Source organism: Triplophysa dalaica, chromosome 5 (assembly GCF_015846415.1).
Source record: "Triplophysa dalaica isolate WHDGS20190420 chromosome 5, ASM1584641v1, whole genome shotgun sequence".
In the NCBI taxonomy this organism is placed as follows: Eukaryota; Metazoa; Chordata; class Actinopteri; order Cypriniformes; family Nemacheilidae; genus Triplophysa; species Triplophysa dalaica.
The window spans coordinates 8016675-8088763 of record NC_079546.1 but is presented as its reverse complement, the minus strand read 5'-3'; the positions used below and the strand labels follow the sequence as shown (position 1 = coordinate 8088763).

The following is a 72089-nucleotide window of genomic DNA, read 5'->3' as shown; positions in this document are numbered from 1 at the left end:
ATTTAACTAGCAACAGCAAATAAAACTGCAGTGTGAGCTGTTCATAACAACAATAGCTGAATACTAGTTTGAAAAGGTTGTGGACGGGACTCTCCCAACAGATGGAGGAAGTGTTTAACAATGATGTATCATAAAGATAGTTATGATGCTGGATTATTTACGGTGTCTCACACACTTCACCTTTGAAATGCATGTCTTTAGGGAAGGAACAGCAGCGATAATGGTTCTGCCGGCTTTGTTAATGATGTTAACTTATTCTGCCCTCAATGACCCTCAGTTCACCTCACATCTGTGTACTTGAAAATCGAAAAACATGAAAAATACGGGAAAGACATCCTGATACTTTAGAATATTACCATCAGAAAAGACAGAAAGTCACATAGAAAGTCTTAAAGTTAATTTGTCTCAAATTTAACTCATTCAGATAAGGATTCCCTATAATCAATAATACAAATATTTGGCTACACTCGAACCAACATTCTGTATAGAATTAACTACATGCTCTTACCACTGGGCCATCGAATTTAGATTTGTTTTGACTGAATTTGTCGATCATAGCAGAGGGAATGCATCTTGAAAGCTGAGAATGTTACTGTCAGATAAGGTTCCCCCATGTTCCATAAGACAAAGTTCATACATGTCTCAAATTTAAACTGCTGATTTTATAGCCCACAACAATTAGGTTCTAAGATTGTCAAAATTTGTCAATCTTTGCAGGATGAACGCATCCTGATAGATGAGAATGTTACTGTAAGATAAGGTTCCCTGTTATAAATAGGAAAAAAGCTTGTGCTGGCCTCAAACCAACATTCCATAGAGTATGAACTACATATGCTAAACCACTGGGCCATAAGATTTTGGGGGTTTAATGAATCAAATATACATCTTTCTATGACTGAATCTGTCCATCATAGCAGGGGGAACACATCCTGATTGCTGAGAATGTTACTGTAATATAAGGTTCCACTGTGTTACATTAGTGAGAAAGTTTGAAAGAATCACGTTTGGTAAATATTCCATCTAGAATGCTTAAAATCTGTGCACACTGTATGCAGTAGACATACTAATGGCAGAATACACCATTTAAATGATTTTTGCTGACATCACTTCCTCTTCCCGTTTGCCTATACAGCAACCCCACAGCATCGTGCAGCGACGCCTTATGGAGGGCAACATCCCACGACTGCGTGGAGAAGCCCGGGACACTTCCTCTCACGTTCGCTCTCCACTTGTAGATAGCAAAGAGGGCGGAGAACCAGAGGAAAGAAGTGAGAGCACTGTGGACGACTCCACAGAAGAGAGAGAGTCTCCAGAAGAGAGCGAGAAGAGCCTCAGGTCTGACGAGGATGAGGACAATGAAGAAGACAGGAAGAAAGTGGGAGAGAGAGCATCCAACCTCTCAGCTCTAGTGGTCCAGTGTAAGGTAATACAACAAACCACTTGATATGGTTGCTTCATTTTTTCCGAGATTCATTTTTGTGCCAGCTAACTGTGCCGGTCGGTTTGGTTTTTGAAAAGCCAGGATGTGTCTAAAAAAGTCAAATCTGTGAAGCACTCTTGTTAAGTTTACAATAGAGATGATGTAACTGGAGGACATGCGTCTCATTGTGTAGACAAACTTACCGGTCATTCAATTTTTTTATAATCATACAACACAATGGGCTTAAGAAAAACTGATTAAAGATGATGACCTAAAATATATAAGGTTGCAAATTTATCTTAAACTTTAGCAAAGATCCAGGATTCCCATGCCTTTTGGTTTATGAAAATTAATATTTTTCTAGTAATTCAAGACTTTCCCAAATTTCACATTTTGACTACTTTCTTGGCAATTAACTCTTTTGGAACCCAGCATTTTAAGTAAAATATTTTTTTAAATCTGGATTTTTTTGTAGCGAATACAAGTACAAACATACAATTATTATTATATAAAAGGTGATTTACATTTGATTATAAAATATAAGTCTGCTAGAAAATATACATACATATTTATTATCATTACTCTAGAAATTACAACGACTCGAAAGTTGTATTATTTTTCATTACGTTTTGAGGCTTGAAATTAACTATTTAAATTGACTGATTTTTCCTGGTTTTCCAGGACCTTTTAGAATCATCGAAAAAGCCAACGCTTCCCCATAGCCAAGCTATTAAAACTCGCTCTCTGTTTTACTGCAGAACACATTGGAGTGTCATTCTGCGGCTCCCTCGCCATCACTTCAACAAAGTAATAATAGACCCGAAATTAAAGCAGCTTAAACCATAGGGTTGGGTATGAACCAAGAGCAGCTAATTTCCTCTGCCTCCACATGTCAACTGACAGTCTATTGTCAACACGAGAGTTTTAAAACACCAAGAATAATCCTTTTCTATGAAATAATGGCCACTAAAAGAGGACGCTACACTGTCCAGCTCAGGAGCTACAGTAATGTTCTGACAGATGGTCATTGTTGTGAGCGCTTGAAGTGGGAAAAAAAGGTTCTGGGACTCTTTTGTGCACGTTGCCATATGCAAGTTATTACCACAAATGCAAATTATTACCAAACGTATTAGGACATTGCTGATACAACATTTTTATCAGGCGCCCGCCTGCAGACTGTTTTCTTCAATTCAATTGGCTGAACGTTCTTCTTTAGTTTTATTGGCTGAAATGCTTGACCTCTGTAATTTGATTGGCCAGAATTAACGCAAACCCTGTTTTATATTGGCGCGAAGCTATCCATTTCAACACTAGATGGAAACCTGCAATCTTTAGCAAAAAAAGCGCAACGGCTAATGCTAATGCTGTGGCTCCAGCGAAACGCAGGAAAGAAGAACAGAGGCTAGCTTTTTTAAAGGATGTCAATGGGAGTTGTTAGCCGTTATGCATTCTTCAAATGGAAGTACTACAGACATATTTGAATACAATACAGACAGTCTATACATAAGAGTATCTCTGGCTCCGTGCTAATCTCACTGGAAACAACACTGAGGCCAGGGTTGATCGATCTGAGAGTTCAGAGATCCCATGTGCGACCTCGAGTGCCGTTCCAGACAGTTATTTCTGTGTTTGAGGTTGAAATATCCGAAAACCCAGCTGTCCGGAACATAGCATAATCGCTACCTATCTGTAGTGGGATGTCATCACTATTAATCACCCATTCAATAATGCTTTAACTCGGCAAGGTACCGGCAACATGTGAGAAATGCAGGTACCCAAGAAAAAGTGAAGGTATGCTAAAGATTAAAAAAGAGAAGTGCCGGTGTTGTGCCGAATTTTGACTCCCCATCAGATTATGACTCCCCTCATGAAACTACTTACTGGATTGGCTAATCCTAAACCCTCTCCCACACCGGATCCTAACACCTAATGTTAGTGGGGAATTCATAGTTTGTCAGGAGTCATTTTTCGGCATCACGTTCCGGCTCAATTTTTTATCAACATCTAGAGGTTTATTTTGCGACAATGACCAGCCATCTATATGTTATTTAAACAAACCAAAATTATCAATAGACCTTACATACCAACAGACGTACCAATTATGCAATTACAATACAAAATGCTACAACTGAGAATCAAACCAGGGCCACGTTATTGAACATGAAAAATTAAATCTCTCTCAGAATGTTCAAGAACCAACTTGATCTAATAAAAAACACAACTCTTTAAATATAATATAAAAAATTAATTTGTACGATGGTATTTCTACAAAAACAATGGATTAGTAGAAAGAAAGCATGCTTGAAGGTTCTTTCCAGTTATAACCATAGGGGCAAAAAGCCACGTATGAATGACACAATAGAAATTCATACGAATAGGCACCAATTATGTAAAATTGTTATAAACTGCCATTTGGTTCAGATTGTGTTAACAGCACACATGCATTCTGAATGAACCGAATGTTCCAGAACAGATGCATGATTTTCCTGTCATCAAACTGAAAGATGAAATGAAACTCCAATTCTGCATCTAATTAAGCTTGGGTAATGAAGAGCTGTTGAAATGGGACAGGGACGTGCGTAGCAAATCCACCTTACTGGTTCACGCTTCCTCTTCTGAAAAGATTCATTTCACTTTCAGGGTGAGAAGTCAAGCATGATGTTGATCCATTCAGAGCTGTCATTATTATTAACAGCATGATTTTTCTCAACTGCACAACCGGCGCGCACACATACACACAGAGTTAGTATATGTGGTCAAATAAAGCTATAACAGCTCATGAGGAAATATCTCGCTTTAAACTGTAAACTAGGAAATCTGTTTTGTTTCGTTTCTTTGACATCTTTCATGGCTGAAACTACAAATGAAGAAACATAAAAGAATCAAATGTTTTCACTATGAGGATGTTTTTATATCGTGACCACAGGGTGCAGGAAAGACAAAGAAACAGTACAAAGTACAGCAAGGACTAACACAGATTCTTGAGACGCACTTTGTCCCCTTTTGGTCTGTTGCAAACAATGTTTGCAACAACTGTTTCTTTATCTGCCAGTGTTTCATTTGGAGTGCTTAACACCACACTTTGTGATTTTGAAGAAACGGTGTGTGTGTGGAACAATGCGTGAGAGGGGCTTTACAGCCCCCTCTGTGCAAACGGTGAGAGGTTGACGACTTGATACGAGAGATGTTGCGTCCCATTCTTCATGTGGTAGGAAAGTTGCAGGGGTGACTGCTCGCACCTTGAGTGACAGGAAATGCGAAAAGGTTGCAAAAAACCTATCATCTCCTTTGAATGTGGAACGGTGCTGACGCTCGCCGGAAAGCTCGCTTATGGTAACCGTCCAGTTAGCAAAAAGGTGCAGAGCAGACTCAGAGCCTGACAATGCTTTAGCTGTGTGGGCCTGTGCGTAGGTGAAACCATATTGTGTTTAAGTCACGCATGCTGTGAAACCATATGTCACAAACAGGTTCCAAATCCTATTTTGCTAAAGCTATTATCAGTATAACCATTGCTTAAAACGAGAAATTGAGATTTGAACTTAACATTAAGTGTTTAATATTACCTATTAAAAATATGAAGGACTCATTAGATGTTGTGACTTGTTGATGAAAGGACTTACTTTTCTAAGTGATGGATTTATAATTTTGCAGGCAAAACAAATACACAGGCAAAAACAATATAAGGCTTACTTTAAGTCACAACATCAGTGATTTGAGGGTGTTTTTTTACTTGGGCGAATAGGTGAACACAGACAAACCATCTAATGCAGTCAACACCCTAGCGAGCATCAAGCATGTTTTATTTACCACCAAAACACCCTTGAAATCACAACTGTGCACCTGCAGTAATACCCGGAGTTTTGCACAGGCAAACAATACTTTTTAATTCAAATATATATTAAAATACTATAAATGTTTGAGATTAAAAAATATTTAATATCAATATAAACATCTTTATTGAAGTATCATAAATTTGAATATATTTTACATTATAAATATATAAATTTGACATTATAAATATATCTATATATATGTTTTACATTATAAATATATATGTTTACATTATAAATATATATGTTTTACATTATAAATATATATATATATATATATATATATGTTTTACATTATAATATATATATATATATATATATATATATATATATATATATATATATATATATATATATATATATATATATATATGTTTTACATTATAAATATATATATGTGTGTGTTTTACATTATAAATATATATATATATATATGTTTACATTATAAATATATATATATATATATATATATATATATATATGTTTTACATTATAAATATATATATATATTTTACATTATAAATATATATATATATATGTTTTACATTATAAATATATATATTATATATATATATATATATGTTTTACATTATAAACATATATATGTTTTACATCATAAATATATATATATATTTTTTACAAATAACCTCCACAATAACGCTTTTTAGATGTGTGACTGAAAATTAAAGGGGGGGTTTGTATAATTTCTTTATCTACATGCTTTCACTCTATGTGTGTGTGTCTAGCTGCCTTGTGTTAAAATGCGTGACCGTCTGAAAACTAACGGATGTCCACTCAGTTAAAAAACAGTCCACTGATGCTGCTAAAACCGAACAAATCATTTACACATAATGGTCAAGCCAACACCATGAACAGGCAAAAGGGTCTACTAAAAAGCAAATGCTGCAAAAACGCAGGGTCATAATTTATCAGACGAGCTCTGAATTCTGCAAGCGCTGATGGAATATCGGGTTAAAGGACACCGTGAAAATAAACCGGCTTACTGGAGCGAAACATTAAGAGCTTCCACGGAGAAACTCTTAAAGTGATGGTCCATTATTAACCTGAGCTATTATCCTCAAGCCATCAGTCGCGATACTGCCAGACGTCGCAAAAACAAAACCGAGAAATCAACGCAATGTAATGAACAACTAAAGCATATTTAAAAAGACCAAGAATATTATTGTCTGTTCTCAGCTCGCCCCCTGTTTGAAACTTCTTGGCAGGTTGAGCCGTGTTGTTCCAATCTGGCTAATAATGTATATTTCTATTAAGAAAAAAGAAAGACTGAAAACAAGAAAGACTGTAATAAAGTTTTTTTTGCAGTGTGGTGACGCGGAGGTGAAGCTATCCATAAACACAGGGTGCCAACACAACCACATCTCTAAGACATGCTGCAGAAGACTGGGGTAAGATGACAACTTATTTAAAGACTAAGACCTACCTATGTGTACAGCATGTGTGTATATACTGTATGAATGCACCACTTTACATGAACGTTTTGCTAATGTGTGTTTATTGCAGACTGAAAACCAGCCACGAAGAAAAGCCCCATGGGAAGCTGCCATTCAGTGAATCGACGGAGGAGACGGTGAAGTCTCTGCACTTGCAGCTGGGCAGGGAAAAAGTCCAATGCACCGCACAAGTCATAGGTTAGATGGTCTTGTGTTCACAGAAAATAAATCCACCAAGACACGACAGCACTCATAGCAACTTGACATGATCAATCAAGTGAAACCCAAAATAACCCCTTCAAAAACTTGGCTGCACACAAAACCAGTTTGAGCCAGACAAGATAGAGCTAATGCAAACATGAATATATTCCACAAGATAAGAGAAGTAGATCCATCATTATGCGAAATAAAACACACCCACACATGATCTAAAGAACGTCTGAAAGCGTATAATGCAATATCCTTCCAGCTTGTTTGAACATTCAGCTTTTGAAGTGAGCAACTGACCTCTTCCAACTCAGACAGCAGAGGAATGATTCTTCTTTTTAAAGGGATAGCTTTACTCACCCTCTTGTCATTTAAAACATGTATGACTTCCTTTATCAGAACACAAAAGAAGATATTCAGAAGAAAGTTGTTAACTTTAATTCACTTGGATTGGTTTTAACAATTGAAGTGAACGGGGGCCAGTGCCAACATTTTTCAAAATATCTCCTTTGTGTTCTGCGGAAGAAAGAAAGTCATACGGGTTTGAAATGACGAGAAAATGATGACAGAATTTTCATTTTTAGGTGAGGTATCACTTTCAGTGCCACACCTAACCCATAGCCTGGCCATATTGGTTGTGTTATGACCAAATACAAAAGAAGTCCAACTAAGCCAGTTTTATTAAACCCCCTCACTTCTATTTAGCCAAAGTCTAAAATCCCACGTACTTGTGATACAAAGTGTCTCTTGCCCTATTTTAAACCTTATTTTGTCTCCGTTCACAGAGGACGCAACGTTTGAGGTGTGTCTGGGTCTACAGACTCTGCTGGAACTCAAAGTAAGACCGCCATTACCCATCTCTGCCATGTATTTGTATTCCATCGCGTCGCACACTTCTGATCTGCACGTTGACTGCTTTTGAAAGTTTTATACTGGCTCTTTTAGTTAGAGCAGACACCAAAGCTCTGCCGCAACCATTTACGCTGCACATTCGGATCACGTCTTACTTTCATATATTTAAAACAGCCATTCAAGCTTTAAATTATGTCACGATGCAATTGAGAATTTTGAGTTGACCTTTCTTGTATGGTGCAGGTAACACAGAGCCTGCTGAACATCAAAGAGGATGTGGACTTTAAATCAGTTTTTAATGTCAAACCCAGACAGGACATCTAAGAATCTAAGGCCTTAAAACACACAGTAAAAGTATTAAACATAAAATAAAAGACTACATGCACAGTCAGTGTTGTTGACTGGACTATTTAGTCGATTTGAGAAAAGTTAATCCAGATAATGTTTAACTGATAATGAAAAACAACTTTTTAATAATACCCTAAACAAACAAAAAAAATTGGGTCAAAAATAGACAAACCTAGGCGCACGGTTAAATACACTAAGAAAATGATTATACTTGGATTTTTATTAGGCTACATCATGTTTCACCTGGAAGTTTATAGTTTACCTTGTTCTTTCATTATTATTTTTATTTATCTCTATTCATTTTTCCCTCAAAAAGGTTTAAAAAGGTTAAAAATTGAATAAGTCCAGAGTATACTTTAAATGTAAACTCAAAGTATGTACATACCGCCTATATGTTGTAAAGACATGCAGATATGCAATACTATTTATTTGCTGTCAAAAGCAAATTAGCAAAGAAAATAAAAAATAGATAATGTTTATATTTGACCCAAATATGGTTTAAAACGACCCAGAATAGATGAAATTACAACCGGTTAATCCCTTTCTTACCCAACGCTTGGTTAAAAAAAATCCTAGCGCTTTCAATTTTTTCAACAATTAGCAAAGGAACTGAGTTTGAGAGAAAATGGGTCACGACACATATCATATCTAAATATTGAACCAGTGTAGCCGAGTTGGAGATCATTTTATATGCCACGGGGAGAATTTCCCCTTAGAGGTTTTCTCGATTGAAGGCAGTTATGAGGAGCAGGCTGAATGCTATTAAAATCTTGATAGATAAAGAGGGAGAAAGCTAGAGCAGATGAACTGCGGAGGATGGATTTGTGTTTATATATGCAAATGATCATCGCTGTCAGGAGATACAAAATCTAATGTTGGCAAGAAAAGATTATCCTAAAGCCAATGTGGGCTTCCGAACGAACCATAAGCAGAATCAAGCGCTTACGTTATCAGGCACCTGGTACTTATAGTGGCATAATGCATTAAAAAGTGTTATTTTATAAAAAAATATTACAAATAAAAAGTGTGTATTGCAGCAATAAAATGTATTAAAAAAGGCGTTTTAGAAAAGGACTTTGCTACATAACAAACAATTCACATTCTCTTCCCAGTGCTGTCTGGACCTGAACTGCAGAGTGCTCCGTCTCCACAGCACAGAGCAAGCGCTGCCCTTCCTGGATTCACCTGCCTGCAGCCAGTGCCATCACCATGACAACAACAAAAACATGTGACCTCAGACCCACGTGCCCGCCAACCGCCCGATCGTACCCATATAATCAGAGAGGAAGTTCAAAACGGAAAGCCTTTGTCTGGACTCTTGTTCCAGATGAACATAGCCAGGCCTCTCTCTCCCCTTTACATCCTTATTCCTTCGTTTTTTTGTTCGTCTCTGTGCTATTTACAGAAATCTGCCAAGTGTAATTTTTTCTGCTGTGCTAAATTCGTTTCAATTAAAAGTGTTGCGGGGGAGGAAGATTGCGTTCCGATATTAGAAATTGCCTTGAGTACACGGTTAATCCGCAAGATGCTGCGTTAATCTTTGTAAGGTCACCAGTAATATCTTTAACTGGAGATTGTAATGACAAGTACATTAAATTCTTGTTTATTATATTAAAATTGAGAGATTTACAACAGCTATAAAGTCCCTAAACAATCAGACTTTTCATTTTATATATTAAAACATAACAAACTTGATCGAAAGTTGCACAAATTGAACTAAAAATCACAACTCCGAAATTGCCTTTTACTAACCAAGGACTGTGTTTTCTGTCCTGTTTTCTCTTTACAAGATTAAATCGGCCCTCAGATGATAATATGGGGCTTCGGTCAATCCAATAAAATGTTAATATAGCCCTTGGGCTGGACTTGCGCTGGTTTTCTTCTGAAGGGCCTTAAACATTCCAATCTGCATGATTTTATAGACGTCCCCCTTTGTGTTTTTCGATGTTTTGCGCTAACCATCTAAGCACGAGTGTGTGTGTGTTTAGGTTAGAATACAAAGCGTGTTTGAGCTCTTTTAGAACAATTGAAGAGCCCTGATTCAGCTTCTGGGCACAAACCTTCATAACCAAAGGCTTGTCTCCACCACCCACATGCCTCGCTCATTGTTTAGTCTTAGCACGGGCATATAAACACCCGTCTCAGCTCCCATCGAAATGCCAAGCGACGATAGAAAGAGGGCAAATATGAAAAGAGTTTATTTTTGTGTGTTTTTGGTTTCGTTTCCTCTGAACAGTATTTTCTCTGCCTAAATAAAATAAAATATGTATTCTGGATATACAAAGGTCTCCGCTGATTGAATTAATGTCATGTCATGACAATCCATTACACCTACACAACAGGCAAAGCTGAAGAACAACTCTGTTCTGCTCCTAACTGATTGTTGTTGGCATGGATGTTCATGATCACATGACCGTGATGTTGGTTTTCCCGGGCAGTCAACAAGCTATTTTAAGGTTTCTTCATTTGATGATGGAGGGAAAAGATGTTCTCACTCACAACAACCACAGAGAGCCATAAGGGATGACATCATTGACCCCGCAGGGAGCTCAGACTGCTCCTGGTCCACAACCAGCATGGAGGCTGAACACAAAGTACTGTAGTCAGGGCACAACACATTATTTAAACAGTCAAACAATCATGAAGTCCATCTGTTCTTTTTTTGTGAATGCAAGGGAAAGAATAACAATTACATGTATTAATCTAGCATATGCTGGTATTCAAAGCGACTATGGAAAAATACACTTTTAAATAATACGAGTTTCATTACAGTGACAAGGGGCAGGAAAATTTGGTCACTGATTAGCCCTGCCCACACCAAAATCTTTTAAATTTACATTTATGCATTTGGCAGACGCTTTTATCCAAAGCGACTTACATTATCCTATACATTGTTATACATGGGTATTTGCAATCCCCTGGGATCGAACCCACAACTTTGCTCTTACCGCTGAGCTACAGGAAAGTGGTAAAAAAGCTCTGAATTGGTTTGTACGATTATTGTAGACTGTTTTTAACATTACGAGTGTTTCATCATAACTTTATGTGCTTCCCATCTTTTGCTAACACAATAAAGGTAACACTTTAAATTTTCTTTTTCTACAATGCGTTATGAAGGGTTATTAAAGGATATGATGCATTATAATAGTTCATAATGTGTGTTTTAATACATACAAGGTTGTAAATATTAAAAACAAATAAAAAATGTAAAGTGTAAAAATCAAATTTAAAATGTTATAATTTATTAACCGTAGTTAAAATGATTCACTAGACATTACAATACGGCACTAACAGGCAACTACTTTTATAATGCCATATACATAACCTTTGAGGAAAGTGTTACCTAAAAGATCATTAACAGCTTCGATGATTCACTTCCTATAAAACCATTGATCTGCATTCTTCCTGAGTTGTATTTTAATTTTTAGTTAATATGCTACTGAATTCTAAAAAAGGGCTCATTACGAAAGTTCGAGATAATCATTTCTTGCTTCCTTTTTGGGGGGAATTTAGAGAGAATTGGAATAACTATTTAATATTAAATCACTTTTTAAATCACATTTGCTACTTAACATGTCAACAGCGATGTACCAATGATGTATAAGACCTTGTTTATTTGTACAGGACCAGGCCGCGTGCTGTGCTCCATTATTTCTTACTGTCACATCTAATGACGGGCTTCAGAACAAAAGATAATCCTGCAGAGCCTAAGTGCCGCACAGCAGTTTTTTTTTCTTGAGCAGTGTTCACACGGAGATGGGCTCCGCTGCTTTATAGCCCATTGTGCCTGTTGCATTTGCTCGGAGCACACGCCACATCCTGTCACAAAGACAAGACACACTCATTTACAGGCGCAAATTTACAGAACCTCTTCTCACCCAAAGCGTCAGCAAGGTTACTGCAAAGTAACCGCTGACATAGTTGTACTGTAAGTGTCCTTACAGGTGCATGTTTTCATGCAGAACGCAAGCAAGATAAAAGAGACCACATATTTGTCATTTCTTTATGCCTAAATCTTTGTAAAGAGTTACAAAAACATAAATTGTGCCTGCATATGAATGAGCTAAAAATACAGACCGTTCAAATCTATTTAGATGAACAAATATATCAAGCCGGGAACAGAGGTGGGGTCAGAGGTCAAGCTTTGACTGGCATTCTGATGAAATGAGCCCTAATAGAAAGGAACAGGAATACACCGGCTCGGCTTGGGTAATCTATTACACCTGTCAACCCCAAAATATGTCAAATTTTCTCTTCCTCCAAGACGGACCGGTAATGTTGAAAACTAAAAATGTCGCCCAATGAAATGCTCTCTATAAGGACAATGTTATCCAATATTACTTTGTTCATGCGTTTGCTGCAACTCAAGCCCATCGGTTACATAAAGGGACGGTTCACACAAAATATAAAAATCCTGTCATTATTTATTCATCCTCATGTTGTTCAAAACCTATGAAGGACTTTTTTGAGAAAGGTCTCAGTGGTTTTGTGCGCATACAATGGAAGTCAATAGGGTCCAATGTTGTTTGATTACCAACGTTGTTCAAAATATCTTCTTTAGTGAAATGTGAAATGTGAATTTTTATTTTTTGGTGAACTATCCCCTTAAAAAAAGATCCAAACTGTACCGATATAAACTTACTGTTTCAACAGAACATATAGCATTCTACAGATACAGGTATTGCTTGGTTGGACAGTTAGTCAGTGGAAAAGTTTGGGGACTCTCAGCTACAGGCACATGCACAACATGCCGGACTCCAAAATCTAACAAGGAGCAAAATGGACGAAACAAAACACTTCCTGTCCATAACAAAAACTGCAGGACATTTCTACAGAACACAGCGGAAAATCACAGCAGTGTGAATATCAAGATCTAATGAGCCGTGCGTCTTTATCGGCACAAGTGATGGAGAAAGAGCAGAATCTATTAAATGGAATCCCCGTTGAAAAACGCAGGAGCTTATTAAAACCGCCATTCGTTTTTTTGCTTCAACATGGGGGTGATGAGATGATGGAATGAGGGAGTATTAGGACCAGTACTAGACGAGTTAAGTGTCCATTAAGCAAATGGCAGGAAATGCAGAACGAGGAAGGAACCATGTTGAGCATCTTGAAGATACTGTCAACCCAAAGGCCGGAATCCCTTGCGCACTCCACATGCAAATGCGTACGGAGGCGAGGAGGAAGACGGACACAGGAATTAGTTACAGGGATTTGGAGAAGCATAATCTTTGGTGATTCATGCTTCACCCAACACGATCAAAAGCAAGGAATTTTAAGGCCAGCGGTACTTAAACAATGTTATGGAATGGCTTTACTGAAGATACATACATGTAAAGAAAAATAAACCCTGGATGTAAAAGAAACTGGAAAAAGAGGTTGTAATAGGATAAAAAGCCAATCATGAAGACGCCTGAACCTATATGAAAATGCCATTTCTAGATCTTTAAAATGGTAGAGACAAACCAATACATGAGTGTTTACTGGCTTGCTTCCAGAAGTTTCAAGAGGACACCATGGAAACCTTTTGACCTCACAACGATGAGTCAAGGGTTTTAAAATGTCCCAAGATTTGTTCAATCCAGGGTTAATCATTTTCAAGAAAATCTGTCCTTCCTTACGTGTCCTTTTATTAACCATGATCCCATGACCATGATGATAATAATAAAAACTCACGCATGACCAAATACCAAATCGCATTTCTCATTCCTGTTAAATGTAGCCATTGCCAGCCATGATAAATCAGCGCGTAGGTTGACGATGAGTCAGAGATTCAGCATCAATCATCAAATACACAATGAATGACATAATTTGAGTCACAAATCCTTCATTGATACAATTAACCTTGATCTGTTACATACATTGTCACAACATGAGCACACACACAGTCATACACACTACACAAGTACGCATACTGTAAGGCGGCAGTAAGCCTGGATTACTTTCTAGTTTAAACAGAGGAGAATGTTGACCATTTGCATTTTCATACATGTTTCCTGGGATCAAACCCTATGGGCAATGCTCTACCAAGTGATCAACAGGACCAGATGATTTAAATCCTCAGTAGAAATACAAGGTATGTGTTCTTGTGAGCCTAAACACACAAAATCACCTACACCCAAACCTCAGAAGCACACAGACCAAAAACAAATCACTCAAATCTAAATAAGACCCTGCAGCTGATCCAACTTTAAACCGCTGGCCAGGAGAGATTCCCAAGGGTGGTCTGTTCCCAGGGTCAGCTATCTGCCCAGCTGCTCAACATCAGCTGTTTTCTTTTTTTTTGCCCAATATTTTTTCCAAAGCTGGGCAGAGAGTTCGGTTCACATAGCATTCATCTCAAACAGAGTTTAGAAGTTATTAAGAGTGGAGTCTGAGAGTACTTTTATTTTGTGTAAAGCCTGATGATGATTATCATGACCAGAGAACATTACATAGACATCGTGTTTAATTCAGTGTAAGCAAGTAAATCTGACACAGAGCTGGTAAGGTGGTCAATGTTAAAACTTGATCTGAGAAAATCATAAAGCCTCACTGATCCATAATATCTTACATATAGAGCTAAAATATAATAACACAATGAACACAGAAAAACAGATACTTGGTAATACAGCTAATGTATCATGTACACGAAGTGATGAAGGTCATTCTGTCATCATTTACTTTTGCTTTTGTCATTTAAAGCATGTATGACCTTCTGCAGAACACAAAAGAAGATATTTCGAAGAATGTTGGTAACCAAACAGTGCCGGCACCCATTCATTTCTATTGTATAGACATAAATCCAATGCAACTGAATGGGTGCCGTTAACGACATTTCTGAAAATATCTTCTTTTGTGTTCTGCGGGGAAAAAAGTAAATGTAAATCATTTTTGGGTGAACTATCACTGTATCCTAACCAGCAGGTTTATCTGATGTCCCGCCTGCCCATCTACGGTCAAAGCTGTTTTGACAGGGCTGACGAAAGTGCTGACCGCTCCGTTTTCAATCTAGTCTGCACTTTTAAGGGCAAATGATTTTGTCCATGATTTTTGGGGAGGATCAGGCATCAAGCCAAATGCCATCAGAAAAGTCCCTGAACGCCTATCAAAGACCTCAAAATAGACAAACGTAAAAATAACATTTGTACAACAATAACACATATGGGGGAAATTCAACATTTACCAAAACGTCTACGCTTATCTCGAGGAAAACATCCCATTTTATTTATTTGTCACATAATAAGAGAAGGTATGTGTTTATTTAGTTAAATATTTTGTGAATACTATTATATACATTGTAAATGAACATATATTAATTAAAAAAATTCTTTCTTTATGCAAGCTTTGTGGCCCTCCAGCGTGACATAAACTCAATCTGCAGAGCTCATGAATTCCCAGATCTCAGATATGCCTCGGCTGAAGCCACAAGGGACGCTGTGAATTTGCACACACAATCCGTCGACCCTCCTCTAGTCCCTGCGACTCAAGTGCCAATAATGCACGATGACACCTGAGCCAAACATTGCCTAGCCTCAGAAGTACACGCATCCAAATACACAAGCTGAAATCGATGTGTCCTCCGCGAGTCCCTCAGCAACGTATCTCCATAATCCATCGATAATGCATGAAGCTCCACAGGCATACAGCAGTTGGGGGGACACAAAATCCTCCCCCTGGGCTTCTCCGACATTACAGACACAAGAACTCCAGTCTTTTCTTGAAAGCCGGAGGTCTGTTGGCTGCTCTTTTCTTCGCTCCATTACCTGCCGCTACGTCGCTCTCATCTATAATCAATAAGACTAAAACTGAAGCTGTACATTCTCATTCTTGTTAAGGAATAATCGCCTCGGGTGGTCAAAAATGAAAATGGTGATGCTGGCAAACGACAAACGAAAGACAAGGAGGGAATATTTTAAAGTTGTTTTATTAAGGCTATCAACATTAAAGCGAAGCTTGGTCTTGAGTCATTCTGTGACGTGTTTCTGTTTGTTCCCGTAGAGCACGTCCCCAATGAGTTTCCGAACAGCATCTGTGTCTGTGATATCTGTAGGGTGCATACAAACAAACCCAGAGATTTTAAGCATGTCTGATATCGGTTCTGCCGTGCAGGATGTACGAAATCAAAGATGCGTGTTGTGTGTCACCAAAAAGTCCTGCATAAATAAATGATAATGTAAAAATGTCAGAATGCAGTTAAGACCAAGATATTTTGGAATTGAAGTTCAGGTGAAATAGCTTTTGGGAGATTAAGGCTATTCAATGAATCATAAACGCAACAATGTTCATGCCCCTAATGCTTTTTAAAAGTGTCCTTGTGAATACATTTGCATTAAAGAAATAGTATTTCTGAAAATAATTAATACATCTAACGTAGTAGCTTGACTAATTTAAGATGAATAATATTTTCATTATAAACCAGGTTCTTTCAAACTATTAAAAAAATAAGCAAGAAGGAACGGTTTTATAGAATTTACATAATTTTCCCATTGGGATTCACCGAAGCATCATCCAATAATAACTGAATAAAAGCTTTCCCCCAATAGAAAAACACATTCACCTACACATTTCGTGACATAAAGCATTTTTCTCTCCACTACATAAAAGCTTCTGTATTAATGCACGAGAGTGGTGTCATTTGTGATATACAGATTGATTTTAAATTGGCGCACACAACAGTATGCAACAGAGCAGAAAAACAAACATATCCCCCTTTATTGAGCAGACATATGTGCCTTATTTGGCATAAATATGTACATATGAAGGTAACAGTTTTCTATACCATCTCTCAGTTTTTCATGCACCCTCTCAACTCCAGTAGTCCAGGGCGTCCCCGTCCTGTGGCACGGTTAGCTTATCGCTCTTTGAAAAGTCACATTGCGGGGGCACATCACACTTAAAGGATAAATTATTAACAGCCGCCCCAGGAAATCACGCTGGCTTTTTATTAACAGCTGAGCATGTGCAGGAGTCTGAGTGAGCATAAAGTCCTGACCCCCTTTTGAACCAAAATGAGCCAATGGTGTCTATTATACTTTTCGTGGCATTCGTGCATTTACATCTGTCCAACTCTGAACAATAGCCAATAATATTGGAAATACAGTTATCAGTGTTGCCCAATATTAAAGTTTTTTTATAACTGACATAAGAACTGACCAAACACTCTAACGTTTAAGAAAACGTTCATAACCAATTAAGAAATCAAGATCTCAAAATGTCGATCTTTTCATCTGCTTTTCCCAGATGGTCATTGTAGATCTCTACAGGCACGTGCTTAAAACACATACATAAGTGTCCACTCACCCACTCCCAGTCTTTGAAGCAGGGCTGTGTACTCGGGCCTCTCCTCCAGTTCACCAGACAGGTTGGTGGGCTCCATTCTCTCCAGCTCCACCCTCCAGTATACGTAGATCTTATGGTTAAAGCTCACGTAGATCAGGCATGGGCTGTTTTTTCCCTCCTTACAGGCATACTGCCCTAATGGAGATAAATACATTCAACGAAAAATCTAAACCATACTTTCTCAACAAGTGCTTTACTTGAAAAACGCAAAACTAGCACGGTTGTGTACTCGCCAAATGGAAGGTTTTCGAGGTCCATCTTTTGCTTAAAATTTAGTTTCGCAAACCATATGAACAATTATGAAAAATAATGCGATGGGTCTGTGTGATGTTTGGCAAGTAAAAAACATCACTCTACAAGCTTGCTTCTATGATTGCGTATATCAAACTATATTTCCTGTGTACACTTTTAAATTGAAATTGCTCATCAAGAATTTACCAGTACTGTAAGGACAAGGAATCACACGCCATGCGTTTTTTACTGGAAAGCTCCTCTCCTCGACATTCCCTTCATATGGCAGACTCACAGAGCGCACGGGAGCATTTTAATGAGCACACATCACACTCGAGATAAAAACGGAGGCACAGGTGTACGAGCAGATAGACATTTTATGTATGGGAGGCTTTGTTGTGTGTGAGAAAATGCATTTGAATGCAGACATGAATGCAAGTCTTGCTGTTGTTCACAACGGTTCTCTCGTGAATTTCATCCTCTTATTGCAACATTTCAGTATTGGACCAAGAGAAGAGGAGAGAGAGAAGAGGAAGATTTAAGCTATCGTGAAAGAAAGAGGGATAGTGCTATTTTCCCACCATGCATGTCATTCTATGCATCAATAGGATTCTTCGGGCCGATACCAATTTTAACAAACTACTATCATCCAATTCCAATATTGGTCAATTTGCAAAGTACTTTACGATACTAGCTAGTTTTTTCAGCATTAAATTAATAGTACTTAACATGAATTGGATCCATTTAGCATTTTAAGAGAGGTACAAATTAAATTAAAATACATTAAGAGAACATGACAATCTTCAAAGGTGATTTTTGCTATCCAATATTTATTTTTTAACAACCTTAACTCATTTGATTTAACATTGAAAATGTCTTTAATAAACTAATAAAGTATGTGCTGTTGCTATGTAATTATTTTGCTCAGAGAAAAATGTTGGGATTATTCAGACATACAACTCATTGCGTCCATGCATTTTATTAATAAACAATATTGCCGATAACTCCAGCCAAAAATGAAATTTCTGCAATTAATTACTCACCCTCAAGTAGTTTAACATCAGTATGACAGATTTTTTTCCAAAAATGCAATATAGGGTAGTTTTGGAAGCTTTCTGACTCCTCCTTAAATTGCAACGCATCTTTAATCCAATATCGGCGGATTAATATAGGTGGCCGATACATCGGTGCATCCCTAATAAATACAGTGATCTTTTTTCTTCTTAAGCATTATTCATACTACTTGGTTCACTCGGTTCAGCTCACGTGTGGTACATTAATTACATGGAAGTACTCACATTTTAATTCCGAACACATAATAAATTTGGTAACACTTTCCTTGAAGCATGTATATATAATGCATTATAAAAGTTGTCTTAAAGCATTGTAATGCACCTTTTAATGCATTGTAATGTCTTATAAATAATTGTTATTACAGTTAATAGATTAAAACACTTAGCAATTCATTGTTACACAACCCATTTTAAATTGGTTATAATTCTTCAAACTACATATAATGCGCTACAACACACATTATGAAGAATTATAATGCATTTTACCCTTTAATATATCTTTATATTATGCATACATACATACATACATGCTTCAAGGAAATTGTTACCTAAATTTTTTTGTATTGTGACATTACTTTCATAAAACAATAGCACTCTTCACTCTCGAAACGATCTGTCAGGAACTGCTGATATCACTGAAGCTCATTTCAAGCCCGTTTACACGAAACAGACTCGCTGCCCTCTGTTATTTTCATTAAAATGATTGTGCACCATATATAAACCTATTGTATTAGCAAGAGCTGCTGAGTTTGACTTTAACTTGATCCTGTTATTCATATAATAATTCTAGAACTAGAATGTTTAGATGATTGGTAAAACAAAGTTCTAGTTGATTGTGTTGCAATGAACAAGGACGAATAATGTATTTAGTATTGTTTTAAAATATGTTCTCTACCATTTTTGTGGTTTTAGTACGTGTAATGAACACAATGAAATAAAGCCCATTTTTAAAAGGTTCTTTTAGAGTCCTTTTCGGTTTCGGTTTTCGCCCAGCTGTATTATGAATTTTCGGTATCGGTTTCGACCCAGAATTTTCACTTCGGTGCACCACTACACTTTACTATAATGAGCTACCATTATGGTAATATTACTTGGTGAACATTTGTACTTGATTGTCACAATGTATCTTAACGTGCCTAAACATTTTATTCATTTTAATGTATAAAGATAAAATAATAAAGATTATAAGTGAGGTCTCACCTGCGCAAAACGCATTCACATTTTCATCAAACTGGAAGCGGACCACCGTACGTGTGTGATCGATGATGTAAGTCTGACCGTCCCAGGCGCAGGCCACCACCTCTTCTCTCCCATCACCCTGAGCACACATGTACACATATCACAAACAGATGCCAAACACAAATACACATCACATAATGTACTCTGGGACTTAAACTGACTTTGTATACCTCCGATAAAGAAGTCAAGTTGTTTTTAAAGATGGGATAACACGCAGTTTCTGCCAATCTCATATTCATCTTGAGTGCCTATACAGTAGTATTGCGTACGTCGTATTTAGTTTGATCAAATTTATAAAAGAGACACAGCTTTGCTTTTATTTCCAGAAAAAAGACGAGCTGCTGGAGGCAGGCAGGGGGGACGGATCTACAGCACGCGCAAACAAAAACAACTCATAATCTATTTAATGATGAAATTAGGGGCATCAAAGTTTGATTTAAAAAAAAAAGTTCAGACAGTATCCCATTTTTTAGAAGCTTGACATAAACTCATCAGACTTACAGTAACATCCAGCTTCTGAAGGGCAAAGAGCTGGTGGTCCACCTGCACGGACCACAGGAGATTCTCAGAGCTGTCCAACAGTTTAATAGTTCCTGGTTTTGCATAATTCCAAGAAAAAACAATCAATTACATTATTCCACTGAAGAAGTCCAGACACCTGTCTTAACTTGTCTTTCCAGAACACAAAAAACGTATGGTCTGATCTGGCGCCAGGCAGCTGTGTGGCCATGGTGAGTGACAGATGTGTAGCATACAGCGTGTGCTTTTTGAGTGAATGGTTAAAAGCATATCTTTATTTACATCTGAGCCCAGATTAAGCAATGGACAGAGTAGCTAAGCATGATGTTTTTTGTGGTGTTAGACTGGGTTTATGCTCTCCCGACATAATTAAATTCCCCATTTGGGATGTGACAGCCATTCACAGCAGTGGGACTAACACTCACCATCCAGAGTGCAAAGAGCAAACAGACCACCTTTAGATGAATCGTCTTTAGAACCTACAGAAAAGGGAACACAATTTATACACTACATTCAATACTCAATAAATGTGTTTGTTTATGCTTGTTTCATTTACATAAAATGACATAATTTGACAATAGTCGACACAATCCCTCTAAAAATATATATATTATTAAAATAATATTTTTTACCCCCCATGTGTGGCTTGTTTAAGTTAAAAGACGTTTATAATCCTATAGACTATTCAATCTTCGATAGTACAATTCTTAAAATTTTGTCTCAATATAATTTTACATTATGCTTAAACATTTTATAAATGTTAGTTCAATTCATCCATTTATGAATTTAGGCCACAGCTTTATGTACAGAAATCCAGATTAAGTCAGACATGAATCTTGTTTACACTTTCTTTTCGCATCTTTCATTTATATTACATTTAGGCATTTGGCAGACGCTTTTATCCATTACATTGTTTTATCCTATACATATAACATAGGTATTTGCAATCCGCTGGGATCGAACCCACAACCTTGCGTTGTTAACGCAATGCTTTTACCACTGAGCTACAGGAAAGCTTCTTGCAAGCATTTAAATAAACATCCCACTGGGAAAGCTTTCCCATGTAATTTTAATAAGACTTCAGACTCTGCATGTACTGCCAGCAAACTGCTTAAGGAGGACATGCGTGCTGCATGCACAGTATGCGATCTAAGTGTGACTGCATGTTCTCTGGCCACCTCTGCTAATGCTGCCTATCAAATGAGTGGACACGTTCTTGTTATGGATGCGTCCGGTGGTAAGATGAAGGACAACATCTCTGGAGGAACCTTCCCTGTGCACACAAACACATGTCATTGGTCCATACCCAATGAAATATTCTTAAATTCAATGGCGTTTATGATTCACTGCTGGTTGAACATTCACGATATGCCTTTCATGATGGTGATTCTCTCACCTGCTAGGATTGGCTGCGTCTTCATCCCCAGGTCCTGAAGCGCCCTCTTGTGTCCAAGAGCATGTAAGTATAGCAAATCCACAGCCAGGCTGAGACACCATGAGCTCAGGAAGACCTTCTGGACTTGGGTTTACTGAAAGACTGTCAACCTGTGGAAAACCAGAAAAAGGGCTGTAATACTTTTGTAACGTGTTTTATTTCTTCAACGCGATCTAAATCTGATTCACACACAAGCAGCAGCTGACACAAATCCAAGTGATATTTTTGAGTCATCTTGTTCAGTACCTGTCCTTCCAGAAGCCATTTTTTCAATAGTACCAGCTGACCAGAGCTCATGTCTGAAGCATCGGGAGGCTCCTCCCAACGGAATGCCCGAACCACACGGTCCGTATATCCGACGACAAGCTCACAGCGCCCATCTCCATCTGTGTCCACAATAACACTTCATTTGTAACATAACTGGAAAAATTGTTTCACATTATTTTTAAGCATGTCACACCCAGACTCCTCACCGATATCACTGATCAGCATCACTTTGGTGTTGGCAGGAATGTGCTGGGTGAAACTGTGCTTTTGCTCATCTCCAAGCGAACCGTCCTGCTGGCTCGAGGAATCAGACTTGGCTGCAGAAGCATTTATATCGAAGAGATGAAACCAGCCTTCGGCACCCACGGCCACAACAAAGTTCTGCGGTGATCAAAATTAACATTCAAGTCATAGAAATGTTTCGATAAGAAGCTTTAAAGCTTAAAACAAGGACCCAAAAGTACCATGTGACTACCATGGGAGTCTAGTTGAATACCATTGTATTCTGTACCGGTATCCTTATGGTAAGCACTAATACACTGCCACTATCATCCGATTAAATGACTCTACTATGGTTCCACAGTATATTTTCACTTACCCTTCCTTTGTTGCAAACATCTCCCACTCCCACACACGTTAACTATGAAAAAACATAACCACATGGAAAGATGCTCATTATGACAAGACATGACAGTGATGATATATAAATCTTACTTTTTTACTGTCAGATTTCTATTAGACTATTCTACCTCTACATGCAACTGATTTATATAAGCTATGACCAATCTTAAAGAAAATTCTTCATCCTCTTCTTCGTGATCATTAATGTTACTCACCATCCCCGCACATGTTCGAGTAATCCAGGGTTTAGGATCGTCGTTTTTATAGATGTATAGCTTCCCACTCGTGTCACCCACCACCAGCTCATTTAACTGCGACAGACATGAGACATTGAATTGATGTTGTACACAAATGACAACAAGTGAAGTGCACACGTCATATAACAGTTACCATGCCTACGGAAAATTCAAAGCTTATATAATAATTTAACTAAAAAAAAGAGTTATTAAAGTTCATGTCTGACTTAAAATATACATGCACGCGCAAACCTCCCTTCAACTTACCGAGTCGTTATCAACATCCCCAAGACAAATTGCGTGAGGAAAAAGTGTTCCTGAGAAGCCTAAACTCACTCTCTGGACATAACTTACCGAACGCATATTTTATAAACCCACTATAAGATACACATTAAAGTTAAAGTGAGTCGTATACAGGAACAAATTAATCATATTTCAAGTTAGTTACAGATTTCATCCACAACAAACACATACATGACCTAGTCAGAACAGCTTCGCTATTTCAAAATAAAGGTCCCCGGCTGTAATTTATGTACAATGTATCAGAAGCGAGTATGAACAACGAAGCAAACTATTTTAAAACTAGCTTAATTTATTTTGAATAGGAACTATCTGATTTATTGTACTTGTAAGAGTAAATTAAAAAAAATCTAGGAAAAACATAAACAGTTGAGATTTTATTTTAATATGCAAAACGATAAATAATGTTTTTCTTCTTTTAAATTCCAAATAAATTAAGCACATATTTTTCATCTTTATGAAATGTTAGGAAGCGAAAGTATTTCATATCAACAGCTGTCATCCGTATCAATGTGCTGTGCAACAATTTAAATGGAACAGATTCCATGTATTAACCTTTTTTGCGATGTTTTTTTGTGAACAAAAGTTTTAAGATGTCCTTAATAACAAATCACTCAAAAAGGTTTATTTCCTGAAAACATGATTATATACATCTTTGAACCGTCAACATAAACATGCCTTAACCTTCGATAACAAACAATAGAAATCTTATTCACTCTATGAGTTTTCTTCTCATACTAACACGAGTCCATAAATTTCTGGCCCCTCTAGCTATGGTCGTCTTTGATGGTAAACGGAGGCTTTTGAATGGCTCTCTCATGCATGTCAGCATCCCAGGCTGGGAGCTTTGCAAGTGCTCATGGGAAATGTAGTTGATCCTCCTTAACTGTTTGCTATAATAACTGCGCAGATGGTGTAACTCCTCGACAGCAGCTGCAGATATGATGGAGATCTCTGAAGGGGTGCTCACCAGATCTGATTTTGGTAGGTCGACCTCACCAATGCAGTTGAAGTTCTTGGGTGGTGGTCGTTTTGGTCTTCTTTTCTGTGATGTTGAGTTTTGTTTGAAGGTCACAAAGTTTAGTTCTACAACATTGACCTCTACTTCAACCTCAAACACAGAGGGTTCCTTTCCATTCTCGCTTGCGTCTGAAGCATCATTATCTTCCAGGGTTTGATTGAGTCGTTTCTCCATGTTCTGGTGGTTCTTACAGATTTTACTTTTGTTAGGGATCTGATTGGCAATGTTGTCGATGTCAATCATGGCTGTCTCAGCTTCTTGCATCTCACCTGATTGAACATCCTGAAGACAGAAGAGAGCAAAGTAAAGCTTTTTTTATTAGCATTGCTGTCTTCGGTGTGTTAGGGGTTAGTGACCCATGCAAAACATGTTAGCTGGTTAGCTCCATAATGCCAATGTTCATTTGGTTTAAAATTATGTAACATGCAAACAACACAAGTGGATACAAATGCTGGATGAGCAGATTCATACCCAATAGATAACACTATCATGAAGTTGAATGGGATGCAATGCAAAAAACATCAAAGATTTGTGATCAATTTAAGCGCAGGCAAGAAATTAAGAAAAGGTCATAAAAAAGATGTATTCCCTTAAACTCTTGTTTTATGGATAATGGAGTAAATTAACTGTACGTTTGAATTCTGCTCCTTCTGGACTACGGACGAGTGTCTTTCTTGACTTTCTTGCCCACAGATTTGTGATGGTCACTTTCAGCTGGTCTTTTTCCTTTTACTTTGGCACTAGTTTTCTCCCCAGCATATTCTGACACTTTCTTTACCTGTGGGGCGGCACAAGAGCTCTTTACCTGTTGGGTTTTACAAGTCATTTGTATGGGTGGGCACTACAAACTGTAGGAATACAAGAGATAGAAGGTGTGACTTTTCAGATCATATCTCTGAAATTTCTTCTTGGCTGGAAAGCTTTCCATCATAAACAAGATAGAAAATGGCTTTCAGAGGCTTAAAATAGTTCTGGAGTGCTGGGAAATTTCTGCAAGCTTTTTAGATTTAAGGCTTAAGTTAACGTACAGTAGTAAACAAGCACTGTTAATATACAGTTTGGATTCACCAAACTTTACGTGACTGTTAAAGTTGTGTATATTACTTTCAATTAGTTTAAAGGGTGTTAAAGTAAATTGAAATGTAGTCTCTATGCACTATGCAGTCACTTGTCTAGAGTCTTGTCTAGGTTAAAGATACGCCTTTAACAGTAAAGGGTGATGCACCCCTCTCAAATTTAGATGACATCTGCCTGTAATATAAAAAAAAAGACACAAGAGAAAGGCACAATAACAGATAAAGATCAAAAGGTACAACACAGTATGGACTAAAGGCCAGATTCAACAAATACTGAATGTATTTTTTCCGTAGAAATTGACATTAGCGTAATGCTAAAACTGATAAGATTTTTTAAAGATTATTTCGGTTTTGATGCATCCAGTAAACACTAAATATATAGATTTGAATAAGTGTAGATTGAATCTGACGAATAGTCACAACTAAAGAGGTTCAAGAAAGTGTTAATAATCAACATTTCAAAATGAAGGAATCTACAATTCTAGGATCTATAGATAAAAAACACGAGAGGCTGACTTGCACAAAAAGAGCGCTGCTGATTCTGTCAAGTGTCTTACTGTGCTAAATGATGGCAATATCCTCCTCATCTTCATAGTGATGGAGTGACTGCTGTTCTTCAGGAGAGCTGATTTACGGCCCAGCTTCAGGTAAAAGTGGGTTGTGTAGGGTGTGAAGCTAAAGTCCTCGCTTATAGATGAAGGAAGAGAGTTAATATAAAAACAAAATAGAAGGAAATTTAGTTGTTCTTTTTAAATTGTGCTACATATTAATCCCTTCCTGTGTAATTTGAAGTTATGAGATTTGGTACCTGAAGTAGCCATGTAACAAGAGGTGGATGATGATGGATTCCACCTCCAAGCGTGACAGAGACGTTGCTGTTATCATTTTGCGGTGCTTGGCAGGTCCTTTTCCCATCCAAGCCTCGCAGACCTTAAGAGGGGTCAACTTTTCATCCATGCTGCTGGCATGCTCTACGATACTTACCACATCTTGTGCGTGCTTGGTGATGTCCATTGTGACATAGTCTAAGTCATGAAAAAGTATACACCACAATGTTACACTGGATACCAGGTGCAACATGGTAAAAACATGCATAAGAGATTCTTGGCTCACCATTGCCGTGCCGACAGACATCACACATTTGGTCACACTCATCATCATTCCAAACTTCATCGAAATGAATGGCCATTAAAGAACGCCTGCACCTAAATAGACAATAATGACTTACAGTTGTACAGCTCACCAGAACCTAAATAAAACATATAGAAACCAAAGAAATGGTAACAATTCTTTTGTATTTCGAGACACCAGAAGCAGTACCTGTCCACATTTTGACAATACGCCACCATATTATGTAGCTTTTGCTGCCCGGTGTTCTCCATCACAACCATTGTGCTTATTCTAAAGATGTCCATGAACCCAAAGAACACAATGCAGTCTGCTGGGTTATCATCCCTTCCTAGAGAACAAAAGTCAAATGTCAGCGAATTAACAAAGAACACGTTTTTTTAATCTGGAATGATGAAAGATCCTCAGTTCTTATGTTCTGCAACCTGCACGTCCGCTCTCCTGATAATAATTTTCAATGGACTTGCTGATGGTGTGATGGATAACAAACCGCACGTCAGCTTTGTCGATGCCCATGCCGAACGCCACAGTGGCAACGACCACCTGCACAGAAGCACAAACAACATTGCGGAGGTTAGGACGATAGGGGCATGTAGAGACAGGTAATAGTAACCTTTCGGGTTTGCACCTGAATCCTCTTGGAGGCCCAGTGTTTATGAACAAGAGTTTTGTCGGAGGGTTGCATGTTGGCATGGTATGGCTGGGCAAGAATATCCCGCTTTCGAAGGTCAACAGCGACATTTTCTGCATCCTTCTGGGAAAACACGTACACAATACCTGCAAACATAGTAATAATACAGTGATTGTAATTATTCCTTTTATCAAGTTGTTTTCAATTTAACACCAAATTATTTATTGATTTGTTGAGTTAAACTTACACTCTATTAAAAGCTATGAACCTTTAAAGTGAGATACTACAAAGTACAGCTACCTGACTGGTTTTTGTATTTTCCCTTGATCAATGCTGCGATGTCATCAATACAGTTTTCATTATCCTTAAACCGAACCTGTAGAGATTGAGATGACAATTTACGGATCAAATTGACTTATTCAGCACTTAAAGTTGCAACAAAAGCGAACAGAACGCAAGGATGTTAACCTCATAATAAAGGTTTGGTCTGTTGAACGGTGCTGTCAAAGTGATCGGATTCTGAACACACAGAATCTTCTGACAATCTTTAAGGACGCTGCTGGTTGCGGTGGCAGTAAGTCCGACCAATGGAACTTTGGGAAACTGGCGCTTTAGAATCCCCAGGAGTTTATAATCTTGAAAATAAAACAAAGCAAACTTTTCAAGCTTTATTTAAAATAGATCAAAATAGAGCAGCCATCAACAAAAAATATCCCACCTGGTCTGAAGTCATGACCCCACTGGCTGCAACAGTGAACTTCATCCACAGCGATGCGTGCCAGAAGACCCATGTTGTAAGCTTTCTCCAGTTTGGACATCAGCAGCTTGCTTTTGGCAATTTTCTCTGGGGTAACGTACAGCAACTTGAAGGGGCTGTTTTTATCTATCATACCTGCCAAGATCCGCTTGGAGTCCTCCTGCAGATGAAAATTGATATTGGTGCATTGCATTCAACCAGTCATATGTTTAAAGCTCATGCACTTCATCCAATGATTGTTTATCTACGATACAAATGCTGTATCATTATACCTTTGAACTGGAGGCATTCAGAGTGACTGCGGCAACATCAATGGACTTCAGATACATCAGCTGATCTTCCATCAGAGACACCAGTGGGGCTATAACTAATGTAAAACCTGATAGATAGACCATCCAGAGATATTAACACAATTTAGTCCATGCATTCTCAATCTACAACAATTCGTATAATAAGAAAAGAAAAGACAAAAAACTGTCAATCGAAAGTATATAGAAAGCGAATTGAATCAGAATACCTTTTGAGCAGAGGGCAGGCAGCTGGAAACACAGACTTTTTCCTCGTCCGGTGGGCATGACCAGGAACAGGTCCTTTCCTGACATACTCAGATTAATAGCTGCCCGTTGCAGCGGCCGAAATTTGGAGAGTTTGAAGACACTCATCAGCTCCCCCTGAACCTCTTTAGACCACGAGAAATCTGTCAAGAGATCAACAAATATTGATCATGCGAAGACCTGATTTGACAGCATGTAAATACTGTGAAACATGAGCAATACCTGACTCTTCATGGTGCTGTAGGTCCTGCTTGCTGAAGGTAGGCTTGGGAGCTTTGCTGGATCCTGAGGGCTGGGCCGAGCTGCACGCTCCCTCCAAGGTTTTAAGGAGCTTGCTTTTCCTGGAGTTCAGCTTTGACTGTTTCTCAAGCAGCTCGGAGATCTGCAGTTCCAACATCTCTAACTCCGCCTCCACAGAGTCGAGTTCAGCCTGAGCATCATCTGAAATGAACAGCATCATCTTTAGCCTCATAGACAAATATAGTAAAGAGCAGATAAAGGTTATTATAATGTCCTCTGGCAAATCTAAATCGCATGCAAGCACTTAGTAGTATTCCCTTGACGGTCTACTGTAGAATTCCCTGTCTCTCGCCTCTACATCTGTAATGAGCTGAGCTTCACAGAGGGAAGTAATGATGAAAGTCACACCAGTATGTTTATCGTTCTCAATCCTCAAGGGTGTGAGACCAGTGCAGTTACTCTCATGTACAGTTTTTAACATTAAGGACTTTTCTTTTATATCTCTCAATATAATATTTTAAAGATACTGATGAATATGAGTGTGTCATTGAAAAAGGAGATTTACAATATACAAGACACTTACCAATATCGTTTGCCATTGTATGGAGTTACTTGTGACGGCTGTAATACAAATGTACATAACAGATGAGGTATTACACAGATGCACCTTGCACAACGTCCACGACTCAAACATATCTTGTTCTATACATTTTGTCCTAAATCTAACGTGAGCACAACCAGAATATAAAACATTAAACCTTACAATTTCATTGCTATATGTTTAAGTTTTAACTAACATAACTAACGTTGCTTGGATCGAACAATTGAGCTTAATAATAACGTTAAACTTATGCCATACCAAACTATTTAAGCATTCTCTGTAGTGTACAGAATACTTCTTTAAGAAATAATACGTCTATTGAATATAAAGTACTTTTAGTAACTTACTTGTGAATGATCATATGTTGGCTGCGCTTTACTCTTGTTTCCGCTACATGAAATCCTCGTTGCCCCAAACGACCATTAACTGTGAAACTAACCAATCACAGGCCTAGATATTCAAGGGTGTGTTCAACAGACCGATGTAGTTGCAACATAAACTATTTTTTAACCCCCTTTTAGCAATTTGTGCAATTTATGGAGCATTTACTAGCATTATTTGATGCAGGTTAAACCGCAAGTTTTAGATAAGTCATTTGTGAGAAAGTATTTGCGCCCTCAAGAAGCAGGAAGTGAATTTGATTGTCAAAATAAAAGTCACCTGAAACGATTGGTACAGCGTGGTTCCAGTCAAATCAAAATCGTTGCTCTCCATTCTTAAACATGATATGAAATGCAGACAGTAATATACAAACAACAAGGTATGAAAACATTTATACAAATATATATGGATTCGATATTTATCAGTATTAATAATGATTATTTTAGTTAACACGCTGGTGTTTTAATAATTAAAATGCGTAGAATTCTACAACAGCTGTTCGTATTAAATTAATATGCGCGAAATTAACCCGGTACATAAAAAATACGTTTCATATGGAGGTCACACACAGAAAGATATTGAGATGCAATGACTACAATCTCCACAAGAGGGTGACATAATGCAAGAAACGAAAAGTAGTTTGCTCCTAATCCTTATTCCTCCAATACCTGGAAGGTACTCTTTCAAATTGTTCCACTTACAGAAGTCTTTTAAAAATGAAGATAGCAGATGACTTTCTCCGTTTAACTGAAAAGTACGAATCATTCTACATAATCTGGGTGTAAACATTTATGCAGATTTTATGAATATGAGAGTATTAAAGTCGGCATGATATCAAAAATTTCTATTTGTTTTACACAGTGGTGAAGTATTTATAACAAATTATTCATCTATGCACATCATTCTTTTTTAAACAATTCATTTGAACTTGTAATTAAGTATGGGGAGTCAACTCCAAAAGAGTTCATTCCTCAACTCTTATTGCCCCTAAAGTCGGATTCGACTCCCAGATGGGAATCGATTCACACCTTTTCGACTCCTTCATTTTTAATGTTGTCATTGACTCAAATCGTGATTGGCGCAAAGCAACAGATAACATTTAAAAAGCAATCTTGTTTAAGGTAAAAGTCATACCTACACTCTCTCTCTCTGACTGTACATCCAAAACACTGCGATAATAAGTGCATGAGCCAAAATTGCACGCAATATTTCCTGTTCATTCTTACCTTCAATCCGATCACATTAAATTCTCACATTCTTATTAAAAACTCTCCAAAATTTTGTCGGTCCCTCTTCAAGCTTTTATTTCTCTAAACAACTGCTACAACTTTGTAAGTTGTTTTGAATTGCGCTTGAATTGAGTCTGTGCGCATAACTGGACACAAATCAAATCCAAGTTTGTAGATTTTTTTTAAAGCATTTCAGCCAGTTTTAAAACTTAAAAAACCAGCAACAGCCAGGAAGTCACAAATCATAAACTGTTGATGCTGGGTTATTATTATAGCATATATTATTGGTTTTATTATTGGCATGTTTATCTTTTTAAAAACTTCTTATTGTTAAATGTTACGCTTTTTAAGTGTTAAACTTAATTTATAAATTCTTGAACGAAAATGAAAAAATAAAATTTTGGGCATGTTTAGCGCACACTTACGGAGCCTAAAAAAATATGAAAATAAGAAATGAAACTAATTGTCTTAGCTGTATCATAAGACTATAGCTATGGTTCGACTTGGGCTGTCATGTCATTGCACTCAGTTTAGGACCAGAAAATAGTAACTGGTCTGACAGAACAAAAAAACTCGGTATGAGTTTGAAAATGGTAAGCTCATTCCACAAATGCATGTGTATTTGCTGGTGAGTTTGGAAATTGGTTGCCACCCAAAAGTTCCCAAACTTGGGAAGTTGCATTCGGGAATCGTTGTCGACTCCAAAAAACCTGGAATCGAACACCCCTACTTGTAATCTTTAATCAAAAACGTTAACCTCCTCCCCTTTTTTCTCATTTCTGAAGTTATTTTACTCGGGTATACGTCACGATATGGAAAAAAAGACATTCCCTGCTTCCGTTTCATGCCGACTAAGTTCCCGTGAACCGGAAGTTGCAAGAGTTTTTACTTCTATAATTCTGAAACATTTTCGAGTGAAAAGGAAAAGGAGAATATTAGTGGCCGTGGCTTGTGTTTTTCAATGCAAATTGATTGGATGTATAAAAACAGCTGTTGCATCGATTTTTAAATGAAACTGGCAGCAGACTGACTGTTGAAGGGGAGGAGTTAACGGATGCTCCACCCACACCGTCTAATTCATGTCATTTGAGGTGGAGAGTCATTTCAGGGCGGAAGTGCGTTTTCAGATTTTAACTGAGGATTATGAGGTTACATGAATTTTATAAAGAAAATGACCCACATTGATAAGCTATTTCCTATAAACGCAGCAATATTTCATGATAATATAAGAATTGTTATTTTTAATTTCACTGGGACTTTAAGAGATTCCCGGTGTGTGGCAAAATAACAATTTTAAACTATTTCTGGTCATCTTGATTTGATGTTTCCAAAAGTTTTCTTATCTCCCAGAAGAGTCAAGCAAAATCACACCACAAACAAAAAACACCTTAAATCACATCCAAAATTACATTAATCCAACACTTTCATCCATATCAGCATTTTTGTGTTTTTAAGGAATCCGTGATCTTAGTGTTGCCATCATCATGTTGTATCTGAACTACTGTAAATCCAGCAGCATGCTCTCTCAGAAAATGTGATCTCTTCACTCATCTTAACCACCAGCTGTTATATGTGTCAATGCCACACTTATTTCCATTAAATACACTTTCGTCTGCCTCACATTTCTAACGAGCACAATGTAATCAAATGTCATTAATGCACAACTGTGTGTCTATGGTTCAAGTGTCTGAATGTAAAAGCATTGAGGACTTTAATAGAGATTCAACACAGAGCATCTGTTCTCACAAGTTCCTCAGTCTGAGCAGATGTGCTCTGTGACATTTAAGCTTTGCTTTAGAAAAAATCCCCCTTCTGATGATTTCAGCCCAAACGTTCAACACAAATGAAATGAATGGACATCGGTCCTCCACGAGTACTTGGGAAGTTAGAATCAGTTTTGCACGATTTAAATACACCTGAGATTAAAATTGAACCGTAAAATAGTATGGTCCACAAAAAGTTTAGGATTGTAACTTTTATTTGCTTTGATATTTTAAGTGATTGTTAGTTGATTGTTTGGTGGACCAAGCCCATCCCCATCTAAAATAGTATCTTAAATTTGAGTTCTTTAAGTTAAGATTAGACTAATTGTGTGTTTCAGTGGAATCGGCCATTTACAGTATATCCTTTATTTAAATGGAGTTCAGTTGTAAGCTGAAATTTGTTTGGTCACTAAACTGATGAATAAATATATTTCTGCAATAAGACATAGATCCCCAGATATAGTTCAGGTCCACCCCTCTTCAATGTAAGTCAATGGAACTTTTCTATTTGTTTAAGCAAGTATAAGCAAAATTATGAGTAATAGCAGTAATAGCAGAAACCGAGAAAGTGAAAGTGGAGTCAGTGTTGACTGATGGATGACGACCAGCTCCTCTGCACATGCTCCACATGTGGAGTATCTCACAGCCCTCGGCTCAGAGTCCACAGGGGTGCTGAAGAATCCACCCTGGCCTCTCTTCTGCTATTATACAAGCTCTTTTCTTACACATAAAGACTAGAGAGAGGCAGAGGAGGAGAGGGGGGCAGAGAGAGAGAGGGTCAAGGGAGGCTTTCATTGGTGCGGCCCTAGAAGGATGGATGAATGAGTGAGAGAGTGACATAGAGCGACAGAAAGAGAGAGAGACAGAGGGAGGTTGAGCGGGCAGCCACATGGGCAGTTCTCACTCGGGATAATGAGAGTATTTTCTCCGGCACTTAACCTCCAAACGGCACGCTGGGAAACCACAGCCGCGCGAGCTGGTCCACACAACAGCCACGCTCGGACACGCTCGCCCACCGCTTAATCAAATTTTACACCCGGCGTAGAGCCCCCCCCCATTACACGTGGCCCTGACAGCCTCTCTCCCAGGATCATGCTCGCCCGGAGGCCAAGTAGAAGAGAGAGAGAGAATGCTAATGAAGATGAACAAAACTTAGGCAAAAGAAAAGTTTTCTACAGACACAAGTGGTTCTCAAGATGAGATAATATACAGCCTCAACGGATTTATTAATATTATAAATGCAGTAGGGTACTGTACTGTAAATATTCAGTATACTAATGTAAAGTATATTCTTTTATTAGCACATTCATTAGGTTCCATACTTTTAATGCTTTTGTCTGGGTTTTCAATTGAGACTTAAAGTATTAAAATACTTGGTTTTCAAGAGTTATTGGAACGCGCCCATGTAATGCAAAGACACCTGTCACAAAATTCGAGAAGATTTGACTTTATACATTACACCAACTAAATTGATATTTGGAAAAAGTGGTTTAAAACAAATACATCGATTTTGAAGTGTCACTTGAGCGTGTAAATACTTTATACTTTTTATAAAGCATTTTGCAGCAATTGAACAGCATTGAGGACTGAAACCATCGGTTTTATAATTATTTCAGAGCACATAAGAGGTAAATGAAAAAGCTCTTTCACCTTTATTTAGCAAATACCTAAAGCGCAACCCTGTATCTGATGTTACTTCATTGATACAGTTTTAGCCTCAGGGTGTGAGTGTTAACAGGAAATGGCAACACTTCTGTGGTCCGTCAAAGCAACACTCAGTAAGAGTGACAAAACAATGTCTTCAGGGGGGCGCTCGGCGCGACGGCTACCTGACGAGCCTGTGAGGGACATGGGCTACTGATCGTGGCCTGGTGGCCGGGGACGGCCCTCCGTCCTCTCTTGAGCAAACACAAAGGGATGTTTTCCCAGCACACTGCAGTCACTTTCACCTGTCACTCAAACAGACGCTCCAGATCTCTGATCGGAGTCACCAGGTGAGCAGTTATGTGTGACTGGATGGTTCTGGCTTAAATAAAAACGGATTAGATTGAAATGTTAACATGGGGCAGGCCTATACTGTACTTGTGTGATCAATAAGTCATGACAAGATATGTTTTGACATTACAGAATAATGTACGAAATCTCAATACCAGAATTTATCCCTAGTCAAGATTTAAAGTAATTCATTGAAATGACAGCCAATTCACTTATACTTAAAAATGAAAAGGGGTGACTTTATTTCTATGGCAGAAAACAAAAGAAGATATTTTGAAGAACTTTGTTAAACGAAGAGCAACGGCACCCATTCAATTGCAATGTTTTTATGTGCACACAATAGATGTGAATGGGTGCCGGCACTGTTTGGTTACCGACTTTCTTCAAAATATCTTCTTTGAAAAGACAAGAGGGTTATGATAACAGAATTTAGATTTTTGGGTGAACTTTCTCTTTAAGGAAGTGACACAGTTTTTTAGTTACCCAGTAATTCGAAGTTGTCATGCACTGAAAAATCATTTAAAATGAATAAAACAATTCTGCAGTAATACAGATAAATTTATATTTATCCAGAAATAAATATTTCATTTATTCAGGTTAATCATACTGGGCTGTACATAAAGTTGACGAATACCAGCTGCCCACCATGCTGTTCCCAGGTAAAAAGTGCACTAACTTTACTGTATTTAAGTACTCTTCCATAATATACTTAAAGTGCTTTGTAATAATTATATAATAAATATATATATGTACACTTAGTATATTAAGTACAGAAGTTAGTGTGATGAATTTCTTTGTTTACTTTATTTACATTTAAATGTAATGTACTTTTTTACCTGGGTTTTATCAAACTATATTTAAGGAAAAAACGTTTGATTTGAATTTCACTGTTCTTTGTGTTTAAACAAACTGTATTCCTGCCAAAAAGTGAGCTTTAATGCATATATCACTTTATATTTGTTATATTATTTGCACATACATAGACAAACAGACAGACACGTGTGTATGTTGTAAGCAGACCGACTCAGTGGTTGTATTTTGTCTCCACCCACGCAGGGCTCTTTCAATGTAGCTTCAAAGTGTTTGCTTTACCTCTGAATGCACAGAGACCCTTGTCTGTAGGACTGTTTATTAGAACACTGTGATATGATATAGGCTACCAAAGTGACACGCCTCCTGCAATGTACACACAAACACAAAGATGTGTGTTTGTACTGTCCATTGTTCTAGTGTTGCTTGTCCACACTTCTATCACTATTAGGAAACCATGATTACAGACGGATGAGTGTCTCTATCAACACCTTGTAATAATGTGATTTGTAAATGCAGTGTGCATAGACGTAGACTTATCTTTCAATAGTTAAAGCTTTTCCTGGGCCACGGCATAACCGGCATGGTTATCAACATGGTACACCAGACATTTTAACCAGCAGAGGGTGATATTTTTCTAGTGCTTTAGACTTTATTATAGTGGTTTCCCAGGGCAACCTCCTCCATATTCCTGGATGGGCCCTCCCCTAAGAAGCCTAACCTCTCCTAATCCCCCTGTTTCCGTGGCGACGGCTCAGACGAGCAGGTGACGCATTGACAGAGAGCAGATGGTTCCCCGTGGAGGTAAGCATGGCCAAACAATAACTCCATACTCAATATAGAGCCCTGCTTCAAAATTTGAGTCTCTCTCCTTAACCTCACACATACACGTAAACACACACAAGCCCATTTGAACACACACCGAGACTTCCTCCAAACATACACCCACCCCCCACCACCTCTTTTGCCCGAGCCCTTTCCATTCCTTTATAGCAAGCACGCACACCATCACATTGGCCCTCATCACAATAACATGATCATACGTACACACCGCACAAATGCTGACCCCTTTTGTCACTCTAAAGAAGTTCTTTGTGGTATGCTCATATGACGGATCTCAAACACAAGATGGCAAACAATGTTTGCAGCATTCAGGCTGAGTGATAAATGAATCATTATTTCGTCATATCTGCACAGAGATACACAATCTGGAACCAGAATTAAATTATTTGTAAATGTAACCGAGAAGGGGATGGTTAACAGACTTTGACTTTGAGTTTTGGGAAAAGGGCAAGAAAACAAATATGCTTGTTTGCAATTGGCAGTTTTTTGCCTGCTTTTATTCTTACCTTTCATAAAAATGGTATAGGTATTTTTTAAACATTAGAGGCACATTTCTCCTGTTTTAATGAAATATTAGATATGAGAACAATTTTATAAACATAAAATCAACATAAAATAATGTTTAAACACCAAATCCCTGTTGAATTATTCATTTTTATTATTATAAAACAATTTCATATAATTTGTTTTATTATAAATGATATTTATTTTGTTATATAGCTTTCTGCCTTTTTATTACAATGTATTTATTGTTTCTATTTAACGTAACAAAATCACACATTTTAGAGCATTAATATGCATTAAAACTGCATTTTAATGTAGTAATGTTTTGTTTAAATTATAAACCTTGTAAAAGCACTGACCATTGGCGAAAGAAAAACATTATTGAACTTTACTTTGTGTCGTATTTATTGTTTTTATTTAATATTACAATACTGCATAATTCAGGACATTAAAATGCATTAAAACTGCATTTTAATGTAGCAATGTTTTGTTAAAATTGACCAACTTTGTATGAGCACTGACTATTGCTAAAAGAATAAAATACTTTATTTTTACAATATTTTGCGTCCTATTCTTTTATAAGGCCCTTTTTTATTTTTCTCAAATGTTTTCCCCATATTCTGCAACCGTTCTGGGCTGCGTTGTGACTTAAATTGATCTTCGCACCATTGTCATAGATGGAGCTATACGATCAATGTAGGCTAAAGTTGCTTTTGGTTAACGCATCCCTGGTGTGTTGCACAGTGCATGTGGTTTGCCTGAGGTCAATCATGTTTTGTCGGGTTGGGTTGTGAGTGTTTGGGGGGGTATGTAGGGATTATTATGGAGATCAGCTAATGCATGTTAAACATTACATTCCGGTTTTAAGTGACTAGTGTGTAAAGCACAGCACAATGCCCACCCCCCTACTTCCAACTTTTTTCTACACTCTGTCTCTCTCTCTCTCTCTCTCTCTCTCTCTTTCAAAGCCACACTTTCTCCCAAAAACACCTGGAGATCACAAAAACCAAGGACGAGAGTCCCCATCCCCCAGCACGCACACATTAACCAACTCTTCAGTGCGTCTACCTATCAATACAGTAAGTGTGGACCGCAGGAGGCGGTTCGGGGTGGGCTGTGCTGAGCCTGAGGCTTTACCATACAGCCTCACAGCCAGCAGCCATTGAAGTGCTCGGCCTCCATAATGGAGTCACTAATAGGTGCCCATTCAGCAAGAAAAGTGTTTTCTGAAAAAAAGGGTGAGCGCGAAGAGAAAAGAAAGTTTTAGGGGAAGCAGCAATCACTATGTACACCGCCTTGAGTATGTACAATTTATTCAGGTCTCCTCCCTGAAAAGCCCCATCCTATTTTTTTCTTCTTTTGACTCTTTAGCAGAGTAAGAAAAAAAGAGAATAACAAATCACTCCTGAAAGGCCTTTATAGAGAGTTTGGAGTTCTCTTTTCTTCCTCACTTGTACATAAAGTGAATAGCCTGTCCAGGAGTGAGTACAGGCCCGATTCCTGAGATATTGTTTGGGCGTTCACGGTTTCTCGCCTCAATAAGCCGCACCTCTCGACTTTTCTCGGTCATATGTGTCCTCATGTATGTATAAACGCTCTGCAGAATAACAATGCTACACAATTGTTCACAACTTTGTTTAGATGGTTAATGCACAGTGTTGGGGATTTGCAAATTGCAAATTTGTTTTCCGACATCAGAAGTTAACAATAGCAGTGTATCGAAAAACCTCACAAAATGCATCTATAAAAAAAGAAGTAAACTATTGTCCATCTACTGAAAAACTATACGCTGTTAATGCATATGTTTTGTCAGACGTTAAAATTCGTCATGAGGTGAACGGTTGTTTTCTGCGTGGCAGGTGCACGGATTGTAGGTTTTCTTCAGGTGTACTGATAGTTTATATTTGAACATTACATTTACAAATATGCATTTGGCAGATGCTTTTATCCATAGCGACTTACAATGCATTGTAATGTCCTTGGCATTCCTAGCGCCATGCTCTAACCACTGAGCATATTTTCCTAGTTTACTAGTGATGTTCACAGAGAATTCAATTTACTTATATTGTTGAGTGTTTTTAGGTGGTTGCTTTGGTGTTGCTAAGGTATTCTGGGTCATTGCAAAGGTGTTGTATTGTGTTTTCTAGGGTGCTTGAAATGATCGTAAGGGCATGGCTCGATAGCTTCACCGCCATCATATACACGATTATTTTAAAGTCAAAGCACAACTCTCCTGTATAAGCCGCTCAATTTTACAAACAGTACGGGACAAGTTATGCACCAAAGTTTTGTCCAGAAAAAACAGAATAATAAGAAGAGCACAACAAACTTTGAGGAATGTTTTAAATAGCCTACTTTAGCACAAGTACAATTTCTAAGAAGTACATAGACTGAAAGTATACTTTCCTATTTTAAGTTTAAAATAAGTATACTTATAGCACACTTGAATAAGCTTCTTTTTGATAAGAGTAACTACTCAGTGTGGGATCTCGGGCTGAGATGAAGTTTAGGACGAGAGTAAGGGGGGTTCTCCTGCTGGGATGGTCTAAGCCTAGAACCATCAGCTTTTGTTCTTCATCTTTTAAGTTAACAATACCTGGTAGAATGGCTGTCTTTATTCATTATAGACCTTCCTTAAGCTTTCATATGATTGTATGATGCATTTTCAAAGTCTACTGGTTCAAAGTAAAATACCACATTTCTTAATTATTTATGGAAATTAATAAAAGTACTGCCCTAAACAAGCTATTTTATGCAATAGCTGTTAAGTCAGACACAAAATAATCACAATTTACATAATAACCACTTAAAAGTTTACAAAGAAAATTTAGTTACCCTTATGTCATTTCAAACCTTTATGACTTTCATTCTTCGGCAGCACACGAAAGAAGATATTTTGAAGAATGCTGGTAACCGAACAACAGCGGTAAACATAGACTCGCACTGGTTTGTGTCCATACAATAGAAGTAATTGGGTACTGCCATTGTGTATACTTGTGTTTATTTTTGTAAAGTTATTATTCTGTGTCGTGGATTATTTGTCTATTATTTGCAATAGCTTGTTTAGTAATACATTAAAAACGAACCTTCATTTTCAAGCTTCCAGATTCTACAAGTTGTGTGTAAACTTTTGACCCCAACTGTATTGTTTATTTAATGTTTACAAGGTTTGTTAGGCATCAGCTATGTAACTCTGAGCCATCTAATAGCTGAGCACGCCGCTTGTCTGTCTTGGCAACGTTTATCCGAGAAGCATTTTTCCACCAGTGTCTTAGCAACTGGCTTTGTTGCATCTGGATTACCCAGAATGCATTGCAACAATCTCTGTCCGGAGGGATGTTCTGTGAATCTCAAAGCAGACTCGCACGCTCTCACTTAAAAAGTGATTTCATTTAATGACTTCAGTTAACCCAAGCTTCAGATATTTTTGTGTTTGACTGAACGTGTTTTCTAGCATGCCACCGTGGCAACCAGCTCATACTTGGTTGAATAGCTCTTGGTTAATATTTTTTCTGAAATTTAGGCTGAAGGGAGAATGAGCACAGCGCAAACCTCGCAATCCTCTCAAGCTAATGAGATATGATTAAAACTGCAGATAAATCTACGGTCCAACTGACACACGCAAAGGGAAACGCACACTCGCACACATTCCCACTAATAAGCTTTGATTTGTGGGACTGATAGTGTGTGTGGTTTCCTTAAAACGACTCTGTAAATCCTCAGTAATGTAATTAGGCATGACGGCAGATTTATGCATGCACCAGGACAGAACCTGATCCTTGTCCATTCTCTCCACACTCTGAAAAGCTCTTTGTGTATTTTGTGCTGCTGTCCAGTGCTTTGGCCTTGTGTGTGTGTGTGTGTGTGTGTGTGTGTGTCTTAACAAATTTTTTGGTTAGAAATGAATGATATATGTGACTGGTTTTGTGTAATGATTAACAGAAGCAATGAGCTTACACACAAATGATTCATTCCATAACAAGAGTGCAAGACACGAGCAGAGAGAGGACACAGCGGAAACACATTTTAAGACAATTGCTGGCTGAAATAAACTCAAAAATCTTGAGGAAATGGAGGCGAACTATGGAAAACATAGCACACTGACACCTGAAGAAAAAGGCAGGTGGCACCTTTATTTCTCGAAGCCCCGATTTATGAGAGCGCAGCCGGGTGGCCCTCACCCCCTCTGCCGCATGAGTCACCCTGGGAGACGTGTCAACAGCAAGGCCCGGCAACCCGATTCCAGACCCCATCACTGGAGAAATACGGTACGTTTCCACCCCACTGGGGTTCTTCAAAAACCCTTTAGATTGGCTAACATTAAGCTTTGCTTGCCAGTATCTCTGATCTCTGCTTTAGAAATGAAAAATCACTCGGAATCAACCCCATGTTGAGAGGATGAGGGATAGAGGGTACGACTGAGAAGAGGACAGCATGTCTAAAATCGGAGCATCTGTCCAAGTTTCTGTAATGAATGTTAAGCAGGTTAGCTGTCGGGGTGCGGCTGTGCCAGAGGTCAGCGGAATCGCTTCGAGCGGGCAGGACGGACGCAGGCTTTATGCCCCCCTAGTGAGCTTCCAGAATTGGGCAAGGTGCTAACTCCTGCTCTTGCTATTGTAGCAGTACCACTGACCATATTGATCTCTGATGCTAGCAGATTAGGGCATAAAGAAGGCTCTGTCCTGGCTGTGGGGGTCCTCCTCTGATTCTCTCCTCTCCTTTTGGGGTCACAGAATCTGTAGAGCCCCTCTGACCTTTCGAGTCAACAGGCGCACACACCATTGGCTCTGTATAGCTGGCAAGGATGGACACTATTAAGCCCGATTGGTTGGACGGTTACATTCATAGCTCATCATAGCTGACCCAGCGAGTGGCAGTGGGCCGTCGGTTTTGTGCATGTGTTTTATGATGGTCTCCTTCATGCTGGGGATCAAGGCATGCCCCCTTTTGTAGGCTATTAAATAGGGTTGCAGTTTGGAGACCACATTGTTTTGGGGAAAAAGGATTTCCTCATGTGTTCTTGGTCCTTTTGTGGTTTGATTGATGTTGGGTGTTGTAAAGTTGTGCGTGGATGATGTTAGGGTGTGTGTTTGTTGTGTATTAGCTTGGTAACTCTCTTGTCGTGGACTCAGCCATGGATGTCTGTGTAATGTGGTTTGTCAGAGATTGCTTTATAAGCTTGGACAGTGATCTTCTTATATAAACTCCACTGAGATTGAAAAGTCTATCTGTGAAGGAAGATCCAATGTACTGGCATTGTGTTGAGTTAGGAGTATAGATAACAACAAAAGAATGGAAGGGAGATATTGGGTCCAAATTCGTTGCGCATGTGCTTATTTATATTTCAATTTTTTACGATTTCACCATAAGAGATTTGAGTTCCTCTACTAATGTAGGCAAAAATAAACAGATATCAGGATGCAAGAACTTTCCTTAGGAATCAAGCAGAGGGTTTCCAAATCATAAGTGAAACAGAAAACGGCAGTCGGAGACTTTGCTTATTAACAAATCAAATAATTTGATCTTCATTCTTCCACCTACTTAAAATTGACATGCTTCCCATTTCCTGTGTCCCTGGTGCATTTCCTGCCCTAGCCTGCGCGATGCGATGGTAAACAGCCTTCCTGACAGGAAAAGCCCAAATAACAGCGGCATTGCTGCGCCCCTGAGACACAGAGGCAATGGAAAGCCCATCTGCCTGGAATTGGCCTAATCTCATCTGGAGAATTGGACGATGGGATACAGAAGGCACCAATCACGCCTGTCCAATTTCATTACGGACCTCAATGATGAGAAGTTCAGAGAGCAGAACACAAGAGTGTGGGCTGACTCATTGGGACTTACTTATTTATGTTTGCTTGAGAGCTCCGATTGTAATAAAGCCCTGGTCCTGTGACCTCTAAAGCAGGGTGTTGGATTACATCATGAATATGATATCTAATCAAGAACGCTTTCGACCAATCTGCCTTCCTGATGTTTAAAAGAAGCTTCTAGTGTTGAGCAGGAGCAGGTCGTGACTTTTAATGAATCTCAAGGTCCCGTGAGGTGACCTGGTTCTGTTCTGTACGCTTTGCCAATCTGTGAAGACTGAATATTACTGCATTTCCACAACAGAGCAAACATAAATTGTCGTTCTGACTGGTTTCTAGGCTCTCCACATTTTTCCATCCCAGAATGAGCCATACGTGTCCAGACCAACTTGAATTCACATTCAAGGATTAATTAGGGAGCACACAGGTTATTGTGCACTAAGTGGATGCAATTTAGCTGTAGGATTGGGTCATTGTGCAAGGTCCAACAATCATTTAACTGAAGTGCATAATAAGGAGAGACTCAATTATTAGGCATTTTATAAAGTGGCATTCGTTTTATTCCTTATGATTGTCAAGTCTAATAAACTATTTAGATGCTATTAAACATGGAACAGCTAGTCTACAGTACACAAATTATGCCCAATATTACTAACGGTTACTATCATAAATATAATTTTTGTTTCATATTTTGGTAACAAGTTTATAATCCTGACTGTTTACAGATGCCAAGCAACATACAAACTTCATTAAGAGTGCATTTACATTTAGTCATTTAGCAGACGCTTCTATCGATTTACAAGTTGGGTAAACAATGGAAGCAATTGAGTCAAAAATTAGGACAACAAAAACAAAGAGTAATAAAAACACGTCTCACAAAGCCAACTACACCCACAAAGCCAGAATTTCCAAAACTTCAGAGGGGAACGCTGCCCAGAAACATACTTAATAACATAAGTTATTACAAAATACAAAATACATAAAATAATCCAAATTAAAGATGAGTTTGACTCTTAACATTCTTGTAAAGTAAACATTTGAATAGATATCATGTTTGTACCGTTACCCGGAATTATGGCCACGATAACCATGATGTGACAATCTGATATAGTGACAGCCTTATTAAATGCTATAGTATAGTCCCGTATTTTATTCATGTGCCCTAGCAAACATTTACTAATCATATTCTTGTAATGAAAAGCAAATACCGCTATGGCCCAACCAAGTAATCACGGCCCACAGATTAGGAAGCTTAAATAGCTTTGACAGCTCCTCCAATCGGAATGTAGAGTTCGTAACTATACATTTGTATAAAAAAGAACTCAATCCAAACCTGACGCTTTTAAAGAACAATGCCACACGCTGTCAATAGTGATTTTCTTAATGCTCCTCAATAGACAGGTTCAAGCAGGCGTTCAATATTCTCCCTTTGGTCCCACTCTGCAGGCCCCACACTCATCGACAACAGGTGGCCCGGTGGCTTCATATGCCACAATCCCCTGCCCCAGTGTGCGACCACAGTGAAAGAGAGAAGAACCACCAGGCTACCACGCAGGAGCTGACTCAGAAGCTATGGCATCTGCCACGGTGAGATAGATGACCTCGGTGAACAGAGAAGGATACGCAACAAGATGGAGAGGTGTCTCTGGTGATAGATGAGTCTCTGCTGGAGCTCCAGGGCGCAGGTCAAACGGATGAGAGTTTCCGAGACTAAGTGAAAAGAGTGGATAAGAAAAGAGGAGCTGAGCGATGGAGTGGATTCGAGGCCACCAGAGGCTGGTTGTATCGCGACTAAATGAGAAGATGGCTGATGAGAACATGATGAACTCCACAAAAAGCATGGTGCAGTGGTCGGCATTCACTATTGAGATTAAATGCGGTTCTCAGCCGAAGACAGGGGGTCAATTGACGCTCTGAGAAAGAGGCATATGAATCACTGTTTGTGTGGGCGTGGGTTAGTCTGAGTGTTCCTGCTGGTTAAGCCAGTGCTCAGTCAAGAACAATATAGTTACATGAAAAAATTAACAAAACATGTAGCGGCATCCTTAATGGTGCAATGTGGAGATTTTAGCGACATCTAGCGGTGAGGTGCAACCAACGGCTCCCACCAATCCCTCCCCTTTGAAGCACAACGGTGGCTGACACAAAACTAAGATGTCATCATGTTTTCGCTTCTTTGCCAAAGGAGATAACGTATTTACGAAACGCGCTCTGTAGAGCAGTTTGTCTGTTTAAGGCCACCATAGAAACAACATGGCGAATTCCATGTCAGTGGACCCGCACTGTATGTCTAAGTTAATACAAACCAAACGCTTCATTGTGTAAGGTCTTTTTACACCTCTCAAGACATAGTTATGTACGTTATATTGCTTTTGCATAGATCCTGCAAAAAGTGACACACTGGACCTTTAACTGTAATACTGTTTCCAGCCAAATGGCTGATGTTTTTATATCATTGTGCTCATTTTTGTTGGTTGCTAGGGCGTTGCTAGGTGCTTTCTTACCAGCCCAAATCCATCTCCAAGTCTCTTTGAGATTATTGTCTCTAAAGATATAAATCTGTGCTTTTTTCAACGCAAGTTAGGGCTGCACAATAAATCAGAATGATTGAAATATCAAAAATGCGCATATTGCAAGCTTTAGCTTGATGCAGATAGCACAGAGACGTACCTAATTTGTAGAGGATGACCAATTATGTATGGAATAATGTGAAACATTATAGGTTTTATCATTTTTTGTCTTTTAATATATTTTAATACAGTTTAAATGTATTTTACAAACTTGACCTATTATTGTACGAATAGTCTATTGTGTATCACATTATATAGCGAATTCGAATATATCTAATATATTCAATATCATTCACCCATAATGCAAGTCAATTGTATGTTTTTCTCCAGTTACAGTACATAGTTTCACAAATAATGACACAACTCCTCCCAATAAGCCACACAATTTGAGTTATTGCTCATGTTTGTAGCACAAAGTGAAGTGAGGCTTTGAATCACTTACAATAGCATATATCATATCTAAACCAGTTTTCTGTTTTGTAGGCACCGTCATATTACATCTGCTTTGTGAAGCAAGCGGTCCTGTGGAACAGAGGACAACATCACACTGTAAGTTTTCATGCATACTTCTTTGGGAACATCAGTTACACTTCAACTATGACGACTGACACACGCAAAGTAACTGAGCTCCATCATCAAAGTACAATTTGAGCAGTACATTGACATAATCTAATAAGACATGGCTGATGTACAAATCTGACTCCTGTAAACAAACACACACAGGCACTGATGGCCTGTGTCTATCTACCTCACTGTCACCCTCTTAAAGGGGCCAGGCACTGTGAATGTGCCGCAGGAAACAGAGAGGTCGCCATGGCGACAGCGAGTTGTGTGGGCTGCCTTCCTGTCTTGGCCTCTGGATAAACAAACAGAAAATAAAGAGGACAAAGATTCACCAGCTTCTTACTAGACTAATTTACATCTTTGACTGCCCTTCACACACAAGCGTACCAGTGTACACAATCAGCCGAGCACATAAGTATGAATAAGCACACAAACACTTATGCAGCGGCGCATTTTTTTGCCCTCTGAATCAACTCGGTACACTATCGACAATAAGACGTTGACCGCATTGCCGCATTCATGCTTTTCAACTTTACAGCTGCAATTCTTGTCCAAACATTCTATTGAAAACGAGAGACTATTAACCCATCCGCCGGCTTCATGCCTCGCGGTCTCCACGGACATTGTCACCACAGAGACAGGACATCGCTGAGGATCAGAATGCCGCCGGGGCTCTGAATACTGTACGGCGAAAAGATGACACACGCACAGGTGGGCAAACACACGCCTGATCACGCCCCGCTTTGCAGACAAGCACCGGTGTTTACACTGTGATTTATGGTTTGGTTTGGGGCTGGTATGAAGCCCTTCGCCAATTCAATTCGAGATGTAGCTCCAAACCATTGTGGACATAAGAAAGGTCGCCGCAGGAGGGCGGGCGACATTCAGATGGCATACAGAGGCATCTGATCGGGAGACAATGCGCGCTTGCGTTGGGATTGAATAAGAGAATGAATTCTGACTGTGGATTAGTGAAACATGGTTTTGAAGCTCTAAAGGTGAGACAGTAAAATACTTTGAACAGTATGAGGGCGAGCTGGTCAAAACGCATCTGGAAGTTTAAAAGAGGAGGTGAAAGGAAAAAGGGAGACGGAGGGGATGAAAAAGTAGCCTCATTGTCTGGCGGGCCAGAAAGTAGAAAGTTGGTTCGAATGCTAAGCTCCATCTGAGATTGGCTTCTGACACGAGCGGATAATCAGATTTGGTTCTCCCAATCTCGGAGACTCCACAATGCACCCCACTGTCATCTCTTACCCTCCTCTCCTCTCTTACTCATCCCTCTGTCCTACAGCAAAGCTAATTACGGGCCAGGCAGAAACACAAATCTGGCTGATTGAAAAAGTCACTCTTTTTCTGCAGGGTTTAACCTTGTTAGCGCTAAGCCTGGCTTTCTTAGACGACAGGCCTTTTTGAGAGGAATCCTCTGTTCCCCGCAGACAGAGACACAGAGACACACTTCTGTTTTGGGCCCGATCGCCTCTGCCCCCGCCTCCCCTCGCCAACAGAGGGTTCACACAGAGGCAGTGCTATTAAGTGTGTATGTCTGTGTGTGTATATGGACGTACATGTGTTTGTGAAGGGCCTGAGGAGTGTATGCAGGCCTCTGCTCAGTGCCGGCCATCTGTGAATTCTGCCTTACAGACTCCTTACATTCATGAGCGTGCATCGGTCATCTCCGTCATAAGGCCGTCCGGCACGAACACGCGAGGTTAATGACATTAGCACAGGCTGTGTGCGCGTGTGTGCCCGCAGTGTGGGCCGCCTGACGCCAGGGGGTCATGTCATTTCCTGCAGGCCCCTGAAGAGCCCACACACTGGGCCCGAGGACCCTCAGCCCCTGACATGGGGCTACAAACACCATCACAAGGTCAAAGACACTTCGAGTTTAATACACAATGCCACTCTCAGAAGACTACAAACAGCTTCTGGTAGTAAATGCTTTCCTTTCATGAAGGTTGGGTTCAGAGCGGATGCACGTAAGCCTGATAGTTAGTTTTGGGGATGTTGAGGGACGTGTGTGAGACGGATACATTCGCTGAGTTAACATGCATAAGAATTATGATTTCAGATTTTCCTCTTATTCTGTTACGTGTGTGTGTGCTATGTAAATAGATTCACCGTGATTAAGCGTAACCAAGATTACGTTAAGGTTAAGGTTTGTAGAAATCAGATATTCGGCCATGTAAATATCTTTTTCACAACATTACAAATCTATATATATTTATATCCGCTCTTGTCCAACAAACTGGCAATAGGTGGCCTGAAGTGATGTCAGTAGGGTATATCTGTACAATATTTTCTTTTATTGCCAGTCAGGTTCAGTCCAAAAATTATATGTATGGACAAAACACTAAATTTTTAAGGTATTTATTGGAGAAAAAAATATTCGGCCAAAAGGCAAACCACAATGTATCAGGGACATTGTTTTTCCACAAAAATGCATGGAATTTTTTTTTTCATATGAATTAAAGCAGAAAGTGAGTACAATTTCCTCTGTTAATATATATTTGTTGATCTCTCTTGTGGTAATATTTAGTAAACATAATAAATATTTCCTGGCTTTACAAGTTTGAAGTTAATGTGTTTATAAACGTCTCATGTGTGTTGTAAATTATTTGCCAAACCTCTTTGAATTCTTCTCAAAGCAGTTTATACGCCAAACACATCAATTCAACATAAAATGTTTAATGCATCTTTAATAAAATATTTCAATAAAAGCAATAATCCAAACTAGACATCACTTCTGGCCACTGGGTCACAGACAGTTGTAAATATGTATTTTCTATATTAGGTCTTCCACAACATAGTAAATCCCACAATACGTTGTGTTAAAGAAATGAATGAGAATGAACAAATATAATAAATTATTTAAAAAATCTTATCAATTTTGTAAATTCGGTTAAACAATGAGAAAAGAACAATGAGAAAAGAATGTGGATGACTTAGCTCAGTATAAATAATGACATGTATACAGTCATATTTCTAAAGCTGTGTAAACATCTTCAGAATTAAGGCTTTAAAACATAAAATATGTAAGTGTAAATGTGGTCCCTTATGCAGTCCAAAAAGAAAACGTAAAGTCTCAATAATATGCCCAAGTTAAAGACATTAGTGTAATTATAGGTTTGAAGTGATCTAATAGAGGGAAGATTACATGTTTCACTAACCTTCACAACATGGAGAAAAGAGAAGGGCCATTTGGATCCTTTTTCAGGTGTTTGAGACAGGTGTGTTGAAACAGAGCGAGAGAGAATAAAAGCATGATTGAAGTCAGATAAAAGGTGAGAAGGATATGTTTGTATCAGAAGAGAGCTTCACTACTGCCAAAGGCCCATTACAAGTGTAAAATGGTTTCGGGTCACCGCTTTGGGCTCCTATACGCATGGAACAGCGAGCTCGTGTCCCTTTTGATAACATTGTCAACTCAGACCAAACTGTGTTTACTCAGCAATTTACTGTCAGTCAATTCAAAGGGATAAGGACATTGGGACGTGTGTGTGTATTTGCTCTTGTTAACATTACCCTGTGCCATTGGACAGGTTAGGGCTTGTGCTCTTACAGCTTTAAGGCACAGTGGCACCCGTCTGGCCTCACAAAGCAGACACACACACAAACACACACACAAACACAAAAACTGCTAGTTATGAATAAATAAAAACTGCACATTGTCTTTTCAAAGGCGCTGTAATAATTTACAATTTGTCTGTTTGTTCTCTAAAAACACAAGCAAAGTAGACTGCCCTGAGGCCATGACTGCGTGCTAGCTGTTAACTTCCTAACATCAAGATTAAACAACTGCTGGTTTTTGCTTTCTTACGAAGGTTATCTTAGGGTCAACTGTGCTAACATCATGACAAGATTGCTGAATGAATGTGTGTGTCACAATGAAAGTCAATATTAAGGGGCTTAGCTCCATTGTAACTAAAGCAGCTTCAAAAAGTCAACACCAGAGGGCACTACAGAGAGCTTTAGTTGAAAGTGGTTCTTTGAGTGGAGTTAAAACAATATTTGTAGGCCCAGTCTGAAGAAACTGCCAACTAACAGCTCGGTCAGAATCAAACTTATGCAATGATATTCAAAGTTAATATCTGAGTGAAATGTAAAAAACAATTTTATTTATTCGAATCTTTTCAGGTTATTTTGCAAAAGAATGGCCCACCACCCCGGTGTTCACGTTTTTATGCTCATATGGAGGCCCGTGCGGTTCATTCTAGACCCCCACATTTCCTAAGCTCACAGCCCAGACCACAGCCTATTTCTTTGGGGGAAAAACAAAGACAACAGCCCTTGATTCCTCCACAACATCAAGCATGGCCAGGTCAGTATTATATATTTATTCATTAATGCTCTTTGTTTTATTGATACAGACTAGTTATTTCAGTCTGATTATATGACATCGTAGAATTATCGTTCAAAGGTTGTGGGTTCGATTCCTAGGGAACACAAACCCTGATGAAAATGTATATCTTGAATGCACTGATATAAAAGTTATCATTGAATAAAGTGTCTGTGTAAAAGTGTGTAAATATAATTTAATTATAAGTTAAATTTTAACAGTCGTCTATCATTTGCTTTACAGGAAATAAGAATATCAGTTTTTTTCAGGAGCCAAGTATAACATTCTGTGAGAATATTGATATGAAAATAATGCCATAGTCATACAGTTTTTAAGGGAATTTCTCATTCAAGCACATTCACATGTCACTTAACTTCACTGTAAAACAATCTTTAAATATTTGAGTACATTCAACTTGGCCTTACAAGTCATTTCAGCTTTTTACATTATTTCAACACCTTAAAGTTAAGCAGTTTAAACTTATTTTATTTTTATTAAATACATTTCTTACTGACCAAACCTTGAATATGACTTAAATGTAACTAGAAATTACTTCAAGTTGATTGAAATAAAAGATTTTAAAGGAACAGTTAACCCAAAAATAGCTACAATAAATACATTTCTTTGTTCAGATGAACACAGAGAAAGATATCTAGAAGAATGCGTTTAATCAAATATTTGGCCACCACTACCATAGTAGGAAATATTGCTTTGTTCTGTTGAACACAAAATACATTTTAAAGAATGTAGGAAAGTAAACACTTCTGGTGCACTTTTGACTACCATTGTCATTTATCATACTATGGTAGTCAATGGTGGCCAAGAACTGTATGGTTACAAGGATTCTTCCAGATATCTTTCTCTATGTTCATCGGAACAAGTAAAAAAATGAACTTGAGCGTAAATAAGTCATGACAGAATTTTTACTATTGTATGAACTGTCCCCAGTGGATTCAATTTTTTATGTTTTTAAAATATATTTAAAGTAGATGTAATTGCAAAAATTAGAGGACGAATCTCAAGAACAAATGATGGAATTACTATGTAAATGATTATCTCAGAAAAATTACATCCATCCAAAATCGAATTAATATCATATAGGCCTATTGTACCCTGTCATGTATCCATTGTAATACAATGTTTATGTTTGTTTGGCGCCGCCCTCCTGGTGGTGTATCCTGCATCTTCCTTTCAGCCTCTGTGCTATGTAAAGGTATTTGGAAAGGATTGGTCATTAACGCGCATCAGGACTGCAGCTTTCATAGCATGCTTGGGAGTCAACAGAGATGGGAGCATTACTCCACATCACAGGCCAAAACTAATTATACAGCCATATGGTGCTCGGAGAGTCGAACAATCAACCCCGACCTGCCTTTAGCTCCCCAAGGAGAGAGCGGGGGGAGAGGGGGGTGATGTGAGGCAGCAACAGTGCGATATGACACATGTTGTGCACACACACATTCTCGATTCGTGTATGTGTGAGAGTGTGACAGATGGACTAGCAATGGTATTGTAAGAACAGCAGTACAGCTATGCACTTTCTACCCTCTCACTGCCAATCTCTCTCTCTCGTCTCTTTCCACTCGCTCAATGCTTTTCTCTCGCTTTTCTGTCCTCTGACTCCTCTGTAACACAGACTGAGTGGAACAAGAGTGTATTGTGTGGATGCCTCTGGTCTGCTTGAACACAGGACCCTGACGGGGGACTCGCACAACACTGGCCTGGCGAAAGACCAGCCAGAGGGACAACAACAGTACAGAAATGATAGGGGAGGATAGCCAGGGATGCTGCTTTATCACGTTTAGTTTTTTCATATAATTTCAGGGGCGTAGCAATCTTTCACACTATAATAAACAGCAATTAACGTATTCAACTTATAGATTCGTGCCATTGGAAACAAATATATTAAGTTCATTGAAATTGAATAAAATAAAAAATTAGAGGAAAAACTTAACTGAAGGAAAATTTTAAAATGTTGCCTCAAAAATAAACTGAAGTTTAAAGCAGACAAATTATAATAATAAACGAAAAATAAAATAAAATGAATTAATCTTATGTACCAACATTGAAAAAATATATATATATATAGTAAGATGTCAAAAGCATATACCAAAATTACTGAAACTTCTATAAATAAAAAAATCTATAAATAAAAGCTTATTTAAAATATGAATCAAATTAAAATCAAACTATAATAACTCTGAAGAATATGGAGTTGGTAAGCGCTTGATCCAAAAATGGCTAGTGGCCAACAAGTCAACCAAGTCAACCAAAACATTGCATTAGCACGAACAAGCACTACATATACTGCACATCATGCAAGATATACGTCTCTGCAAATATCCCACAGCGGGCATCAGCACAAGGGACCATAGAGCCGAAAGAGTATGATTTGACTCATTTGTTTGCTTTGCTGCCACTGCATTCATAATTAGCTGTATGGGGTTTCTAATCCCAATTATGTGAGTGAGTTCCTTCATATAGTGGTCACAAGTGGTGATTATCATATCTTAGAGGCACTCTGCATACTGAGTTGGGAACTGGACAGCTGCTCCTGCAGGGGGACGGACTTTTAGAAGGGCAGGGGGGTGTCCCAGGGCCCTTGTTAGAAACCAGGGGCCCACGACAGGCAAAAGACTGTTTGCTCTGAGGCTCAGTGGAGTGGGGCAGTGCAGCTATTGGGCTGGATGGCCTTTGCCTCGCTCTTCTTCTTTTAGCTGTAAATGATGATGAATACGCTTTTCGCCTGACCCTCATGCAGGACCCCCGTGTAATTATTCAGGACGTTTTTTTGTGTGCCCCACACAATGCTTGTCATTAAGGCTGTGCGTGTGTGGGTCCGTGTGTGTATGTAAGCAAGTGAGTGTGTGTTTGAGTGTGTGAGTATCCCCGGCTGTCTGGATTGTTGAGAGGTTCATCTCTCCATAAGACAGCTGCAGACTAGAGTCTGATGTGCATGTATTGTTCCTCTGTGTTGTGGAATGATTTGTTCAGGAAAGGATTTCGGGTCTTGGGCGTTACCAATCCACTTTCCATTTGCATTATTTTCTGAATAAAGATTTACTGTAGAGTGACCCAACCTTGACCATCGTGTAATCTTCTCAAAGAATTGTATTTATTACTGGAGGCCCTCTGTAAAGGTTGTCCTCATAACAGTCGTCATATCCTAAGAGAATTTCATAACTGTCAATGTCTTCTTTACCCCAGGTAACAGAAGATTCAAGAGACAATTTGCTGTGGACGTACCCCATGTGCCGGCATCCCCTAATCCAAGTGAAGCTTCTGCTGTCAAATTCCCAGATAGTCCAAGTCCAACTCTTCAGACTGTTGATCACCTTCAGAGGTTCTATACCCCCAACATAAAGATCCCATTCGGAGATGAAGATGAGGTAGAGGATGCACCCTCTGCTCCACCAGACTTGAATCAGGGGCATCAAGAAATGGTTCAGGATGAAGCAGTGACCCCAAGCACACTTTCCACACTTTCCACCCCAACAACCCCCAGCGTTACAGCCACCCCAACCACTTTAGGCACCCCAAGTATTCCAGCCACCCCAACCTCTTCTATAACCCCACATTCTTTGTCAGACTTCAGTCGGCCTGCATCCAGCCAGTTCAGTCGTAGCACTGACCTCAACAGCAGCTTCTCCGATGCCCTGTCAGGTATGTATGTACACTTGACTGTTTAAAGCCACAATATGGAAAATTTGGACAGCTAGATTGCACACTTTCGAAACAATAACAAAAGGCGAAGCTAAATGACATTATGTAGGAGAGTGGAATTATGGGACATAATCCAGAGGCGTAAAGAGATCGCCCATTATGTTCACGGACGAGGTGATGAATTCATTTTATTTTATGTCATCGTAATGAATAAACTTGCAAGAAACGAAAGTGGAATGTAATGCTACGTTAGCCCGCGACTGATATTGGACTTTATCAATTGATATGTTAGCGAAATGCTACTAAGTTTTACCTGTTTAAAACAGTCATACAGTCCTCGTTTAAAAAGTAAATTGGAACGAACTCAAAGAATTTACAAGTAACGTTATTGGCTACCTATTTTTCTGCGACCTATACTGTATTTCATAGGGTAACTGCATTCATAAATATTCAAATAATCTGTGCATGAGTATTTCGTGTACAATAAAAACAAATGTGCTAACCTGTCTATTAAAACCCATGCGAGAGGGGAGTCTCTGTCGAGTCCAAGTTGGTCGTGAAGCTTTCTCCATTTAGAAAACGCCACGCCGATATTAATCCATGTTTCTTCGTTTGTCAAGCCTGCTCGCCTCATTTGCCCTACGTTTACACTTTTTTGGGTTTCCTATACTCACCAAAGAGTAATCGTGATCCATAATAACAGATGCTGTGTCCCAGATGCTGTATAGCCACTTCCGATTTTGCGTGTTGCAGTAGTTTCTACAACCGGAAACTTAGTGTAGTGCAGAACAGCGGATATTAAGTCACTGATATGCGACAAATAAAAGGGAGACAATGGAGTTGCCATCATTTTAAATAGGAATTTTAAACTAAATAAAAAATGTAGATGTTTTTCTACAAAGTTTGTGTCTTTATCTCATTATGTTGCCAGTGAACTTGAGCGATGATGATGGTGCTGACAATGGTCCTATTGATGAAGATAACCATGCTTATGACCACAACCAGAATAATGAGCATACAGTTGGCTATATTTCACCAACTGATCCCCTCTTCAGCGCTCCAGAAAGTTGTGGCCGAACCAGCTCGCGGATGGGATTTCCTCAAGCAAGTCTCTCTGAATCTCTCACCTCATGCAAACAAGAAACACCTACTTTTCTGCTTGACACCCCGATTTATACCCCAAAAATTCAAACTCAGAGGCCTCAATCAAGGCAAGCTTCAGACATCCAGCAGTTTAGGGATGAAATCTTGCATAGCCGATCCAGTCTGAGCCAGTCTGGTCTGAGTCACGAGTCCAGCAATAAGTCCAGGCAGAGTCATTCCTCAGCAGGGGATAGTCGATCAGAATGGAACCTCTGGCGAGTGCTTCCTCCCATCATGCCGCAGCAAGATGGATTGCAAGGTGAGTTTCAAAGGGGAATAATTTAGTCACCCTCAAATTGTTCAAAATCTGTACATGATTCTTTCTTCTGTGGAACACAAAAGAAGACATTTAAGAAATGTCTCAGTGGTTTCGTGTCCATACAATGGAAGTCAATGGGGTCCAATGTTGTTTGGTGACCAACGTTCTTCAAAATACCTTATTTTGTGTTCAGCAGAAAAAAGGAAGTCAGACAGGTTTGAAATGCCACGACAGTTAGTAAAGACTGAAATAATTTTCATTTTTAGGTGAAATATCCCTATAAGATATTAACATTTATGAACCCTGCTCAAGGTTTGCCGTCCTTTCTGGAGAAGCTTTTGAAAATGTAATCCTCTGAAGAAGAATAAAACACCTTCTCATATAAGAACGCACACCAACATGCACAGTATGCTTTATAAGAAATAGTCTTGCACACATTCATGCACACTCAGAGGGGTCAGTCAGGCCAAATATCACCGAACAATCGGCGTACCTCAGACATGAAAGACAACAAAAGAAAATCAAAGTCCAACATCACAAGCAGGAGGTTCAGTTCTTTCAACACAGCGACAAAGTCATAAATATGGCAAGGAGATTTTCTTTTTTCCCTTTTCTGAAAGCAGAAGGAAAGCGAGGGGGTTCTTTTGACGGGGAATCAGGCTGGTACCGCTTGATTCCCCAGTTCAAAGCCAAGGCCTTTACAATAGGTGACGTTGTGGGGGCTGAGGGGCGACAAGTGTGTGGCGTTCTCCTCTGAGCCTTAGCCTCCCGCGTCCGCTTCTTTCTTCCCCTTTTCTCTCTCTATTCTCTTTGCTCCCTGAAAGACAGACGTGTGGAGCAGCGGTCATAAATCCGAGCTGACCGTCGCCTCTCTGACGGGTGAACAGTGAGCGAGCCTTAGCTACAATGCCTATCTCTAAGATGCCCTCTGTTTGCTAATTTACCATCCCCTGCCTGTATAAAGGGTCCTGGGGCCACTGACATTTGACTCGAGCTAAGTGTTTATGAAAGTGAGCAAACTATCCAGAAATTGCAGCGAATTGTTTGAACTCTTTTTGTCAAAGGACTGATAGGACAGAGCAACAACTTCTTGCTTCTCTAGAAGCAACATGTGTAAATGTTGTTAGTCCAATTGATCAGCCATCATTTGCTTTTAACTATACATTTATTTTAGATGTACTTTATATGAACCCACTCTCATGTAACTTAAATCAAGTAAGACACTGAAAAATACATTGATGCGTATCTGTGCCTAAAAGGGGCTGTTACTGACCTTTTCCTCATTTCTGGCAACTTTGTGTGTGGTTGTGTGTATACATCACTGTGGGCCATTTCTGATTTTTTTGTAATGTTCTTTGGCTCTTTATCACCTCCCTACGCTATGGTCCAACAGTCAGTGGGCGACCCCACAGCGACCTCTTTCAACACCATCTCTAGATTGTCTAACTGTCCTTGACAATGAGCGGGACCCCCAGGCCTACTTGAGACCCCCTACCAAACACACAGACGCCCACACACTGACCCTCACAGTCTTCGCATCGTGTAGCCAGTGGAAAAAGTAGAGCGAGAGAGAGAAATAAAGCAGCGTTGAAGGAACAGCTCACTGAAAAATGATGATCCTCTCATAATTTCCTTAGCCTTAGGTCATCCCAGATGTATATGACTTCATTTTTTGAGGTTAAACACAACTAATAATTGTATTATTTAAATCCAAGGTTGTCTTCTTATATGGGAATCAAAATGTTAAAGCCCCAAAAGTAATCCAGTGCCAGTGGGTTAAAGAATGTCTCATGAATCGAAATGATGGTTTCTTAATATTTAAAGCTTTTATAGTAGTAATAGTAGTGGTCAAATCGCTGTAATCTCAAATCTCATTGGTTCTACTGTATCTTGTGACAAAGTATCATAACAAATATCATGAAACACGCAAAAAGGGTGAGCAGTGTTGCCATGTTTGAATACATATTTAGTATGTGTTTGTTTTGATTTCAGAATGGCTAAATAAGATCAAAATATTTGATGTTTTGTCTCAAATCTGGCCCCAGACCCTGGTTCATACTGACACTGGCTTTAAGCTGGCCAAGACAAATCCCGCACGCACCCCTCAGACACATAGTTTGTCTCAAGAAGCACTTGGCTGAAGATGACGGGGAGCTTGACAGCACCAATATGCTTTGAAGTGTCAAGTCAAGTCCCTCTATTGTGTCTGTGAGTGGTAAGCCGAGGCCTGCTTCTATACAATAGCTGCGTGTATGTGTGTGTGTGTGTGTAGGTAAGACAGACTTCTTTATGTGTAAGAGGCCCTATTTGAAGGCTTTTGCATTTATTGCCTGCTTTTTAGTGTATATATCGATTTACTTATATATTGTATGCGTGTGTGTATTGCACAGTATAAAATATCAGTTATGTTAAAGGGTTACTTCACCCCAAAATAAAAATTCTGTCATCATTTATATGCCTTCGAGTTGTTCCAAATATGTATAATTTCTTACTTCTGATGAACGCAGAGAAGATAATTGGAATGATGCTTATAACCAAACAGATCTCGACCCGTATTGACTCCCATTATAGGAAAAAATACAATGGTAGTCAAAAGTGCCCCAGAACCGTTTGGTGTACTACATTCTTCAAAAAAAAAAAATACTACTATAGGAGTCAATGGGGGTCGAGATCTGTTTGGTTATAAGCATTCTTCCAAATATCGTTCCTCAGTACAAAGAAATGTATACACATTTGGAACAACTCGAAGGTGAGTAAACAATGACAGAATTTTCATTTTTGGGTGAACTATCCCTTTATAGCTGGACATTGGATTCATAAAAAGCTCTGTTGCTGTCACGTTAGCAGCCTTTTGAAGAAACGTGCACGGTGATTTCTGGACTTTAAAAAACTGTTGGTGTCATGCGTGAGAGTGTGCATATCTGTTAACTTCTAGGTGAACCGCAGAGGCTGCAGGGCAAAAGTCACTGTGTGAAAATGAGAAGCTGCTGGAGGGGTGGGTGTTGTTTTGGAGGTCCTTGCTGACGATGTTCAGCCCTAAGCAATAATACAACCGTTGTATTGTATGTATGAGGAAACTTGATCTTGTCGATTCAAGACCGTTTGATAAAATGTCCATTGCTAAATAAATGTTTGTACAACATAAAAAAATACATATGTAATTACACATAATTGCTATTTCTCAAAAAGCTGCCTATAAACAGCTGCGCTAGCATCCTAACTGTCGTGGTAAAATGAGTGAATGCTCTAAGTTGGCAACATTCGTCTCAACACGAATTTCATTCAAATCAACAACTGATTTTAACGCTGCAATGCATAATAAAAATAAAAAAACATACAAAATACATACTTTGACTATCGGTATTAATTTTCAGTATTATTCTGATATACATACATTTATGTACATATGTTTTGGAGCTCTGTTTGTCACGAATGCGTTTGGGCCTTCAGGTGAGACTGTAATGGAAGGGACCCCTGACTCCAAATCTATCAGGTCCCAGTCAGATTTATTTGCCGAATTGGATGATCTGGCTCCTCTCTCAGATCCCTGCGTGTCTCCGGACCACCCGGCCGGAAGTGAAACAGACCGATCTCAGTCTAACACAGGTAATGCTGACATACACCGTGAATCACACAAACCACAGGTTACACCTGATGTGGTTAACCTTCATGCCATGATAAATTCAATCACATTATATATAAGTGGGCAATTAAGTCTGCAGTTGCGTAATGCAGTTGCGAAAGTGTTGGTGGATGGTTACCGGCCCCATCCAAGTCTCTGATATTTTGGACCCTAGAAATGACTTCACTGTTAGAGAAACGACTCCATATTTTGAGATTCTTAACAACCAATTGTTATTTTCTCAGCCATCTGATCCAGAACAAGACTGATGCAAGAGATGAAAGAGATAAGCTTGTTTGCTTTTAAACTTACTGGCATACTGGTTTGACATGTCACATTCATTTGTCATCTTATTTGCATTTTGGTTTCAGTAGAAAAGGCCCGCATGTAAATACACAGTAATACACCATAAATCAACCATGAATCAGACCTGAGATATTGTAAACTGACTCTTAGATAAAAACGATTTGCTGCTTTCTAAACTTTATTTACCACCCAGCCTCCTCACTGCTCCATGTCGCAGTTGCCCTGCAGACATCATTTTAATTTGTTTGTTGTCATCCAACAACTAATCCTCTTTTAAGACACTGTCTGTCTTTACATTGCCCTAAGGATGACTGCTGTGTGAATCTGCTTACTGTGGTCAGAGAGAGGTGGGCATTACCTAAGTGGATTTTTTCTCAGGATTTCCTCCTGATACTTAACAAGGTGTTAAGGGTTTTCCGGGCATCTGTATGACCTGACCTCCTAGCCTGACCCTATCACCTTTCTTTCCCCTGCCAGACTGCCTGGTTATGTGTTTGTTATGCAGGATGTACAGAACTTTTGCATAAACATAAGTCATTTTCAGTTTATGAATCACGTGTGAACAGTCCCTATAGTCAAAATATCTACAACTATTCTGGTGGTTTGACAAAATGGGTGGTTATGGCGTTACTATCAGTTTTTTGGTTGTTGCATGAAACCTGTTTTCAGATTGAAATCGGTTCGAAAAAGCTTCTGTTAATTGAAAACCGAAAAGATACAAGCCTAAATATTATTTAAACAACTTAAACTCATACATAAATGAGAAATATTGCCTCGGCAATAAACTGAAATCAGCTTAGTTCGAAGCACAAAAATTCTTAATTCAAAATAAGAAAAACTAACAAAAAACTGTATACAAAATATAAACTAAACAAATAATAATAAAATAAAACTATGAATGATAATTTTTTTAATAAAAATGAAACAATATATTGTAACAACATATAAAACAAATAGTAATACAATGCCAAAAGCAAACAAAATTGTTAAAAAGTAACTTAAATTCACATGAAAAAAATATTATCAAAAGCTATCAATAAAACTACAACAAAATTCTAAAAACTGATGCGTTCATGGTGGCAGCCATTTTTGGGGTAACCTGACCAGTTAAATACTTATCTTCAACATATTTTGGAGAAATTCAGCAAAAGAAATTAGCCACATATTGCACATTTCTTGCATCAGTAATAAAAAATAATTGTTTATGAACATAGATGTTACCATAAAGTCAAGATCACAGGCCTAAAAAAACAACAATTATTTAAAGCACCTTTAAATCTTCTTTTATTCAAAACTATGTGGAGTACAGTGAAATCTGACCAGCGCCTTACTGAGCAAATTGAGTTTGGGTTTTTAATTAAAATGGAAGCTTCTACCTGGGTGGCAGCGTTAGACCAAGTTTCAGGCTTTGTGGCGTTAAAGAGTTAGTGACTCTTTTCAACATTGAAGGTGAGGAGGGGTTAGTTACTGTATTAAAAGTCACACCAGGCTCACATAAGAAAAGAATAATCACTATTGAGATCTCTTTATCATCTGTACAAATATTAAAAAGTCACATTTCTGAGAATTTTGCTTTGGTTTCAAATTGCTAAAATAGACAAATTGAAACACAATTTTTGCTCTTCTTGTTTATTGAATGGTTGTATAAAATCAATATCACTTTTTCAATTGTGCTCATGAACAGCACTCTCTTTTCTTGTGACATTGCTTTATTATATCAGATGTTATAATATAAAAAACAAGATCTCATGCAAGTACTTTTTTTGCAATGCATCTTGCAATTATTTGATGCAAAATTACCAGTTTCAAGTACATCATTGTAGTTGAATTCTTCATAAAGCCTCATTGGACACATTTATCAGAACAGTCATCTGTTTCAGTGGTGTGTGGCACACGTTTTCAGTGAAAGTTTAAATTAAGTTAATAACCATCCTATTGTGGAAAAATACCTTCCTGTGAAATGCTGAGATTCTAAGAGAGAGAGAATGTCGTGCTCCCTGAATTCCCCTAAATGCCACACCTCATAACTGTGGGTGAGAAATTTGCATAAATTGCTGATATTGAAAATGTTCTCATATTTACGTGGTGTGACTATGAACCCAAGACCATTAGGAGATGTATTGAATTGGTGTAATCTTTAAACCTTCTAAAACAAAAAATCAAGTACAAAAATATCAGGGATTATAATATAAATATATAATATAAACTATTTGAAGTAGTTCAATTTTGGAATTTGCAGTTTGCATGAAACACCTTCATTTTGATTATGTTTGGAGCACTTTAAAAGTCAAAAGTTTTCTCATAATTTACTTTTTATAAATAAAACAAAATAGTGATTATAGATTGGCCTGATAAATTGTTGTCTAACCAGTTGTAATCTTAAATACCTAATGCAGTATAGACGTTTGCATCGGACGCACATGCCTGGCCCGAAGTTAACTTGCGGTCTGTGTTTGGTCATAACATAGCAATTTATTTTATATTTAATTTATATTCATATTTTATGGTATATCAATTGTATTTAAGTTACGTTTGGGCCATATAATGTTTGTTTATGTTGTTGCCGCTCAAACCATCTATAGTTACTTTTACAAAATGTGTCATTTACGAATGTTAAATAAAATAATCGCAACATTCTTACACTGTTGTACTAAAAGGAATTCCATGATAATCTATTGTCATTTTTAACTTTACTCACAATGTTAATAATTATCATGCTTCCATGGCCAAATTATGTATTAATAAATATTGATAAAATATTGATGATGATATTAATAAAAAATATCTTTATGAACATAAAGAACTTAATTGGAAAAAGCAAAATGTTCCTTTAAGATTAAAATGGGCACTTCTGTTCCATCAGAGCCAAACATTAAACACGAATCAATTACAGATACATAAAATAATGATACATTTCTCATCATTTACATTTATCACAGATTCTCTCAGTAGTCCACTGATTTCAACAAAAGTGAAAACACGAACACATATGTTCTATTATTTCACATATATTTCTAATGTAACAATTCTCATTCTTGTATTTTCCATTTCACAGATCTGAGTCCAGGGCTCGCGGCTCTAACAGTGGGCTGTGATTCAGGGGATCTGGGATCTTTGTCCCGTGTGCATCTCTTACTGCTGGAGAGGGGAGGATCGGAGAGCCCTGATATCGTCCTGAGTCCCGAATGGCGTAACTCTCCAGACGGAGAGGACTTCAAACCTGGCCTCCGAGTCTGGACCTCGGGCATTCCCCAACATTATCAGTCCACAGGTACAATTGATATCATATAGCAAGCTGAAAAGCACCTGTCTGGTGTCGCAGTGGATGCGTTCCATTGATACGGATTGTGCATGTCGGTTTGTGTGTGGGTGTGTGCACGTATAAGCTTGCCCGCCCGGGTGCGTATTTGCGCGTAAAGGCCGAGGCAGGCACGTTCGGCTGTGCTATCTCTAACCTGAGATTGTAATGTTTACATTCATGAGCAACAGCGTTTTGATTGCCTTTAAATAACTCTGAAAACTAACTGTTAGGAGGGAAGTTCTCCGAGAGGAACGGTCGGTTTGAGATGGGGAAATTTGGCAATCACTTAAGTGCAAAGGAGAGGGCGTCGGGGAATAACGTTACGGGTGTGCCGATTGCCGGCCGTCCTTGAGAGTAATGCTTCTCCTCACAAACACAAATAAAAGTGTGTGTGTAACCCCGTTGTCGTTACCTTTGAACCACAGCCGGCATGCCTCTCATCTGTTCCAGGGCGCGCGGCTACAAGTCCTTAACTGAAGCCATAAAGATGCAACAGCTTGTTGTTCCTCCAAAAAACGCTTTATGGAGATATGAAAAAGTCATATTAATCAAGATAAAAAGCGGTTCGAGTTTATCATTAACCCAAAACCTCGGTTCATCCACACGCTCGGTCACGACAGCCCCCCAATCAGGTGGCTTCCATACAGCTCATTGTGCATTGTTCAGGCGCAATCCACAGATAAAAGCTACAAAGACGACCCACGCGCCTCCCATTATATCTTGATTGGAAGTGTTTTGAAATAGTGTTAATGTGTTCTAAAGTCTGGCACAAACACGCGGCGGGAGTCGCGGAGAACGCGTGGAGAGGCCAGGCTTCTCGCTAGGCGTGTCTGCACCTGGCATGCTCCGAGTAAACAGGTGCTGCTGCATGTCTGTGAGGATCCATTTCTATCACTATTTGCTGAAGGATTATAGGACTTCAGTCATGTCAAATACAAGGCATAACTCACTCAATATCATCTCTCTTCATCCCTTTCTCTTCCAAAAAGCGTGTGTATAATTCGTCTGCCGGGCTGTCAAGTCATGCGTGTGTGTCTGTTTGCAGTCTTGGAAAGCCGCAAACCATTAAGTGGTAGAAACAGCGACATGTGCCAGGCCCAAGATTCTCTGGCGACTATGAAGGGACACAGAGATTGCCCTGAGGTGAGGACCTCGCTCATAAAACCATTTAAACACATGACCGCCAGCCTACACACCCACAGAGGAATCTATGGTGACTTTATTGCTGTCAGCTCTCAACTGAATAGAAGCAACTGGGGGATTTTCGGGCGGCAGGTGTAGGGCTAATCAGTCAATAACAGGACAGGAAGGGGCAGAGAAAAAGGTGCAGTCTCTTATTGAGAAAGTAGTTGGGCTTTCAGTCTCCTCTGGCTCACGCTGAATCCTTGCATCATGCGTGCTTTACCTCAGTTATATAGAACCAGCAATGCAAACGGTTGTGAGTTTCGTGGAACACATACTGGTGTAATGCATAATAAATGTATAGAGTCGAAGGACATTATTGTGCCACTGCAAGGCAAAGGGGGCGAATTTGGTGGGGTAAACAATGTCAGTTAGGGGTCAGAGGGCTTAAAGCAATGGATGCAGGTGCAAAGGAATGAAGGCATTCATCTTTCTTTCATAAAGTAAGAAAGAAGGGGGTATGGTGCCCAAAACGTGAACGCATTATAAGCTGCAGTCAATTATGACCCAGTACAATAGATTTTCACTAGGAACGGGGATTGTCTGCACAATGGAAGCATGGTCATGGAGTCCAACCCACATACTCGCATTCAAAGGACAGAAATGTAATTCTGTGTTGACACACACACCTGTGCTATGTATATTTAAAAGGGATAGTTCACCCAAAATGAACATTTTGTCTTCATGTGGACCACAAAAAGTATTCGAAAAAAATGGTTTTGTGTCCATACAATGGAAGTCAATGATGACCCAATGTTATTCATGCACCAACATTCTTCAAAATATGTTCTTTTGTGTTCTGCAGAAGAAAGTCATGCAGACTTGGAATTGATTAGGCAAATGACAAAAAAACATTTGGTTGAAGTATCCCTTTAGTTAGGCTGTGTTTAATTTGTGGTTATATTAGCTCATCAGTAATGGAAGCGGATCAGGGACATCATCTCATGTTCTATTAACTCAAGGATCTCTGAGAGCAGCATCAGAAACAAAGAGAGACCCGTACAAGGTACATCACCAAACACACCACCCTGTGAAATCTCCAGAAAAAAACTTTGTTTGTGATATGTAACAGCTGTCAAAATCAGTAACCACAAATTGATAAAAGATTTAATTTCCCACATGCAAGCTGTTTATCATTGAAACACTACACATTGAAGAGTAAATTTGCCACTCCAATGAAGTCTCATCACTGCCAGGCCAGTGTTTGGTATCCTTGTGCCTCCGGTACAGTTAAGCCATATAATCCCTCTTAACCTGCCAGCTGCTTAATGCCAGACCTGTCCCCTGTGTGGCCATCTTATGTACATAAATGAAATAAGGGCCCACAAAGATATTTAAAGGGTATAAGACGGTCAAATGCATTCCTTTTAAATGTAAGAAAAAAACAAATTCTGTACTAGCTGTGGCACTCCAATGAAGCTGAACTGTATTGCATCTATCATAGCTGTAAAGAACACGGTTAATGAACGGCATCAGTCATTGTGTTGAGGAAGTAATGTTCCATGTTACTCCATCAGACGCCTTCCTCCATTAGCAGTTTAGACTGGCATGTCTGCAGGGCACAATGCTGCCCACAAAACAAGCCGCGCTGAGGATATTAAATACAAAACGTATGCTAAAATGGATGAATTCTTTCTTTTCTTTTATTAGAGGTCCTTTAAGGGGCAGTTTAGATTATTAGGATTTCTACACTGCTGTCTTTCATATAGGAATAGATGGGGACCAGGGGCTGTCAGTCTCTAAAAGGGATGAAAAATTGTCAGAATTTTCCTGAGGTCTTTTTAAGCCATATGACAGCTTTATGTGAGGAACAGACCTGGAATTATTTGTTATTCATTGAAAAAACCGACTTGAACATCTTATTTGACAGCTATGATCACCATTCACCTTGTATGAAAATGACCATCATAGACATTCTCCAATAAATCATTTATTTTTTGTTTCATTTGAGAAAGAAAGTGTCAAAGGTTTTGAAAGAGAAATTTGTAAATATGTTATTATGTTTCATTTTTTTATGTTTATTTATTTGTGTAGATACAACACACAAATGGGTGGGTGGCCAAGTTTTTTTTGTGGCGATTGCTGCCAACAAAGCTTTTGTGGTTGCTGAAGATCTAATTAAATTGTTTTGCCCTTTTCCACCCTAAGGTTGGGAGCAGTCAGATGAAAATGATCTGACCTATTGGTCCCCTCTCTCTCCAAGCGCTTTACTGGCAGGTGAGTGGCTTTTGAGATACTACCACAGGGCTATTGAGTAAAAAATCTTTCAGACGCTACATTTTACAAGCCAGGTTTTGTCCTGACACCAAAAGACTTTCATTTAGCCACTGAAGACGAACCAAAACGAAAATGATTAAAGGACCTTAGGTTCAGTTATTTCACCAAGGCAGACAAATAAAAGTAATTGACCTCAAAAGAGATGTTATTCGTGTAACCTAGGAGACGGTGGGAGGGTCTGAGTTCAATGACCCTCGGCAAAGTCCAAAGACATGGTCACTCCTGGAGAGAGGGTCGGTGTGGGGTCGGTTTGAGGTCACGCCAGGGCCAGTAAGTATTGAAGGGGTCTCAATGTGTCCAAAACACTGGACATGAGCTTAGCGCCTCCCACTGAGAAGAGTGTGCGGATTATCATTGATTGAGACTATTCTGAGAATCAAAAATATGCAAGATTTGAAAGGACAACTCAATCTCAAACAGAAATGTTAGAGTGAGCCGTTTAAATTAAAAGGAGAGAAGGAAGGATGATGCTTACTGTTAAATCAACTAAGATGGTTTTTTTTTTACCTGCAAGTCTTCAGTATTAACAAAGTATTTACTTCTGCATATTTTGTTTAGAGTGAATTGTAACGTTGAAGCTAGTTCACACAAAAAAAATTGCTTGCATTTATTCATCACCATGTTGTTCAAAACCTGTTTATTACGTGGAACACACAAATAACATATTTTGAGAAATGTCTCAGTGGTTTTGTGTCCATATAATGGAAGTCAATGGGGGCCGATCCTGTTTGGTTACCAGCATTCTTCAAAATATCTTCTTTTGTGTTTTGCAGAAGAAATACAGTCACACATGTTTCATAAACTCACTTTTCGAGAGAAATGTTTTTTTTTAGGTTTAAATTATGAAATGATGGATGTATGTAATTAAAATGAAGACAAATGATTGTGGACACAAATTTATGGGAGCGAATTGATAATGCGTGTGATGAACTACACTTGCTACTTGTCACTTGTCACAAATGAATCAATTTTTTCAATACAAGTAGCGTCTTGCTTTTTGGAACTGCTGCGTTTGGATTATGTATAAAAAATTGATCATATTTTCCTAAGATTGTGTGAGCCAGATGCAATCAGGTATTCATATGTGACATTCGAATCGCAATTCACACCCGCTAATAAAGGTGTTTCTGTCTTCTCTGACCACTCCGTTGTCCTCCCATCTCGTAATGAATTCATAGGTGTCCTAATCTCTTTTTTTGTGACGGTTTGGCTACTGTTGCTTTTCTTCTGGTCACTCCGGCGACCCCCGCCAGTGTTTCCTATAGTCTTTTGCATTCAGCTGAAACTGAAGATGTCACAGTAACATGAATGTGCCATCATCCTGGACAAAACAGAAGAGACTTAGCAGGACTGACCCGAGCGGATTGTCCTGGAAGACACCAGGCACTGCCGAACAGATTAAGGTCGTGAATGGAGGAGATGGAGAAGCAGAGATTAGCCGTGTTCAGAGCCGGATCGCTTCCCCCTGAAACAGGACCACACACTGACACGGTCACTCCGCCGCCATTGTCACTTCAGCGTTGTCACATAAGGCCATGGAAGGCATTGTTTACCAAATCCTTAATCGTTTGGAAAGTGCTAAGACCCGGATACCGACTCTTTGATTGGCACTTGTCAGAGCCCCTAGAATGGAATGACATGTTGGGAAACCGAAGTTTAGAAAGGACAATCAGAACCATGAATAATAATCGAGGGGGGATTTTCCTTCACCCCACTATTCTGGGCTTTGGGTGGCAAGGCTGAAAGCTTCTTGCCGGCCGATTGTATCGTCGATGCTCATCCCTTTCTCAAACACACAAAGAAAGAGATACACGGCCGACCTTCTTGCTTCTTTCTGGTGAGCTGGATGCTCGGATTTCCACACGGGAGGGCGGGCAGAGTGTTAACCAAGGGTGCATTTGTTTTCCGTGGCCTTGTCAGGGGTGGGAGGGGGACGGTGACTTGATGAAGGATTTGACTCGGCCACTCTCAGCCAAATCCAGCTATCTGTGTCTTTCAGGCTGGCCAGTTGGTATGGTAACCTGGCGTGTGTGGGTTTAAGATGGTTTCTAAGCAGGTCAGTGCCTCGTTTCCAGCTTTGACCGTTCGGTAATCGCTGTTCTGCATTGGGGGATTATGGAGTGTAAGAAAAGGAGGTTTTACAGGCCACACTGAATGGAATTAGTTGGGTTCGCAAATTGCCTTGTGAAACTTGATTTCACGCAACAGTCAGGGTCTGGAGACAGTAATTATTAAAAACTAAACCTTTAAAAAATGTAATGATTGAATCTTATGTGTTCAAAAATGATCGATTCAGTGAATCGATGATGTTAAATGGATGTGATCAAAGTTCTCGAGGACAAAACGCTCAAGAATGACCTCACAAAAAAAGGAACAAGCAAGAGTCCAATATAAGCCGAATGTAATGTCATTGATAATTTACGAAACGTTCTGCCTTCATTTTCTCTTCATTTTGTCATTTCAAACCTGTAATGACTTTTCTTCAAAAAGATATTTTGAATAATGTTGGTGACCAAACCCATTGACTTGAATTGGTTTTGTGTCTATATAATAGAAGTGAATGGGTACCTCCACTGTTCGGTAACCAACATTCTTCAAAGTATCTTCTTTTTTGGTTTATCAGAAGAAAGAAAGTTATACAGGTTTGAAATGACATGAGGGTGAGTAAATGATAACTGAATTACATTTTTTGGGTGAACTATCTCTTAAAGATTTTATTTATGACTTTTTTTTATATCCGTGGTTACTGTGAGTAGGCTGATGACTAAATTTGAAATGTCGACAATGTTAAAAAAATGTACTTGACCAAATTTTGTTTGCATAGTGAGTCAATCTAATCAAAGGCTTGCCAGCAATCTCCATTTTTCAACAAACTGCTTTAGTGATAAATAAAAGATTTGCATAAACAGGTAACTTTCCAACATCAGAGCCGGTCTGCAACAGTCCACTTACTGAGATATCTGGATTGCAAGACCAAAGCGAGCGGTGTATGGATCATAAACTATAAATCATAAACTACACAAATCTGTTCGCCCTCATGGAATTTATGCAAAGGTGCCTTTTTGTTAGTGTCCTCACGTAGCGTGTCTTGTGGCCGAACAAATGCTTAACTGTCCATTTTCACGTCTCATTTACCGTTGTGCAAAACCATAAAATATGGCTGTTGTTCACCGTTACATTCTAAACGTGATGCATTGGCATCTGTCAAGGTGAATAATCGGTTTATATGCATCCAGACGGTGTGTAGAGCCAGAACACAGTTATATGATCAGAATGGATCAGATTAGACGAGACATCTGCTCTTATCTGCAGTATCTGCTGATATCTGAACCGTGTAAATAATGTTGATAAATAATCACACTGTATTGTCTATTGAGGGGAACACACCCAATGCAAGGAGAATTTTTTTATGCAGTGTGATAGAGTGGCTTCTTTTAGGCAACTTTGACCAAAGGGCAACGACAAATTATGTTCATGTTTTTATCTGAGAAATATTACAGTTATAATACTAGCATTATATTAAAGTAAAAACTTTTTTACACAAAAAAACTGTATATTAAAAGTCACAAAAGACTACTATTTTAAAGTTTTGTCATACATTTTAAGATAAATGTAACTTTACACAAACAGACTGCAAATTTACAAGACAGATGTAAAATAAGTGACAAAACATATTTTACTGCCAGATTTTTTTTGAAAGTGTATTTTTTTGTATACTGTTAAAATAAAAATTCAGTTGTTAAAAAAAATTGTGCGTTCTTTTTCTGGAAGACCAGCCGTTTTTATTACAAGATTGTATATCTGACTTTTTGTACAAATAGCATGATCGGTGTAAAAATGACTTGCCACATTTGTAAATTGCTTGAAACAGATTTCCAACAAGAAAGTCTGAAACTTCTTAGAAAGTTAAAAATTATATGACACTACATGCGTCATTGACATCTCGTTCGGCAATATTGAAAATATTCAGATATACATCTAAAAGAATATTTGAGTTTTAAAAACAGATTTAGTATCATGGGGCCTTTCCAGATTCAGAAACGTAGAGACAAAACCAGATCAAGATTTGTCATCCAGGGCCAATAATTATCAAACTGACCCCTGAAATTCATGTGCTGTGTTAATCTGAATAAAAGGCCTCTTCTCTCTCACACTGTAACACAAAGCCACATCACAGTCCAGTGTTTTAAATTGAAATGGTGAACAACACACAATCGTAAAGCCCCCACAGGTTCGGTGCTAATCGATCTCGCTCTTTGTGTCTCTAAACGCAGGAAGTGCTTTGTGAAGACATCTCAATGAGTTCTAATGAAAGCTGCTGCTAATATGGGACCGCTGGCAAATTAACAGACCTCCAGGTCTCTCAAGAGAGCATTTTGCTTTTTGAAAGGTGTCTTTGAGGAAGGACCGAAAATGTGATCATGAGGTGCAAAGTAGGAAGGAAACAGAATAAGTACATTTTGAAAGGAAGAGCTAACATAGGAGAATTTTGGTAAAGAGGTATTCGATTCACAAAAAAAAGCTAAGTTTCCAAAAAAAAAGGCTTTGACAGATCTCATTACATAAAAAAGTGTTTTTTGGTTTCCAATTTTTAATAAAGTTTGCTAATTTAAGGTAATATATAATTTGCTCAAATGAATTGGACCTGTGTCAAAAAAAAACACGTCTAGGCCCATTTAATTACGCTTTAACATAGTGAACCATAGTTTGGCCTCCTTTTCACAGGACCCTAGACCTGTTTTCTACACGTTTTCCCCCTGACGGCATGATCTAGGAATAACTCATATTAATGAATGAGTATTTTATAAAAGAAGGAACTGTATATTTATTTTTTCATTAATCTAATATGCTTTTCTATGGCTTGTTGTCTCCTCCATGAACAAGGTTCATCTAAGGAGGGAACTCCACAGGTGCAGATACGCCCAGACAATACAGACCACGCTAAAGTGGAAGATCATATGAACACATCCAACAGACTCCGAGAGAAGAGGAAGAAAAAGAAAAACTGCAAGAAGACAGAGTGGAAGAATAAAGCTCTGGAGATTTACTCCAAACTGCAGGATGGGAAGGAACCAGCACAACCCACTCATCAGAGCCCATGCTCCAAGTTTGAGGATTGTAAGTAAATTCAGCCATATTGGTTTAGTGGGTCAGTTGTGGTCTAGTGGTAAGAGAGTTCGACTCGTAGCCAGAAGGTTACTGGTTCAATTCTCAGTGCCAAAAGGATATGACTGAAGTTCCCTTGAGCAAGGCACCTTACCCCTGTTTGCTCTGCAGTGTTAGCTGCCCGCTTTGGATAAAAGCGTCTGCCAAATGAATAAATGTAAATGTAGTGCTGGTCTAGTGGTCAGTATACCAATCCTTAACCATTAACACACAAAACAAGTGGAGAAAGCTGTTTAAGGTAGCCAAGAGGCTTTTTGGGTTAACCAGCACACTGTCATCTCAGCCTTTTGCAACTGGAACGTGTGAATTACATTTCAATGCCAACAAAACCATCGCTGCGTAATTTAAACTGCGTTGATTGATAGAGCCCTTTCAACAGGCCGTCATTTTCATTTTGAGGACAACAAAACTGCTTACGCCATCCGTACGCTGAACCCATCGCTGTAATCGGACACTGTGTACACACTCCTGTCAGGCCACCATCTCTTGTTTAGTTTCGAGCCGAGAGCGTCGCACTTGATTTTTTAATTAGCTGTGCTTTCGAGTACCGTTCTGCTGGTCCGCGTCGATGGTCCTAATTTGCAGGCTGCGGCCCTTTTTGATGATTGGAAGAGCAGTTGGAGTGCTGAGGAGAGTGGGTGTGTTTGAAGGTCAAGGTGAAGGGGTGGAGCCCCAACAGGGTCGTGGGAGGTCGTGGGGCTGAGGCGCTTTTGTGTGAATGCAGGGGCCTGTGTGAATAGGCCCTGATTGGACAGGTCCCTTCAGCTTCTAATCAAACACAAGAGGAGGAAGCGAGCAGCTGTCGTTCACATCACACAAGTGTGTGTGTGCCTACATGAAAGTGAGAGGATTCTAAAAGAGAGAGCGAGAGAAAGTATGAAAGGAGGTTTTCCCTTATTTAATCAATATATATGAATATTCTGTTTATGACATAACTTTGAACAATATTTATACATATATTTCTTTTAAATATTGCTTTCAAAACAGTATTTTGTTGCATTAAG

The 72089-nt window shown here is 38.8% G+C and overlaps 4 protein-coding genes across 8 annotated transcripts in view; 2 read left to right on the top strand and 2 right to left on the bottom strand.

Moving 5' to 3' along the window:
* Positions 1-10395, top strand: part of nrip2 (nuclear receptor interacting protein 2) — an 18742-nt gene extending 8347 nt beyond the window's left edge. Inside the window, exons 2-6 of the mRNA XM_056747585.1 lie at positions 1133-1423; positions 6577-6659; positions 6775-6902; positions 7697-7749; positions 9224-10395. Coding sequence (XP_056603563.1) covers positions 1133-1423; positions 6577-6659; positions 6775-6902; positions 7697-7749; positions 9224-9343 — 675 coding nt within the window. The 3' untranslated portion in view covers positions 9344-10395. The remainder of the gene's footprint in view (positions 1-1132; positions 1424-6576; positions 6660-6774; positions 6903-7696; positions 7750-9223) is intronic.
* A 5605-nt stretch (positions 10396-16000) lies between these two features.
* On the bottom strand, positions 16001-23559 carry itfg2 (integrin alpha FG-GAP repeat containing 2). The gene is made up of 12 exons (XM_056747431.1): positions 23321-23559; positions 23033-23128; positions 22795-22836; positions 22403-22577; positions 22176-22315; positions 21891-22039; positions 21673-21767; positions 20920-20973; positions 20477-20568; positions 19937-20054; positions 17394-17567; positions 16001-16137 (listed from the first exon to the last, which is right to left on the bottom strand). Exons 1-12 carry the CDS (start codon positions 23414-23416, stop codon positions 16058-16060), a joined length of 1311 nt encoding a protein of 436 aa, XP_056603409.1. The 5' UTR covers positions 23417-23559; the 3' UTR covers positions 16001-16057.
* A 158-nt stretch (positions 23560-23717) lies between these two features.
* On the bottom strand, positions 23718-30038 carry recql (RecQ helicase-like). Of its 3 annotated transcripts, XM_056749319.1 has the most exons (16): positions 29709-30031; positions 29344-29381; positions 28743-28961; positions 28484-28663; positions 28239-28345; positions 27928-28126; positions 27678-27844; positions 27510-27585; positions 27207-27355; positions 27004-27121; positions 26771-26909; positions 26564-26655; positions 26259-26475; positions 26008-26137; positions 25007-25152; positions 24518-24656 (listed from the first exon to the last, which is right to left on the bottom strand). In XM_056749319.1, the coding sequence occupies exons 2-15, from the start codon at positions 29357-29359 to the stop codon at positions 25030-25032; spliced, it is 1932 nt and encodes a 643-aa protein (XP_056605297.1). In that variant the 5' UTR covers positions 29360-29381; positions 29709-30031; the 3' UTR covers positions 24518-24656; positions 25007-25029. The 3 variants fall into 3 exon arrangements, with proteins under 3 accessions (XP_056605296.1, XP_056605297.1, XP_056605298.1); XM_056749318.1 differs by lacking the exon at positions 25007-25152 and having other exon boundaries at positions 23718-24656; positions 29709-30034; XM_056749320.1 differs by lacking the exon at positions 24518-24656 and having other exon boundaries at positions 25019-25625; positions 29709-30038.
* Positions 30039-40890: 10852 nt separating this feature from the next.
* LOC130420952 (mucin-2-like) lies at positions 40891-70935 on the top strand. Of its 3 annotated transcripts, XM_056748515.1 has the most exons (11): positions 40891-41154; positions 45750-45815; positions 49965-50148; positions 53374-53829; positions 54761-55231; positions 58682-58837; positions 62215-62430; positions 63506-63603; positions 64550-64648; positions 65791-65859; positions 70804-70935. In XM_056748515.1, exons 1-10 carry the CDS (start codon positions 40957-40959, stop codon positions 65818-65820), a joined length of 1974 nt encoding a protein of 657 aa, XP_056604493.1. In that variant the 5' UTR covers positions 40891-40956; the 3' UTR covers positions 65821-65859; positions 70804-70935. The 3 variants fall into 3 exon arrangements, with proteins under 3 accessions (XP_056604493.1, XP_056604492.1, XP_056604494.1); XM_056748514.1 differs by lacking the exons at positions 64550-64648; positions 65791-65859; positions 70804-70935 and having other exon boundaries at positions 63506-64491; XM_056748516.1 differs by lacking the exons at positions 40891-41154; positions 45750-45815; positions 64550-64648; positions 65791-65859; positions 70804-70935 and adding an exon at positions 46422-46541 and having other exon boundaries at positions 63506-64491.
* Positions 70936-72089: the final 1154 nt, after the last annotated feature.

Excerpts from the sequence above, each read along its gene's own strand:
- itfg2 (XM_056747431.1), bottom strand. The coding sequence starts at position 23,416 with ATGCGTTCGGTAAGTTATGTCCAGAGAGTGAGTTTAGGCTTCTCAGGA. Across the intron at positions 23,129-23,320 it reads GGGATGTTGATAACGACTCG|TTAAATGAGCTGGTGGTGGG; the intron begins GTAAGTTGAAGG and ends TGTCTGTCGCAG. Across the intron at positions 21,768-21,890 it reads GACGCAGCCAATCCTAGCAG|GGAAGGTTCCTCCAGAGATG; the intron begins GTGAGAGAATCA and ends TTGTGTGCACAG.
- recql (XM_056749318.1), bottom strand. Across the intron at positions 27,586-27,677 it reads GACCAAACCTTTATTATGAG|GTTCGGTTTAAGGATAATGA; the intron begins GTTAACATCCTT and ends CAATCTCTACAG. Across the intron at positions 27,356-27,509 it reads AAAATACAAAAACCAGTCAG|GTATTGTGTACGTGTTTTCC; the intron begins GTAGCTGTACTT and ends CTATGTTTGCAG.
- LOC130420952 (XM_056748514.1), top strand. The coding sequence starts at position 40,957 with ATGGAGGCGAACTATGGAAAACATAGCACACTGACACCTGAAGAAAAA. Across the intron at positions 41,155-45,749 it reads CCCATCACTGGAGAAATACG|GCACCGTCATATTACATCTG; the intron begins GTACGTTTCCAC and ends TCTGTTTTGTAG. Across the intron at positions 50,149-53,373 it reads ACAACATCAAGCATGGCCAG|GTAACAGAAGATTCAAGAGA; the intron begins GTCAGTATTATA and ends TCTTTACCCCAG.